The following is a 72089-nucleotide window of genomic DNA, read 5'->3' on the forward strand; positions in this document are numbered from 1 at the left end:
TCTCTTCAACTACAATACCCTGATCTTAAAATTTAAAAGGCATTTACAATAGTGGGACTATACATTAACTCTAAGTTTGAAATATTTAACAACTTAGCTTCATACCAATTTGACAACACAATGTTTATTGTTAACAGTGTAATTAGCTATCACGACTGGCCCAATGAAAAAACTGCAGTTCTAAGCTTGTGTTGCTGCTGCTGGAGAAATACAAAGGAGGAATGTGGCATTGCTATTGGTCCAACAAATTCCCAACCGGAACTGATCTAATAAAGCTATCCCTATTCTAATAAGTCAAGCCAGAGCTTTCCCTAGAAGTAAAAATTACAAATTGAGGCTGTTAAACTTTGGCCATATCATGAGAAGACAAAACTCACTGGAGAAGAAAAGCATGCCAGGAAAGATCAAAGACATCAGAAAAAGCAAATATGAGATGGACTGACTCCATCAAGAAATCCACAGCCTTGAATTTACAAGAGTTGAGCAGCGCTGTCATAGGTAGAACATTTTGGAAGGCTTTTGTTCATAGAGACAATTGATAACAATTCTAATCATTTTTTAAGAAGGATTAAGCTACATTCATTTTTTTAAAACTCTATGTTCTATCAAATAAGAGAAAGTTGGAGTCTATTTAAAACATCTCATTAATTACTTGTACAGATATATTTGATTATTTGCTTAATTGATTATTCATCAATTATTGTTGCAAAGGAAGGTCATGGTGTTCATTTCTCATTATAGTAAAAACAAAGTTAACTTGCAGTCCTCAGGCTGATGCTGTATTCTCATTAAAACTGTCATCTTCCACTCATCTAAATCTATAAATTGATTAATCTACTTTATCAATTTTGCAGCTTGAATTATATTCCCTTTTGTTGTTAGGAATTCCTTAGACAAATTAACTCATTTAATATGCTGTTAGTGTATAGGGATTGGAATAAAGCTTGTATAATAATACATGGAATCTGTAGCCTGGATTCTGAGTTCACTAGTTCCCCAACTGTAAGAATTCATATGAACATTGGCTTAAGTCCTTTCTATGCAAACAATTTATTCAGTTCCAAGGCCTATCCATCAGCAAGATACCTAAACTTGTATTTTCTTCTGCATAAGTTTTAATGGAGGTGCATTAACCACAAGTTGTATCACTTTTGTAATACTGCTTAGAATTTCTATGCAATTTTTAGGATGTTTTATTCAGACTGGAAATGTGTGCATGTGGCTGACATACAGTCTGGAATACACATCACCTCAAGTACATGTTGCATATATTAACCAAAGAGCATCACCCATTCTTAAACCTTGTACACTCTTCCTTTTTGTGACTGTTTAATGTGTCCGATGAAGTGTATTGTATTTTACCTTTCAGAAACAGCTCCTACTAACTTGGAAAGTGTAGTAACTGTAATTACTTAGTTTATTCTCCAGACTAACATCTATGCTGCTAACAAATCACGGTCTTAATCACAACATTATCTTAAATATACATGGATGCATTATCACTGTGTCCCTCTTTAAAAATAACAAGCAAACCCAAAACACACACACAGAGCTATATAATTCCTTGGTCCACCTGAAGATAGGGATTAGATCTATAGAACTACAAGCAAGTAGAATTCCATTTGCACAATGGAACTTCTCCAGCCTCCTCAAAGCTGCTTCTGAGGAATACCCCTTCCCCTTAGGATGGCATCAGCTGTGACAGAAGGGACTCCAGTGAAAATTACAGTGAAGCCAACTAGTCCAAGGAAAATTGACCTTCAAGTCAGGCTAAAGGTACCTCCAGATCCAAGCTAGTCTGTTTTAACCACCTTTGAAGATGATTGGACATTATTTCATCAAGCATTGATTCATATGCAGTTGTACTTTGGTCCCTTATTGCTCCACCGTAAAGGTAAGCTAAAACTTCCAAGCACTACAAAAAATTCAAACCACACCACTATTAATGCATCTCAATCTACTACCTTTATTTCAGTACAGTGCCCCAAAATCTAAGCACAGCTTCTTAAAATCTACAACACAAAAATAGAAAATATTCAAAATGCACAGAAAACCACAGAGTCATCTTGAAAGTGATTAAGGTGTCACATGAAAGTTTGAAGTGAAACAGTAATCATGGATGTATTTCACAATACAATGTACAGTAATCTGCACATTCAAAGACTCCTTAGACTTGAGCAAGCCGTTCTAGGACCCTTCGATAATCTGAAACAAGCTGCTGGAAGGTCTCTTCTAACTGTTTGTGTTGCAAATTTAGATCTATTTGGTTCAACTGGTTGGTCAACTCTTCTGGTCTTAAGCATCTTCTCATTTTGGCAATCTCTCTTTGCTTTTTCTAAAAACAAACCAAAATGTATTTACACAAATGAAACAGCATTACCACATCCCACTGCTATTACAGATAGGTAGATAGATATCGTAGAGCTAATTCAACCTTAAAAAATTCTGACTTCAAGAATGGATTCTTCAGAAAATGCAATCATGTTTCTCTAGTCAATACACAGGCTTGTCCAGAAATTCAAAGTGACTGACTGCCTCCTTCCATTTTGTATTCTTTACTATACAGGATAAATCCTATCCATTTCACTGTGCTTGTGTTTTTCATGTGCAACAGACAACAGGAACAAAATAACATTCCATTGTTTTCAATGGGATGAGTCATGGTTAACCTTTCTAGAATTTTCAACAATGAGAATTTATAATATATTGCTTCACTTTATGTACTTTGTCTTAAAGCAACATAACCACTCTATATGGAACCAATAATTCACAAAATACTGAGGCCAACAGCAACCTGATTAAAATTCCTGAAGAGTTGGGTGATAGCAATGGACACCAAGGGTGCAAGCAAACACATACATCTTTAGAAAGAAAGTCTTGTAACTGGCAGCATTCCCCAGTCAGCCATGATGACTGAAGAATTCTGGGAGCTGTAAGATTTCTTTTGCCCAAGCATGCATTGAGCTGTACTTTAACAGACTACCTATCTTTTGTCACCCGCAGCTCCCTAAATGCTAAATTTCATTGGATGCTTTTTTCCAAATAAATTATTTGACCAACATTACCCATATCTCATTCCATAATGAAAATGCTCCCTACATATACAAGCCCTGGGTTGTATCCATGTAAGATAAAATGAGCATATGATAACATGGAGCCTCAAACACTGGGCTGTAGATTGAGTATTAACATCAGAACCCAAACTACTGGGTATATGGAAGCTCCCAACAGTACATGGAAAGCTGCCTAATCTCTTTCCCTCTTGCTGTTCCGCTCAGGTTCTCACATGCCCCAAGCAACTTTCTCATCCATGAGAGAAAAGATACTTCTCCTTATCCTTTTCTGGGGGGGAAATCAGTTTGAGTAGAGCAATTTTGCATAAGTAAAAGGAACCAGAAGGCTCTTTCTCAAATTTATCCACTGGAACCAGAAGGCTCTTGTTTAATTTTAACAAGTAGGGCACTGTTCGTATACCTTTTCCTTTTATCTAGTTTGTCCCTTAGTTTTGAACTGATTATTCTCTGTACTTGCTACAAGAGACTGTTGGGCACAGTTAGGCTGAAACGGATTCCTATGCAAACGAAAATGGTTTATGTCCAGCTTTCACAGGCATACACGGCAAAGCAGTCAATCATCTTGTTGAGCCTTGCCCAACAGGATAACTCTTACAGGTTTTAGAGTAGAACTCCCATCATTCCTCACCATTGGCCACACAGGTGAGGGATTTTAGGAGTGGTAATCCAAAACATTTGGGGGGCACCACAATGAGGAGCGCTGTTCTAAATCCAAACCAATTCCCCCTAAGAATTTACTTAAAAGATAATGGATACCTTGCTTTTCCCTTCAAAAAGGGGAGTCACTTAAAGCTACTCAGAAAATATAGAAGCACAAAAAGAATAATGAGCATGATTATTAAGCTAACAGCAACAAAGACAAAGACAGATATGGCAAAAGCAAATTAACAAGCAACAGTTACTATAGAATTCTATCCTGTATGTCCTATGCCTTTTGCCTCTTATTTTTAATAAATAAGTATCGCCTCCTTTTAAAAGTGAACAACTCACTTAGGGGAATGAAGGGTACATTGTGCTTTCTCTGTTATTTACAGATACTTTGAGTATCTTTCTCCAGAATAAATCTCCTGCACTCTTATTGGCCAAAATCCAGGAGGACTACACATGCATGGGGACTAGAAAGGAAAGCTTTTAAAGCCTTCCTTTCTAGTCACAACTTCCAACCCCTCCTGTTCTCATGGGGTGCTGGCCTGGCGAGCACCCCTTGAAGCATGTGACAGATCACTGCCCGGAGGAAAAAGCAACCACACATACCCTTTGTGCGGCAGTTCAAATCATCTGTATATGCAAATGATTCACTCTAAATACTGACTACTAACTAGATTTTTTCTGAAGTGCAATATGCAGAGACTATCCTTTTTTACTTCCCTTTGTCTAACTTATTCATTCTCAAAATGAATTTGTTTATTCAAAGTACTCTGTACACTGGAGGCAAATCTAACATGAATAATTAAGTTATAAGCTTTTTATTAATACCTTTAAATGTACAGTAAATAAATAAAAATAAAAAGGAGAAAAAGCCACCTTATAAGGGCCCATCAGTCTTCTTTTTACATCCAATCTGTAATTTCTGGATTGTTCTGCATTACCCATGTCTGTGGCACGCAATCTGAGAATTTCATAAACCCGCCTTGTATGTTGCTAATAAACAAGAGAAAAAGCATATTAATCAAGGCCAAGATCTACTTGTGTACAAGACTGAAAAAAAATGATATCTGCAGCTCCACATGTCCTTAACTCCTGATACACATAATTTACAATAATCTTCTGGCAATATGCTCCATACTTTCTGCTCAACAATAGGATCTGCTTTGCTGCCTCTGCAGCCTGAACATTTGCTCTAGAGGTACCCCAATACTCTAGAGGAGATTTTGAAGGGAATCACCCCCTCCCGGTTCTGCTGATGAAAGCATCCCTGCTGGCGGAGCACCCCAAGCCTCCTGAATATTTATCCACTGCCCTCACTTGGCAGATCTGGCACTACTATCGCTCTGAATTTGCTACTGCTCTGTGATGTGCATGTGCTTTCTTAAGTGGGGCGGCAGAAGATTCAGCTGTTCAAATGTCAAGTCTTCTGAAAGCCTAAGCGGGCCACTTAGTTCAATCTGCAATCCCCTCCCCTCTATCCCCAAGATAATGGTTTTTGTTGAGGCTCACAGGAGTTGGTAGGCTTGGGAGATGGAAGACAATCCTGCTCTTCTTGCACTCCCCTGACATAACTGGTACTTCAATACTTCACTCAGAAGTTCTTCCTAGCACTGGAATCCTACAGATGTGTAAGTCCACTCAGTGGTAGCTGCCCCCAAGCAGCTACACCAGGTGGTTCAACTGACTGTGAGATGGAATGTTTTCTGTGTAGACACACCCCCAGCATCTGGAGAAGATGATTCCTCACAAATGAGAGGTTGCGGCAACAGGGCAAGTACCTATCAAACTCACTGATTAAGCTTTTTATACCTTATACCTCAGTGGCCACCACAAGCAATTACCAATTCATACCAGGGATGTGTGTTTGGGAACAAACACACACCCATGATTAGTCTCTTTGCTCTAAGGGCCCAGTTTTGCAATATTTCTCACAGGTTAACAATTCTTGTTTTTCTTTTTTCCCCTAGGTTGTCAGTATCTTTGGCATTCAACCAAAGAAAAACTGGTATCAAAGATGGTGCACATGCTTCATTTTTGGCACATATTGCACATCTTCCTTTCTAGGTAAATAAGATGCCCAAAAGGCAACCCTTGAATACACTAACACTAATAAATGTAGTAACTGACCCTTTTCTTTCCTATTTCTCTTTCTTTCACATATTTCACAAACTAGACACTCTTCAAATAGTTGTCTCTTCCAAAACTATTTCCTCCTAGAAGATTGGTGCCCTAAATTCTTCAAAGGCAGTACCCCATCACTATGGATTCAACACCAAACCTCAGCTAATAAATCAAAGCCAGAGCTGTCTCCTGATCACCAAAATACAATTGCATAATTTATTATGTAAGCCAAGTGATATCTTGATCTAGAAACACTTGCTGGTATTGAAACTACTACCTTAAGTGTTGTAGTCGTTAAAAGAGTATTGAATACTAAAGTACTAGACATAGATATGTATTCAATATTGCCCTTTTACAAATGGAAAGACACCCGATTGATGGAAAGTTTTCAGGAAAAATTGGAAGGGTAGTGGTTTTCATGGATTTGCTCTTCTCACTGTCCTGGGAGAATTTCCAGAAGACGCAGCGGGAGGTGGGATTTGCAAAAACGCTACCCCTCAACCATAAGCAAAGTCTTCAATAAGAGCAAAATTCCTTTTGTGAACTGAAGGACTCCTCCTGCTTGCAGAATGGCAATTTTGGATACAACTGTTAAGATGCTCACAGCAATACCTTATTTACTTTCAGCTTTTGTTGAGCTTCTGTTACCATATCTTGACTGAAACCTTGATTGAGTTTCTCTGGGGAAAAGCAAGGTAAATCCTGGCACAATTTCACTAATACAAAATCTCGCAGTTTCACATAGTTTTCAGATGGATCTTCAGCTAAAAGAAAAGTACAAACATTTTGGAACACAGCTTTCCTCTCCAAACAATCAAACCATGTACCATCAGTAGTTTTCTTTTAAGATGCTCACTATATCATTGTCGATTATGTTAAATATTTTAAGTTTGAACAAGAGAAAAAACATTCTTAACTCAGTATTGAAAAAATAGTTTACATCTTGCTGTCTTTAAAGTATCTGCATAATCATTGTTGAAGTAATTTCAAATTTTCTAGATACAATACACATAAACATAACATAAACAAAATGCACAAATTTTAATTTCCTCTCTATATTTGACTGGCTTTCTCTCCCCCTCTAAATGCACAACAGCTTACTGAAGTCAAAATAATGAGCCATTTTGTATGGTGAAAAAGGCGGCTGGGACTTCAATGGTCTTCAAGCACTGCAGCCTAGCAGATACACTTCAGTATGGAAAAACGAAGTGTTCTGCAACTGGCATACTAATGAACAGCCCTTGACCTCTGTTTATAGTCTGTAGGATTCTCAGAGCTCATTCCTTTTACAACATTTGGACAAACATTTCTGAGACACTTTCTGAAATGTCCTTATAATACTTGACATACATTTTAGAAGCCCATGGAATAAGTAGGCATTCAATCACCAGTTATAATGAAAACAGCGTATTGGCTTTGAGCATATGCTCCACCTATCTCCAAATTGCTTATCCACAAGTCAAATGGAGCAATAATCATTACAGGAGGAAAACAAAACATTCTGATATCGTGCTCCTATGAGTTTATGAATGAGAAACACTGTCACAACTATATCTGCATGGAACATCCAGTTTATAGAAAGGTAGTCACCTGAACACTGATGTTCAATTTAAATGCTCTTGTACCTAACAAATAAATGAATTAACACTCCCAGCAGATTTGGTTTGTTCCCTATAACAAAATAGGTGGAAACTTTCCACCTTATATAGTAGCCTTCCAAAACTTGATGCTTTCTAGAAATTTTGGATTCCAACTCACATTAACTCCAGCCAACAAATCCAGTGGTCATCCTGAAAAGTGTGGCCCAAAACTCAGAGTACATTAGGTTGGGAAAGGTGGATATAGAGCTTGCAGGCTGTATCAGAGTTACACTTGCCCAAAAATTACAGGAGTTGGCATTATTCCACTAGCAGTTAAACAACTATCAGAACTAGCACTACTACTAGAGGCAACACCTAGTCTAATGAAGTCTTACCCGTTGTGAAACACCTCATCCAAACTAAGTCAAGCTTTGGATACTTGATGTGATGCTTGCACAAAGAAAAAAAGGGGCTTTTCACAAGTGGTGGTAGCTTTGTGTTAGTAGAGAGGTGGCCCTGGAGGCCGCCTTCTGTACACATACCTTGGACCTTCCTGCAGTCCCACATACCATGGCCACAATGCCTGTGGCAAAGTGCTACAGAGGCATCAGAAAGACACATTTATGTTGAAAACAAGATTTTCTATGCCTGCGGCTGCAAAATAACATTGTTGGGTACATTCTAGCAATGTGAAAGGTCAAGATCTTTACATATTGGTAATAATCAGATTTTTCTATTTGGCTCTTGCCAAAAATAGAAACCCTCTCTTCAGCTTGCAACCTTGCACAATTAGTAACCTTTATGCATTACTCTAGATGTAAGCTGGTTATAGGTGAAGCTTGTTATTCTCAATTCTGACTGTTTGCCTAATATTTCAAGGAAGGGAATATAGCAACAGGTTGACTTCTAAGAGCAAGCCATACACATAGCCGCTGGCTATGGGGCAGCATACATATACGATAGACAGATAGATAGATGGGCATAGTGTTGGTAACCTACTCAAGTAAGGATGTACCATTACAGGCATACCAACACAATTTATCTACTGAACACTCCAAATAGTCACCTAGTTTCTAGCCATCAGAGAAAAAACTCATATGCTGCTTGAACAAAGGGAACTGGAAGTGAACCTGAACTTTTCACTTTTCTAGAAGATGTTCTTGGGTCAGGAACTTTTTTCACAGATCTGCTCATCTTTTGAGCACGTCAGGTACAGAAGTTGTCCACTAAGAACACTTACTTGTTAATAAACCTCACTAAAATTAGCAGGAATTACTTCTAAATAACAGGAAGTAAATATAATTCACTGGTAGGTAAACTATGCACTAGGTCTTGTATGCATGGTGCTCATTCTGAATCTGAATTAATATATCCAAAAGAAAAAAGTAAAAAGTAAAAGCTGATGCTACACCTTCAAAATATTCTGGTTAAACTCTGTATATCACACAAGAAGGCCCAGAGTCTATTGTAGACAGATTTCTTTCTCACAGAAATATAGTTTGCCCAAGGTGTCTTTTGATATAAGGAAATCATACTTTCCATGATCTAGCTTATTAAGAACTGCCAATAATAAGCAGCTCAATAACTTGAAATCGTGGACTTCTGTATTAGGCTTAACAATTTTATACCTAATTGAAGGAATGATACAAACTCCATATTAAAAGGAAAACAGAAAGTTTTGCTGAGATGAGGAAATAAAAGTCAGGAAAAGTGGCAGTAAGTACCCCTTTTAGAGCCCTCAATTTAAGATCAATTAATCAAATTCACATAAACAAGGATCACAAACTAGCAAACTTCATGAAACTTATGTTATATGAAATGATAAAAGGTAGGTCTAATTCACAAAGCAGCAACTGCTAGAAATACTTGGAAGTTAACTATTTTAAACTCACTCTAACCCAACAAGAATTTTATAAATCTGATTACCTTGTACAGCTTCCTCAGTTTGATGCATTCTTGCTATAACTACCTTACAACTTTCAACACCATCTCACTTTCATAATTTCCAATCCCCTCCTGCCCGTCCAACCCAATTTTCCCTTAATAGCAGCAATGAGAAATGGATGAAAAAGAAATTCATCTCACCATACCCTTCAAGCTCCTAGTCAAAAACAGCATGCTTGCTAGCATATTATTCTACAGGGCAATTTAAAATCTGTTTTAGAGCAGTTTTACTGTAAAAATACACACCATGTTCCATGCATGGATGCAGAGGCCTGTTGTCTGCCACCATATGGCCTAGCTCCATTTCTATGTACTGTCAAGGATGAGACACAGTAAAATACATCTTACTGGAAGATTTAGATGGAATATTCTATTTATGGATGTGCACATTTAAGTAGAATTTTGTCTGTAGTCACCAGTTAGCTTTCTATAAGTTTCCAATAGATGATGAAAAGAATATGGAAATTCAATGGAAATTAAATCAACAGGATGAAACTTCAAATAAGAGATACATTAAAGTATCTGCATATCCAGATCACATAAACTGTGATTTTATTCAAACCCAACATCAAAATACGAGCAGTTTTTAAAAGTCAGTTGGTTCTCAGTTTGTGGTCCAACATACAAATGCCAGTGTTAAAAGAAAATTAGTTCTAGTGGGAGCAAAACAAAATTTTGGTGCATAAAAACATTGCCTATACTGTGGCCAAAGATTTAATCTGAGTAATAATTTAGTTGTTGTTGCTTTTAAACAAACTTTCTGCATTAACAAGGTAACTTTCTGCACTATTTCAGACTGCCCTTCCATCAAAGTTTGGTAAGGGTTTCATTAATATTTATTTATAAAATTTGTATGCCATCCAATTACTAATATCTCTGGATGGCTAACAGCATAAATAAATAGTTTCATTAAAATATTTAAAAATGGCTCAATGGAATTATAGATAACATGGCTATGACCAAAGAATTGCCCAACTTTCTATATAAGCCAAAGTGCAGGAGAGGAAAACTTAGCATACAATAGATGTTTTAGCATACAACTCCCTTGATCCCTCAGCACTGGTTATACTGGCAGAGTTGATGGGAGTGATAGGCCAAAACATCTGGGAGGGGACAAACTGCCCATCCCTCCCCTGGGGCTTGCCATGTTCAGACACTGTCAGAAACAGTTTGTGACAAGGCATGTGTGTTTCTTTTTAAAGAAGGCAAACTCCTACTGCGCTCAAACTAGTTCTCCAGATTCTTCCTCATATTTTCAATTCATTTCAATCTAAGCAAATAATGATATACATAGAATTCCTAAAATATTCACTGAAGTGTTAAGTTCACTGCTCATTTCAAAATAGTGCTTGCATGCTAACCACTGCAAGGAGAAAGCAGCTTTCCTGCCCCTTTCCCTTACTTACAGCCCCAACTACAGAGTCAGAGAACCATTCAGAAAGATATGGAATATGGCACAGGACTGCAGCTGGGAAGGGAAATCAGGAGGGGAAAACACCCCTCAGAACAAATGCACCTTTGAATCCAAGCCCATCAATTTTATTTGTATTTCTTAACAGTTGATGCAGTGCTGTTCTAGGATAGCAGTCTTCAGGGAAGCAGTCTGGAAGTATATTGCATCAGAAAATAATAGTTTGGATCCTCGTCAAGTGGCTGAAGCATCACCACACCATAGTTCCACAAATGGGATGCTCCCGGCTGGCGGTTCCCCATTCTGCCCTACAGTCATTGGCACCTGCTGAAATTTCTGAGACTGGGTCAAGTTTCTTCCATGGACCAAAGAAGTTCTTCTGTCATAGTTGTTAAGGTCCCAAAAAGCTGTAAGATTTATTGTGGCATCTGCTGAAGTGGGCTGTAGCCCAGAAAAGCTTATGCTACAAGTCTTTCAAGGCTCTGTTTTTGTTTTTGTGTAAAGTTTCCTCCAATATCCTTTTAAAAACTGTCCTCACTTTATAAATTCATGCTCTTTAGGTATTTGCATATTTAGCCTCTGGAGCCAAAAGATTGGGGCACAGAGTTCTAGTGCTCAGAAATGTAGCATCTCACAGACTGCTTTTCTGGTTTACCATTTTGCCTAAACTAGAAGCTCTGCAAGGAGTTTCAAAAACCTCAATCTCTTGTCAAGTCAGCTGTGAGTTTGCAATAAAAATGGCTAATTAACTGCTAATCCTTTCATGCTAGGGACTGGATTTCCATGGTGCACTGTTCTCAGGAAAGGATTTGAAGAATTACGTTATACACACTTCTTATGTAAGGAAGGGCAGAATTAACCTTGACCTCTGCTTCAGTTAATCTTTGAAAGATAATTTAATTTTGACAGATGAATTTAGAAAGTTATGGCACTGACTGTCAAGGAAGAAATGCTAACAGTTTTATAAATGAATTCCCAGTGCCAAAGACAGACTCATTTCACATACCTGTTATATCAAGTACTGAAGGGGATGACATATAGTATCTATGCACTGTTTCTAAAAGCTGAGCCCCATGACCTTCTCCTTGGAATGGAGGCAGTATCAGCATCTGGCTACAGAAAGAAGAAAAAAACTTACAGAAAATAGGAACTATAGGCTCCCCTAGAAAACAGCATATTTTCCCTCTGAAGTTTACTTACAGTGACTTGTAAGTTTATATACAGAAAGCTGATACACCAAGAACGTAAAGAATGTTGATGTATTGCACTATAGGTTTGGGGGTCCATCCCATTTCAAATGCAAACAACAAAATAAATAAATGCAAAGCCTGCTAAGAGTTTTTAAAAAGCAAAATTAACAGCATCATAAACAAGTGTTGGGAACTTCAACAGTACTCTCTTCTGAAATAAAAGGCAAGGCACGTGTTATGCTGCCAATTACCTTACACGTGGCCGGGTTTTGTCTGGGTACACATAGTAATTATAGACTGTCATATAGCCCATGGTCGCAAAGAGCGTAGCTCCGTCCTTATTATACTTCTCAAATCTGCAGATAAAACAGAAAGCCAAGCAGGTCAATTACAGTCGCGCACCCATGCAGTGTCCATTTTCTTTTCCATTCTCTGACTGAATTTTCAGTGTCAGCAAGCTACTCTGTGAGGGCCCAATGGGTACACCTGCTATGTTCTGAATGTACAATTCACTTAATTGGTGTGCAGCAACTTGGATAAATCAGACCTCTTTACAGCACTTCAGCGCACTTGCCTATTATAAAGATGAATAGGTGGCAAGTAAAAGAAAACACAGGCAAAGCTCATTTTACTGTTTAAGCCCTACATTCAGGGCTCCAACGGACAACAGTATTTAATTTGGCTCTATTCTCAAGGTCTTGCAAAGCATAATGGATGCAAACTCCAGCCTGATAAACAATAGCTTTTCCTTTCCTGGGAAAAATATCATTATACTGTCCCAATAATTGGCTAGCCACAATTAAAATACAGCCTTTGTGGAGGTAATAAGGTCCACTGTTGCTTTAGAACTGTACTTACACTAGAAAGTAGTTCCATCTTTCATCATCCACGTCAATAAAGCTCGCCGTTTCAATGAACCACATCAAGAAGGTCTGAAGCCTTTCATGATACTCTCGAAAGCCTGGGCATGTCATGTCAGCCTAGGGAAAAAGCCAGAAGAAGTCAGGTGAAGCCCTTTACAGAAGGGAAGGGAGCACCTTGCAGTGCATAATAAAATCCTCCAGTGCAAAATTACTTATAAGCATGCTGAAGAGTGATTTGGTAAAGATTTAGTGAAGTTTTACATATACTTCAAGCAATTACATAAGTCTCCTAAAAGTTTCCAAAGAAGCTTTATCCCTTTCGTCTAGACAAAGTGTTGAATTTCTCTTTACCTTGTATATTTGATAGGTTATGTCTTCGCCTGCTTCTTCATTATGCACTGAATATGTATGTAATAATATCCCAAATGGTTTGAAGTTAACTTCTTTTTCCAACAGAGATGCAAAGTCATCTATATTTCTGCTAAACCCTGGTGGAATGATTTCTCTAATTTTACTTTCCACATCATCTGCCTGAAAAGCAAGAGAAAAGGGGAAAGGCAGAGGCAATAAGAAAACGAGCACAAGTTTTTCAGAAGATGTATTACAGCTAATTTGGTAAAAGAAATGTGTGCTTCTTGATCGCACATGCGTATGGTCTCCGCTTTGTTAGAACAGTCAGTCTAGAGTCCAGCACTGTTTCCTCTAGTTTTGTGAGTATCTTTGACCCAGCTACAACACAGTGTTCTATATGACATACGGGCACTCACTAGATGCCCCCTTGTGGCCCTCAATATACAAATTTTAGTACATTCAGCCTCCACCCCCTGAATGGTCTTTGAATATGTAGTCTTCCCAATTTAAGTTCTGCTGAAAGAAACTGTCCCCTGCCTTCTGCTCAAACTAGAGGTGGGAGACAAAAGGAAGGCCTGGGTATTTATATCATTATTGATATTCACAAGGTGATAACACCAGCACAATAGCTAATATTATGACCGTCTCTTCAGGTGTCTTCCTTCTGGACAAGACAGGACTGGGCAGGGCTAACCCAAACAAAGACAAGCAGGCTCTTGAAGATATGACCCGCAAAAAACAGTGTTAGTTCAACAAGCAGGTTTTTTAAAAAGAATTATGAGGTTTGGAGGCCACATTGCTAATGCATCACAGTGTCTTGGATCATACATTATTTTTCTATTATCAAGATTCCAATTCAGATTTAAAAAAATACTTGGAGAAAATAATTATGGCAAAAGTAGTAAGTAAGGAAAAATAATTACAGCAAAAGTAATAGTCAACACTGTTCACTGTAGCACAAGTCTATCAACAGGAGGAAAAGGTGCATTTCTCCAAATCTACCCATACTGACTCACAGTACTTGATAACACTATACAATTACACTTTAAATATAACCCAAAAAAGGGAAGGTAGAAGACTCTAACTCAGATTCTCCACTCTCAAGGGTGGCTTGAGCAATTTCTTGGCTACAACTGAGTTCTGGCCAGCCATCTCACTGTCCTGTACTTACTAAATGGAAACATTTCTAGGACATAGTCAGATTACTCTATTGCTGGAAATACCTCACCATCAGCCTAAGCCCAGAAAGTGAAACAACCAATTCACTTTCTGGGCACAACTGTGCAACTACATAATGGACATACAGACCTCTACCATATCTCAGAAATCTACTGGGCAGTATACATGACTACCACAACAGGAAGTTAGCTGTTCTTAAAGCAACCAGAGATTAGCAGAAGCATATGTTTCTGAAATGGGGCACGTCAGCAGAGCCAAACTTATCCAGAAACAAGCATTACTGCTACTTTCCAGGTTTGTTTTAGGCCATGCTAATGCCCCATTACACTCGTGGTGGGTCCCACCACTTCAGCTGAAGAACTGAAAGTGCAGCAGCAATACTGGATATTGGCCACTGCACATATTTGCATGTTTCCAGCTTCCATCCGCAGCACAATATAGGAACCATGGTATACTGCAAAGCCTATGATACAACCATTGCTTTTCAAATTTGTCAGACAGAGACTCACTTCTTCAGGATTTAAACTAGGCATTCCTCAGTTTACAATATCCACTCAAGCATTACAAGACCAGAATGGTACCCAGAAACAATCTACTATAGGAAGACCCAGAAGGTAAAACAAAATACCATTTGTCATCACCGATAGTCAGCTGTGACCACTCAAATGTATAATTAATGAACCACAGGTCATCTTAAGACGATGGCACTCTCCCTTCTCAGGGCCTGAGCGGCAGGCCTGTACCTACCTAAGCAGCTACTCCCTAGCAACAAGTCACAGAACAAGGATACATATACAAGCACTAGACCCTGGAAGAAACCCAGATGCCAGCTCTGTACCCATACCTGTTCTGCAATCACTGATGTAGGATCTGATCATGTCACTCACAATATTAGAGATACATTTACTTCCTCACCTTCAAATGTATTCCTTCTGTATTCTATACAGGACAAATAGGCTAGATCCTATATACACAAACAAGTTACTGGGCATAAATCCAATGTCAGAAATAGCAGTATTTCAAACCCAGAGGGAAAGCATCTTAGCCTACTGGACACTCTACCGATGAAGTGGTCCTTATGAAACAAACTTCAACCAAAGATTAGAGTAAGAGACTGCTGATTTTGAATTGAACCTGCTGATGAATTATATCACCAGAGGTTGTATCAGGATAAGGGATTTTTAACAATCATCATACATCCCTTAACTAGTGCCAATGTGTTTGTATTATCAACAGCAGCTGTACTAGGAATGGCTGGCCACTGTTGATATTTGATTGTCACTGTCAGTATTTCTGCATTTCCCTCTGAACTTACTTACAATTTTCTACATCATTAGCATCACATGGACTGTGTGTGTACTGGTATATGCATTAAACTTTTAGTCGCACTCCATGGGCCTGATGAAATTGGCTATATAGTCCATGAAAGCCTATGTCAGAATATATGTATTAATCTTTTAGGTACCACAAGGCTTTTTACTGAATGTGGATAATTTAATTTTTGAACCAATGGCTTCCTAGGTCAGCACAAAGATTTTGGAAGGTAGGTGTGCTGCAGCTACCTCTAGTAAAAATCTACCATTCAGCAAAGAATCCCATGGATCATCTTTGATCACTTTTTTTGAGCAGCATGTGTGCAATACAATCTCACATCCCCAAAGGCAGCCCAAACAAATGAGGGTATTTAGGTAACTAATTGGCAGCAACAGAATAAAGATTTGCTTTTTCTCCACCTGTATGTTTAAACTAGAATATAAGAAAGAATAAAACACACAAGTGACAAAAATATATAGCCTTTGGATCATTGTCCCAAGCCAAATACATTAGGCCTTAAAATATACAAGAAAAGTGATCATAACTAATTTTGTCCACAGAACTATTTTTAAATCTAATTTACCCAAAGGGGAACATGGTATAAATGCTATAAGTAAAACTGAATGAAGATTAGCCTCGTTAAACAGCCAAAGAGATTGTTACAGACTATCAGCTGAGCAGACATCATAATCCTTTTCAGGCCCCCAAAAGACCACTTGATTGAATACATTTACTACTTCTCTTTAACCATGAATATTTGATGAAGTTTCACAATAACGTATTGCCGCTTCTCACCAGGCAATAAAACTTAATGAATTGGTCTCAACTTAACAAAACCCTACCCCCTCAATACAACCCCTAAAAGCCTGACATTACATTCAACAAAATGAGCCTACATTCTATTCAAACCCTGTTTTGAACAATGAGCCCAGGTTTTTACTTAATGGAGTTTGCCGTGAGTTCAGCTGTAATGTTTGTATTGTATCTATTTCCATAAGGACTGACACAAGAACACTTTGTGTTAACTTACTAAGCAGCTCTTTCACACCGTTTACATGCATGATGAGTATTAATTCTAAACCAAGACCCTTGCTACTTAGCATTCAAAACAGGGAAATTAAGACGTTTAGGACAAAATACACTACAAAAGGCTAATACAACATACTACTAATTCCTGTCCTTTCAACTATGGTCCCTGAAGTAGAAGCAATGCACCTGCAAATGAATAATACTTTACTATCAGATATATTTTGCGGAACTGGAATATGGATGGAGTTCAGTCCAAGCACACTTCATTCTTTATGCTTTGGTGCCACCAACATTCATACTAATCATCTTTATATTCCTAAAGGGCCATTATGTAGACAATGTATATGGCACTGCAACACTTGCTTTTGTCTTTCGTTACTGATTAGACTGGTTTAAACAAAAGTGGACATTTTCTTAATTAAATATATTAGTATAAAAGTAGTAAGAATGTCCCTATGGCAATATCGGAACTGCGAAACTTAGAAAGAGTGCCTTGAATATATATATATAAAAAAGTGTGTTCTAACTGGGAAGATAAGCAAATGAAAGCCATAGCTAATCTTTTACACTTTATTATTGTTTCCAAATAGGTTATTAAGCTGATACATTGCATATTCCCCTATGTAACACATTCAACAAAGTCAGGAATGACCTAGAAAAAGATGCTCATAATCTGTAGCACCTTTTTGGTGGGTTGTACTTTATTTTAATTTCATGTTAAATGCTATTCTACTATCTATATGAAAGAGTACAAATATTTTGTCTAACTCAGGCCTCATTTGTAGAGAAAAAGTGAGGGTATGAAAGAAGATGAGCATTGAAAAGTCCAAATAGAGGAAAATCAACATTAAATAGATACATGGAATTAAACAGAGGATACAGAAGAAGGGTTTGTATCTAAAAATGATGCACAGAAAGAACTACACAGGAAGAGAAAAGTAAAACATTGAAGGGGAGTAGATGGCAGCTCACACTACATTTCTTGCCTTTTGGTTTTTCTGGTCTCTGAATTCTAGAATTGTTGTTTGTTTATTTTAAAAGAATCCAGCCTGAACACCAAAGACAGCACTGAATACATGCAGACAGTAAAGGTCTACCATGATGATAAAAATGCAAATCATATTGTGATGTGTGAGAAGAAGGTTCCATAATGGTTAACTAGCCTACTTGAAGAAAACTCTGAAGTGCAATACAATTAGGCTGCAATCCTATACACACTCATCTGGTAAGATGTGTGTATGTTTGAACAAAAAGTTGTTCAACTTCTTGTTAAACATTGACAGATTCCAGTGTCAGACACATAGCATAAGAAAAATAGTTGGTGGGAATACTTCCTTAGAACAGGAATGGGCAATTTGTGGCTGTTTAAATAGTGTGCTTAGGACTGCTTAGTAATACACCAAAATATCTTGAAGAATGCAAATTAAATACCCTGATCTGGAAAGAAGGCACAAAGCAAAATATAAACTCAGAAAAATCTGCAATTGAAATTTATACACAGAGGTACTACATAGCTTTCACTGAAGTATTCTTTGATTCTGAAACATGACAGAGGACAGAAGTGCCTGCTAAATCTGAATATCCAGTGGGGCTATTCAGACATAATGACAGCCCATCACTTAAACAACCAATGCATTTTCATGCATGAGTGGGAGAAAGCAGCATGCCTGTGTCTTCTATTTCTTTCCTCCACAACCTACAATCAACTGCTTTGTAGGCTCTGAAGTGCGATATGTGAACCCGGAGTGCTGGGCTGAACAACCTAGTGACCAACCTAACCACAAACCATTTTACTGTTAGGTTGTTTAGACCCTAACAACCCAGCAGTCCTGGCTTGGACAACCCCATCAGCAGCCTACAAATGAGACAATCATAGGTGGTGTCGTAAAGCAGGAGACATGGGTACACAGCAGGCAGGCTGCATGCCCTCTCCTCTGTTGTTGTTACGCATGAATAGCCTCACAGGGTCTTCAAACTTAGCAGAACACTCTGTCCTTCCATTCTATTGCTATGCTTCAAAACAATTCTTCCTCCAGGGCATTCCATTTGACAAGTACAAGTATTTATATCACTGAACAATAAACCTGATAAAATAAAATTCAGGCAGATATCTGAGGTGTTTTAGAAATCCAAAACTTCAAATTTAGAATGGGATGTTCAAGGTAATTAAATGGCCAGTTGCAGCACATTCAACCAAAGAAATTAAACCAGTAAGAGTAAGTAGTTAAAATGTACTTATGCAATCTTTGGTCCTATGTCCCTTGAACGTAGGTCACCTTCTTGATGTCAATGGTTTTTATACTGTTTTGCAGAACGCATACACAAACACAGCTTTTATACCTTAAGGATAGACCAAGTTATCTATTTCAGGACAATGCCAATCTCACAATCCATGATTCTGTGAAGTTTCTGCATTATCTGGTTTAAAAAAAAACAACAACCTAAAACATATACTGAAAATACAAAGTTAAATATATTTCAACTGCCAAGAACTGTACCACAGCATTTATGGAGTTGTGGAAACTGGTGGATAGCCAAATTCTGTTTCGTCCAAGAAATGTGTTCTCCTACATGAAATGATTTGATTCACAATTAATTCCTAAACATCCCTCACTCACTCATAACTAATTAGGAGTGCCTTTGAATTAAAAAAAATCACAGAAAAGCTGGTTTATTCAAGTCTTTGGGGATAGGGGAGAGAAATCCCCTGTGAGCCTATTATTGTTGTTATTTTAGTGCTGTTTTTATACCGATGTATTATTTATCTTTGATTCTAATGTATTGTATTTTATATGTGTATTTTGATTATGTAAATCACCCAGGGAAACATCTTGATTAATGGGTGGTATAGAAATTAAATAAACAAACCTAGGTAGACCCAGAAATCTGATTTCTAAAGTTACACTCAGCTTCCATTCAGCTTAGAATGGAAGCACCAGCTGAAAAACAAAGCTAGTCAGGATTTCATAATGACCAAAAGACTAAACTGTGAAGGAGATAGCCCTTGGTGTGAATTTTGCCTTTGCCACAAACTCACTAGGTTGTCTCAGGCAAGCTGCTCTCAGCCTCCATCCCTCCCCCACTATCAATCTGCAATATGAATGATAACCCTGACTTATCTTAAGGATAGCTGAAAGGACTACAATGAAATAACACCTGTGAAGCACTCCTAACCATTGTATAGCGCTTATAGTGTTAAGATTATTACTACTTTCAGCCACCCATCTTCATTTATTGGGATGGCATTCCACTTACATGAGCAATGTAATGATACCGGTGTTACAGATAATCAGTCACACTACAGATAATCAGTCACTCCAGGGTACATTTCAGAACTACAGCAATCAGTTTAGCTGTGGTCAAAATCTATGAATGACCAGTTCACTTCTGGCAGCTATAATCTCGGGTGAGTGGATAGCCCAGATTAAAAATTCCACATCCTATGCAAATTAAAGTACAATCCTACATGTGTCTTCATAGAAGTAAGTTCCACTAAGTTCAAAGGGACTTGCTCAGGGAACTGAGTATGTGATTGGAGCTTTGTTCCCACAATTTTAAAAGAGCAGAAAAATGATTTTGTATCACAGGGTATTATTGTGTGTTTTTTAAAGGCCTATTGTTCTCAATCACATGCCACTCATGCTGAAAAATGTCTTTATAGACCACGTGGTGTTAAGAATTGGTGTGAAACAAGCTTATTTTTATGTAGTGTTAATGTTTTCCCTCATGTACCAAAACAGCTTTTAATAAGTGGTAAAAACCTCATAGGGATAGTTATACTTGGGATTTACTTACACTCACACACACAGGCACATGGGGGGAGGGAGGGCGCATGTGCAAGTGTGCTATATGTAATTCCAAGAAGTTTAAAGTTTTCTACTAACAGAGTTATACTGTGGCCACACACATTCCCTGACATATATTCAAGAGCAGCACAGAAAACAAATAAAATAGCTCCCTCCCTGAATGCTTGTTGGTACACTGAGGTTTAACTAATTCATAAGAACCTTTGCCAAAGAAAACTTCAAAGCAGCAAGGAAGGGAACTGCTTTGCCTGGGAGCCCTACAACAGGAGGCACTGAGGAAAAGGATATTAGGAAGATATCTTACTTCCGGGATATCCTGGATGTAAGCACCTACATGCACCTACATCCTGAGGTTTAAATTTGCACATTTACTATGGTTTGGAAGTTCGTAAATTGACATGGGCTTGCACAATCTCCTCCTTCCCTCTTTTTTCCCGGTTTTGGGCATTGTCATAAGCTATGGTTACCGCAATGTAGGAAAGGAAGAGGACTGGCACAGAGGTGAATATAGGGAGATCTTGAAAGCCTGTGACAAGTCCCCACAATCTTATCCATGCAGATTGGAACTAAACCTCTTTAATCAAGAGCATTGTTAACTGCTGAAAGCTAAAACTGCCAGTCCTTCAGAGCTTGTGAAAAGATTATCTATAACCACTTGCCTTGCAGCTGCCGTGCAGCATGGTATTCCACATTCTGTCCTATGTTCACACATTCACATGGTATCTACTCATGAGCAGTTCCCACATGCCTCCACATTCCCTGCAAGTGGCAGCATATATGCCAGTAGGCCCTGTGGCTGGAAATCAATCTCAGGGTACACCATTCCTTCCTGCCTTGCCTGCCTTTCCCTCATTGGCCCACATGTTCTCCTGGGCATGTTCTCAGCTTCCCACCACATTTTTCCCTGCTGCACTACTGAGCCACCATCTACTCATTAGAGTAGGACAGGTGCTCTGCACAAACATCAGAGCAGTGACATCCCCCCCTGCTGCTTTCACACTTCCTGCCAATGCTTAAGCACCCACATGCACTCACCTTTCCCCATCTCTCTCTGTGTATGTGCTCAATGCTCCCATCCCTGTGTGGAGGCACACGACCAGGTCTACCTCCCTCCAGCAGCCTGGCACATGGAGGGCAGCAGTGCAGGCACCAGTGCCAAGGACAGAGGGAGCATGCTCTGCTGGGCACACTCTCCCAAGGATGCCCGTGTGGGCATCTGCCTGGCAAAGTGTGTCTGCAAGACACAAGGACTGTGACTGCCGTACGCCTGGTGGGAAGACAGAGCATGGGCCTTGGGCGGTCCGGGGCAATTGTGTAGTGCCAGTGTGGTGTATCCTTAAGAGCCAGTGTGGTGTAGTGGTTAAGAGCATGGGACTGGGGCTCAGGTGATCTGGGTTCTAGTCCCCACTCAGCCATGGAGCCAACTGGGTGACTTTGGGCCAGTCACAGACTCTCAGCCCAACCTACCTCACAGGGTTGCTGTTGTGGGGATAAGATGGAGGAGGAGAATGATGTAAGCTGCCTTGAGTCCTTTGTAGGAAAAAGGCAGGATATAAATAAATAAATAAAAATTGTCCAGATGGTGATGCCTATGTACAGCCCACACGCCTCTCATGCGAAGAGCCGCTATCACATGAGGAGCCCACTTGTTCCCAGCGCAAGTTAAACACAGGACTTACCACACACGTGCTGATCTAGTCTAGCACAGAAACCAGGCATGGCCGCATCCATGGTCATTAGCGTTTGGAGGAATTCAATTTCTTCCCTGCCAAAGGGCACCTCTTCAATGTCCCACTGCCTCTCCAATGCCCCAGCACAATGATGCCCTGCCATGGTGATGGGAGCTCGCCAGCAATGGGGCATTTGCCAGTCAGGGTGCTACTACCTGCAACTCAGCAGTTGCTAGGCAGAACAGGCCAGCAGAAAATGGAGACAGGAACATCTGCTGCTGCTGCAGTCACTCTTGCTGCCAAACCCACTGACAGAAATGAAGAAACTGCAAAAGCATGGCAACTGGAGTCATATGTAAAAACAAAAACGGTGAACCACAGAAACCATAAAACAGACCATTCATTCTCCCTGGGTTTCATGGAGACCAAACAGACCATGCTTGCTGAATTCATGCATGGTTTCCAGCATGCCTTGTCATTATGTGTGAACCCAACCACTGCGTAGCCAGCTAGACAGCTACATCTGCATTTCTTCAGAGGTATGCTTTTGTCTTTCAAATGTTAAACACTGATGTATACATGAACTCTGCTACATGTGCAATTTAAACAGAAGAAGATGGCATTTTCGAGAGGGCGGAGAAATCTGTAAGTTTTGTCTGTAAGATGCAGGTAGCAAGTGTTTCCAGAAACAATGGGAATGCCTGTGTAGTTCTACTGTATATCACCATGTGAAACTACCCAAACTGTGAGCTGAACTCTACTGATCTAGTATAGGAGGATCTGAGAATAACAGTGTGGAAGGAACAGCATGTCTCCTTTTGCATAATAAAACCAATACTGATTCCGGAAGAGAGACTAACACTGATTCAGGTCTTCTGGCATTCCTGATCTGAGCTAGTGTGCTGAGAACTATGGAAATGGAAAGATACTGTGGAAATGTTCAAAGATAGGATAAATTATTAAAATCTTGGTCAACAAAATGCTTCAATTATGTGGATATATAATGGTACAGGCATTAGAGAAAATTGATTTGGTTGTAAAAAGCAAAGTAAAACTAGGTTTTCAGTAACAACAAACTTAGGCAGCTAAACATTGGAACATTTGACCTTACCTCCACACAATCAAAGTTCTCATTCACTTTGGATGTATAATCAACGCGAAACAGTGTTGACAAGTTCCCAGCAATGTAGTATAAAAGAATCTTCAGTCCCTTGTAACCAAAGGCAACCTCACTGCAAGAGAAAGAAAAATCAGGTTACAGCTGAAGGCTAATCAACTCCACAAAGCCATTGATCTGCCCCTTCCCAGAAAGATGTCACTCCTCTTCAAAGTTACAAAGCATTATAGCACATACATCTACAGAGATAATCTTTAATATTGTCTTTATACAGCCCTTCAGTTTAGCCAAACAAAGCTTCAATGTCCAGGCATTTCACATACTCATGCGACAAAATGAAAAGCTTATCAGGAGTAGACTTTACACTGCTGAAGCTTAATAGTTCACCTTAGTTGTTTACAGCTTCACATCCATGCCTTCCTTCATAGGGGAGAGCCAGGTATCACAGTGGTATCTCAATATGCCACTGTCAAACTAATCTTGACATATAGTTGCTTAAGACTTACATTATTCCCTATCTATTAACATTTACATTATTATTAAATTCATTTGTTATTGTCTGTCACTGTCAACTTTTGTCTACACAGCACCTTGGAAGATAGAGACTGCAAGCCAGTCAGTTTAACTGTAAAGAACAACCAGGAAGCTACCTCTAGAAGGATTGCTGCATCCATGTATGGCAACAAGGCAGTTTTATAGCATTCTATATGTGATTGATGCAGACATTTCACACTTCCATTCCCTACTAAAACTATCCTTATATACATTACCACATGAACCAGCTATACCTTTTAGACTTGCCAGTTGAGGAGATGGCTCAAAATGTTACCTGTGTATAATTTATATAGTTGGTACCTTTTTCATTCATGTTCATATTTTAAGTTATTGCTAACAAAAAACAATCATGTCATTTGACCCGCAGACTAATTTATCATGCCACTAATTCTATACAACTAACAAAGGGAATGTATGGTGCATTGTGGAGGGATGCTAGAGAAGCCACATTAACAAGGAGAATACAAGAATGCCTATACAATACACTCACAAATTTACTATGCTTTCTGATCTATAGATGTCTATCCCATTTTTTTCTTTTAAAGAACTCAGAACAGCTTACTTCATTCTCCTCCTCCTGCTCTCAGTCTTATCTCCACAAAACAACCCTGAGGAATGTTGATCTGAGAGTCTGTGACTGGTCCAGTCACCCAGTTAGCCCTATGGGTGAGCAGGGACTAGAACCCAGATCGCCTGAGTCCCAGCCCCACATCCTTAACCACTATCCCACACTGGCTCTCAAATTACTAGAGTTTAACACATTTGAAGACATAGTAAATGTTTAAAGAAAAGTATCTCCTAATTCTTAAAGTCAAAGAAATGTAATCAGATTTGCTGAAGAATTTGTATTTCCCAATTGGTTTCTGTTTAGGCATAGCAACTTTAAAGTCTGAATGACCAGGCAAAGTGATAAGCACCCTTTTAATGTCCAGCATCTATACGCTCTCTCTTGCCAGACTCTAACTTCAGAGTCTGGCAATATCAAACACTGAAAAGCAGCAGTTTCAGGTTACATATCCAAAGTATTAGTGGATGTACAAACAAATTCGATCTTCATAGCATGGGTAATGTTATGAAGATCGAATTTGTAAGTGAAGCAACGGTGCTGTTAAGGGTAATGAACAGCTGGACTAGTTTGAAGTTTTTTGGTATACTTCTGGGATCTAGTTCTTAGTTCTGGGATCCAGATCAAGCAAATGTTAAACTGAGATGGAGATGTTTCCTACATATTCCTAACAACTCAAACTTGGCTACAATGGTAGCTGAATACATTTATTCTAATATTGCTAAGTTCTATTAAAACAGTTACAATTTTGGAGAACAACTTCAGTCCAGCAGCTAAGGAACACTATCAAGACCACAAACAATTAGAGAACAAATGGCCTAATGCTCCTGAATAAACATTTAATGTTAATTTCCATACTGGTGCCTTAAAAACTAACTTCATAATCAATTTTTTATATTTTCTTGTTGTTACTTACTCATCTCCAAAAACTTGATGGCTGAACTCTGGATGAAATGTTGTGCTGTCATCTTCCAAATCCTCTGAGAAACGGACTGATGGGGAAAAAAAGAGTTGATTATAAGTAAACAGCCATCACTGGTTTGTCAGCATATTCAGCTTAAAACACAAGAAGTCCACAGCAGTGGGAGAACAATCTTCAATCCTATGCAGATGTGTGTGTGTGTGTGTGTGTGTGTGTGCATGCACATACATGCATGGAATGAATCCCTGGTACTTCTTCCAACACATCCAGACTCCTGCCTGATCATTATGGCCAAGAATGAAAGTGGGACAGGTGGAAGAATAACTTCCCCCAAACCAACAAATTCTAAGTCAAGCAGGTATGTGAATCAGGTTTCACACTTATTCAACAGACTACACCCACTTGTCATTTTTAGTTATCCAGTGCTGACAGAAGCTACAATAAGGCCCATGATAATAGTTTTGTGATACGATCAACACACAGCTAGTTGGGAGGCTGGAGCATTTGCCAGAAATTGCTGCCAAAGCTGTGATGAACCCACATATACAGACAGGAAAAAGTGAACAAAGGTTACTGATATTTTACTAGCTCTAAATCAAAGACTCAAAACAATGGCTAATATATTAATGGGTTAAGTACTAAAACCATTATTTTAAAAACATACCTAATTTTAGATGAATTGCTTCATTTGTATTACATTTGAACTCGGCCAATTTCTTCTCCATAGCAGAGAGCCCTTGGAAAAAGATTTTAAAATCAGTTCTTGCAGATCAAAAAGCATTTTTAAAAGATCCTTTTGTTGATATAACTATTCATTTTTTTCAGTACAGATTAAGAAATGCATTTAAATAAACATTTTAGTATAAACACAAAATAAGGAAACTGTGACCCTTGGACATGCTATGAAATGGCAGTAGCCCACAGGCATAGACTGCAAGTATTTAAATAGGCTTGTAAATCACCACTTGCCTGAGGCAACTAAAATTGTCTCCGAGTGACCAAAGATACTTTACAGTAGTTGGCTTTTCCTCTCCTTTAAGGAGCATATGGTCAGATCATTTTTTAAAGACACGTTGTATTTTTGCAATTTATAATTTTTGGAATTTGTTTTCAAGAGATCCACAAATCATGGCTTGCCCTGCAATCAAGCCAAATTTGTAGTAACCAGGATCTTCCTGCTCCATTTCGCTACATTCTTATGCATATCTGCTCTAAAGTATAGTGATTTGTATTTAATGAGGTTTACTGCAGGTAAATGTGTGCAGGATTCTGTATCACTCTTACCTGAAATGAACTAACATCAAACCTAGCAGAATTTACTTCTGATTTGAAACACAAAGGGTCAGTCTGTTTCCTGTTAGTTCTGTAGCTCATGCTCATCTCCATGCAAGGCCAGAGACAAGCTCTAAAGTTCAAGTAGGCTAGAACTTCAGAAGGTCACCCTTCCACTTGCCAGAAGGAATGGCTAGGGCTCAATTTAAGAGTGTCCACAGACATATATTTAAGGCCTTGTTTGCAAACACAACAGCCCATGGCTGAAACAACTGTCAAGGATTAGTGGGAGAACAGATGCACTGCCTCCTGCTTTCAGCCAGATGTAGTCCTTTCACTTTTAGGCAGCAATCCTGCAGTATCTCTTTCACAGGTTGCTAAGTGCACTATCCAAACTTCTGTGTGCTATGTTATTCTAGGACTTAACAGCCCTGCAGTTAACCATTATTTGTAAACCTGTCAACTAAATTAAAAAGCTGTATTTCTGAACTCTTAAAAGATGATCTGGAGGTTGGAAACAAGCCACAGGTTTGTATGTTTCCCTCTTTTCTTCTTCTCTTTCCTGACTTCAGTTATCATTAGGGATCCTTCATTTCCACTCTGCTTTCTGTCCTGGTGGCAGAAATCTACCAGTGCATCTTACAAGGAATCTGCATAGTCAATTCAGACGAAAAGACAGCCATGTTTACACTGTTACAGCCACTTGTATTCCTCTTCTCTCCTCCCATGCCTGGAATATAGCAGAACTAGAAAACTAGCTACTTCAGGCTTGCACTAATTTCACATCTCATCAGTACAGTAGAGCCAGCAGAGCCATGTAGCATACAATGGAAAAGAATATGAGATATATAAGAGTCACAAGAGCAGACTTTTTATGTACACCAAACTTTTAATAGCTTATATTCAACAGCACTGAACTAATTTTAACTGATCCTATTACAGGACTGAAAGACTGTCCAATATATTTCTAACAACACCATATTTGTAGGAATTTTCATGCTCTAATTTTATTTTCCAGGGCTTTTAATGAATATAATGAATGTTATGGATATATTAGTTACAAAGCATATGCAACTAAGAATATGATGTGCTTTCACAGAAGAACAGTTCTAGCATTCAGTAATAGTTCCTAAAGGTACTAACTCCAAGAGCTTTCAGCTACTCACGGTTGCTTCCATATACACCTTCACACAATCAGGATCCCTAACTGCAGAAGAGTCCTGCTCATATAGAAGCCTATGCATAAGCATTTGCTCACATGGGGCTTTGATAATGTAGACATCTGCCCAACACATTGGCATAGTCAGACTAGGGCCAATTGCACAACTGACTCTGGGGGAAGGGCTAGCATTACATTTCCTCTTCTTGGTAACTGCAGTGAGCATTTGCACAAACACCACATTAAGTTGGCATTCAATGTTTTCACAGTCTAGGCACACCAGCAGGTCTAAAGCAAGGCGTATTGGTGCACGGTACAGTAGCCTTCCCCAGTCTGTTGCCCCCAGCTGTGTTGGACTAAAACTTCCAACATTCTTCTTCTTGTCAATCTGAGTAATAGACTGGAACAACTACATTTTTAAAGACCCACGGTTCAGGTTTACCAGAAACAAGCAGTGGGGACCACTTTTTTGGCATCTATTTGGGGAGTACAAATGCTGCTGTTGCTTTTAAGCCCAGTGTCACTCCTGTATAGCTCCAAATGGAGCAGCTGAACACATATTACAGACCTGTCAAAGCCACGACCCTTCAGATGATTTCGACACGTTGCTGGGTGTGATAGGAGTTGTAGTCCAAAGCGTCTAAAGAGTAACAGCTTGGGCAAGGCTTTTCTAAAGTATCACTACTTTACACTTGACTTGCGAAAAAGCTTCCCAGTCAGCTAACATGACCGACCTGCCAAACGCTTGCACAAACACACACTGTGAGAAACAACCCTGAGGCACCAATTCGTTTTCACCCTCTCTGCTCACCCTGGTGAATGTGATTCTGTAATTTGTCCACTAGCAAATGACAACCGAAGTGAACTAAGAGGTAGCCATGAAAGTGAGGGCAGCTGAGGTACTTAAGCGCTTTCTCGAACCCCCCATCCCCACCCCGGAGTACTAACAAGTCATCCAGCAGAGCCCCAAGCAAGCCCTTTCCCCGCGTAGTGTAAAGAACAGGAGCTTCCCAGGGAGGAGAGAGACTGGGACGGAATGGGGCGGGCTTCTAGCTCATGACCCGGCTGCCCTGGCCAGGCGACCTCTCCAGGAAGGCCCGGAACGGGACGACGAGACAAACGCAGAACGCCGCCGCCACCTTCTCGCCCCACCCCACATCCAGCCTCGTCGCTGTTCCCACGACGACCAGCTTACCCGCCATTTCCCCGGCGGCGGCCTCGGCTTCTGCGAAGCTAACCGAGTCCGCCAAACTGAGCGAATCAAGCCGCGCGCCCACACGCCGGAAGTGACATTCTGTTAGAGTTGAGGGACACACTTCCGCTCGCTCTAGGCTTAGGGGAAAGGGGAGACGTTTGCAACATTAACCTGCGCCTGCGCAATGGTCTTGAGAGTTTGCTACAGTTAGTCTCTGCCTTCGCTTCGGAACTTCGGCTTCCAAGGATTGATTTGCATAGCCCCGCCCAGATCCTTCCGCCTCCCTCCGTTTTTTCTGGCTAGTTTCAGATAGCAAACTCGGCACACTAAATTTAGAGTTAGTTCGCTGGAGTCGATTGGAATCTGGACGAGGGGGAGTTAAACTTGAATCGAATTTCCCCAGCACTACGGGAAGGCGTTTCCTTTGGATTTTAATAGAATTTCGTTTTGGCCACCAAATACTAAGTAGGAAAAGGGTGCTATTGATTTCTATGGACTCGTCTAATGAAGCCTACTGAGAAATAGCACCCCCTTAAAACCATGGCAATTGCTTCCAAGTAAATACGCATACGATTCGATTGGATGTTCATGCCACAAAGTTCAAGTGCTTCTTAATTTTTATTTCGTATTATGTAGGGGCGGGACGTATCCTTCATTCAGTTCTCTACTTGTTTTACGGACCGATCTTGACGGTGTACTCAGGGGATTGACTTCTAAATGTGTATGTTCTGGGGTTGCAGCCTTAATTATAAGTAATTGTAAATAGAAAGTATATTGGAAGAGAGGGAAAGCAATTTCATTTTTTTCTGAATGCAGGTCCTTAGTGCAGCCAGATCTAACACTGGGGCATAAGAAGGAGGAATCAGCAGACTTGGGGAAAAGCTACGTTTGTCGAAATTCAAACCATTTTAAGAAGAAAACCCCTAAAGAAATAGGAAACAACTCGATGAGGACAGAACATGCTCGGGAGTCACTAAATGCTAACTGACTGGAACAGGGAAGGCTATCCATGCAAACTTTTACCACTATTGTTTATCAAGCAAATCATTCATATGCAAAAAGTTATTTTATTTGAGGTGGGGCCATGAGAACTCCATTCTGTTTAATAATATCCTGGAATTCCTATCTGCCTGCAGATTTAGTTCAATGGAGACAAAAATAAAAAAAAAGTAGTTGCCACCTTCCCCCACAGCTTGGTACCTACCTGTTGTATCAGACTACAACACTCCCCTTTTTTCTAGTCAGCATGATGCAGTCCAACACCTAAAGGGCACTAAGGTGGAATGGGTACTTGCCACACCCACTGTTCCAAAGATGCCCCTGACTCCACACAATAGGAATCAGCTGGATACTTGGTTGTGGTACACACAGCACTTGAAAAGAGGCTTGCTCTTGCTTTGGCACCTGTTGGGAAGCTGCCTGTAGCAGGCAAAAAGAGACACAGGAGCAGGAATTTGTATCTGTCTCAAGATCTAGGTGCATGGGAGCTTCTTAAGAGCAATAGGGTTGAGAGGGCATGTGAAGCGTATGTACCCTTCCATGCTTTTCTTGCTCAGATGCCTTCATGTTACAGGAAACAGTACAGCAACCGCGGTGCTTCCAGACAAGGCTTCTGTTGGGCCATCTTGCTGCCTCATTCACAGAATTTTATGGGGGGGGGGAGTTCTGGATGACATGGTCTTCAATTTTCAGCGCTTCTCACCACTTCACCTCTTTTTCTTTGAGAAAACAATGGAATAGCTAGCTCCTCAATGCCTTCTCATGGTAGCGCTAGGGTAGTATGTAACCCAGGTCTATGAGGCATTGAGGTGGAAGGGTATGTGTGCCGTGCTCTGCTACAGGTGACTGGGTCATGATCCCACAAAGCAAAGGAGATTTGAGTTTTTGGCCAGCAACAGAAGCAATTTAGAGTGGAGGATCAAGCATTCGAGGCCTCTGTTACTCCACAGAAAATAACTGAACCTTATGTTTCATATATGGGACAGGATACAGCAGCTATTGAGAGGGCAAGGACTAGTTAGCCGATTCACAGGTTTGCATTTATATATTGCAATGGGGTGGAAATACTTGCAGCAGACGTACTTGGCGTAAAAGATCCCCCTTTTGTATGGTTACCTGTTTGGGGTCCTTTGTAGAAGGGATGATTGGATCCTGCTGAGCATTTGTGTGTGGCATTCTGAGCAGAGTAGGTGCTAGACAGAGAAAAGATCTGGGATGCAAGCCCACAAGACCAACACCTCCACAAATTTGCACATGCTGTTTTACATATGCTCTGAAGTCTCTGCTGGCACATGTATGTCTTCTTGTGCCCATGCAGGCATGTGCCTGTTTGTAAAGGCCCCTGTCTCCTAAGGCATTCTGTTTGCAAAATGGGATGCCTGGGTAGGGCATTTGATTTCTGAAGAAAATCTCAGGAAAATCTATTCAATGGAGGGCAGCAGAAGCTGAAGCACAGGTGGGCAAAAGCTTGGTGGATCAGGCACAAAAGAGATAGTCAGGGTGATTGTGCCTTTACTTCAGCAAGTGCCCATGGACAGCAGGGTGGTGGGACAGATGACCCCCCCCCCCAGAGATTCAGGACTCCAGCCTAGTAGGTTGTTGCCAAAACAGCCTCTAACAGAGAATTGCTAGCAAACTGATCTTTCTTTAGTTGCCCTGAGGTGAGGCGGCTTGTGCAATGGGTCCTTTCTCTAGTGTTTCTCCCTCTGCATGTGCACAAACACAACACCAAAGAGCTCACGCTACATGACAATCAAACTCGTAGGTTCCTCAACAAAATTTTACATAGTTCTTCAGGTGTGCTGGGAAAGGCAGTGTTTTGGCTTGACTTTGAGTTTCTGATGCGTGTTTCCATGTGCACTGCTTCATTTGCAGGTGTAGTTGTACAGCGGTGTAATTACAGGTCAGCTGCAAGGTCTGAAGAAATTTAGGACTAACCCCACTCCTGTTCTGGTGCGACCACTCTAATCACCTGACCTTATGCTGGGTACATCCCTGATTTTGGGCCCTTGATGGTAGCTTACCTCCCAAATTCACCATTACGAGGGATTTATACAGGTTCTCCAGCCAGTATGATCATAAGATGGTGCACTAAAATTTGTGGTCTGAAGCAGTGTGGGAAGATGGTACATCAAATGCTTGCCTTGTTCCTGGAGAATGGAAGATTGCTGCAGCTCATGTTCTCAACATCCCCTTTCCTGCTGATCAAAGACACAACTTCAAATTGCACCATGCCTAATTTGGCCCTTGGCATAGGTGATTGGTGTTCTCTGCTTCACGGAGATAGGTCTCTAAATAGAGCTATGACGTAGCTGTGATTTAAATGTCCACAGAAGAGAGGAAGCTGCCCTCTACTGCATCAGACAATTGGTCCATCTAGCCTAGTATTGTTAACACTGACTGGCAGCAGTTGTCTAGGGTTCCAGGCAAGTGTCTTTCTGAACCCTACCTGGAGATACTGGGGAATGAATCTGGGATCTTCTGCAAACAAAGCATGTATCTGATCACTGAGCTAAAGCCCTTCCACCTTCAATGAGTTGAACCCTTGTCCCAAGATATTCCGTATGCATCATTACTGTGCTAGTAAGTTCTAACAATAACTCCTACCATAGCCGTGGATTTTTATAGCACTGTAGATATTTCTGTTTCTTCCCAAATGACTAATTTCTTGGCTCAGTTTTTAGCATGATCTTCTTTATGTGCAACCAGCAAATAAAAAAAAAGATGTTGGAAATATGTATTTTATTAAAGCTGCGAGAATCTTTTTTTTTCTGAGGGTGATCTTCAGAGACTGAAGCATGGCAGTGGCAAAGGTTGGTTAATCTTGTCTTAGTACGGATCAGAAGTTTCCATTTATCAGCTACTTATCCTATCCAGTGATCTAGCAAAATTAATGAGCTGTGATAACAAATGAGAATGCCCTTGTGATGTGGTGAACCTGCGCTTTTGCCAGCCACACATGGAAGTTTTAGTAGCAGAAGCATTTGTAACAGAAGACATCAAGAAGTTTTTCCAGGGAATATACTATTATGAGTATTCACAAACTATTTAAGCAAACTAGGCTGAGCTGGGATCTCTCCCAGGCATATGAACAATGGGTCTGCCTTATACCTCAGGCTATTTGTCCATCTAGCCCAGGAGTAGCTCTGTAAGGGCTCAGGAAAGGGATGAGCAACCAACACTGCTACGTAAGATCTTCATACTTCTGCATTCAAAGCACATGTTTTGCTGCAGAGCTCGCCTGGGATACCAACATGGAAATAAATTTGATTGAATTCAGTAAGTTGTGTAGGGGGATCCTATGTATCTTTACCAGAACTAAGTCCCACTGAGATCAATGGGACTTAATCTTATTCCAAGAAGTGTGTATTTAGGGTTGCAAAATGGCACAGAGTTGAGTGGAAGCTCTGTTAAACAAAGTGAGATTTACTTCCAAATCCTGTTCTAAGCAGTTAATAGGCATCAGGCTCACCACAGTTGGGCTAGAAGGACTTTTGTCTGAACTGGGAAGCCTATTCTGTTACAGTGGCATGCCCTTGCCCCAGGCTATAGCAATGGCATACAGCAGACTATAGATCTCCCATTCAGCTTGCTTGTGGGATCAAGCTGACCCTTCTGCGGTGGGTGTAATAGGATTGATTCTGCAAGGACACAACTTGGCTAGGTGCCTTGCTTGGGTGGAGGAGATCTTTGTTGAACTTCCTGTTAGAAGTTGGGATAATAGTTGCTGAAGGTGTCATCACAAACCACATGTTAACTCCTGGCTTGTTTAGACCCTAATCAACGAGTGGCCAAGATTTACTCAGCAACCTATGAAGAAATATATGTACTCTTAACCTATGGGATGTCATGTCAATGTATAAACCATGTCAGTCTATACTGCCACACACATTTATGAACTTTGTCAGGGCTCAAAGAGTCAAAGCACCAGGGGTTTTTGATTAGCAAGAAGGCTGATATTACCTGTCACCCCACTCAGGTTTCCTTTGTCTCTCTGAGCTTTGCTGAAATCTTCACAGTAGCTGGGGAAGAAATGGATTTTCTCAGCAACAATATATTGTTCAAAGCTATCCCTGTTGTAATGCAAAGTATTTCAGAGTGGCAGGGAAGCAGACTCCAACAATTCAGTTGATAAAATATCTATACATATGTTGTCTCTTAACATGTTTGAATTCAAATAGTTTTAATATTATGCACAATATTGTATGTTTGGGTTTTCATCTTTGTAAAACTCCCAAAGAGCTTTAGCTATTGGATGGTGATGAAACATATTGAATAAATGGAAAGCTTGAATAATGATTGTTCTTTTTGCGTTTCATTTCCCTCTGTCCACACTGCCTACAATTCCCCCACAAGCAGCCAACCTATCTATATGTAGATCTACAGATCTGCAACTGAACATAAGCAAGCATGTGCCGCACTACTAAGCTATAACCCTCTCTGATGAATTATTTTTATAAATTTCCTTTCTATACCGCCTCATAGGTGAAGCTGTCTGCGTGGTCCACGACCGTAGATTCTAGTCCACAAAAACGTGTTCCAGAATGTGTGTGTGTGTGTACGTAATATCGTTATTAAGGCCAGCCAGAATTCCACAAAACTCTGCAAGCTTTCGAGTTCTTAAGAACTCTTCTTCAAGCTCGGTGGTACGAAAAGCAGTAGGAAGAAACTGCGGATTCCGACAAGAGGTCTTTCCAGCTGCCAAAAGAAGACTGTTTGTCGTTCCGGGGGAGCCGAAGCGCTGTATTGGGACCGATATTTGGGACTGCAAGGCGGGAGCCACCGGCTCTCTATGACGCCGCGGGCGGCTCGTCAGAACGTGGCAGGGCAAAGCCCTTCACGCCGTCGATGGCCTTCGAGATTCGAGCCCGCTCTGACGACGGCGCGCCGGCAAGCGGGGTCACGGTGGGACAAGCGCCGAACTTGGCCGGGGATCCTCATTAACATAGGGCCGGGCGCAGGCAGGCAGGCAGGCAGGCGGGCGGGCGGGCGGGGTGGGCTGCTGTTGCTGCGGCAGCGCACCCGCCGGCTGACAGCGCTGCTAGGAGACTCCTCCCTCCTCCTCCTCCTCCTCCTCCATCCGCTTCCCCGAGCTCAGCATGGCGGTCAAGGTGACTCTCCTCCTTTCTCTTCTCCTTCTCGGCTTGTTGCATAAGAACCGCTCTGCGGGCGACGCTGTCCCGGGCGAGAGCGGGGAGTGACCGGGCGACGCTGTCCGGGCGAGTGCGGGGAGCGGGGCGGGGGGAGTACGAAGAGGACCCCAGCTCCGTGCTGCTGCTGCTGCTGCTGGGCTGGCTCCGACCCCCGGCGGCGGCCCGCTGCGAGGGGCAGGGGGCAGGCAAGGGCGAATTGGCGGACCAGCCGACGCTAAGGCGCCCCCAGCGGGGAGGGAGGACGCCGGGGAAGGGTAAATGGCCGAGCAAATGGAGCTCGAGGCGGTAGAGGTCTGGTGGAGGGCATGCCGGAGAGACGTGGGTCCAGGCCACTTGAGACGGGTCGAGGGTTTGCCTTGGGCCACCTCGTTGACGCTCCGCAGGAGGGGGTCCTCCCCTTGCCTCCCCAGTACGTCCAGGTGCAATGTAGGCTGTCATCGGCCTTGGTGGCTTTAAATACGTGAGGCTAGTTACTCCAGGTCAGTTAAAGTGGAGTGTCTGCTGGATGTATAATAAATGAAGGTAAGGGGAAAAGTCACTTCTGAGACAAATAATACTGAAGAGGGAATACATGTACTTTTCACCCTGTCACACCAGGCTTCCCCAAGATAAAAACAAGCCACGCTTCCCACCCCACACAATCCCCCCCACAAGAGTTTTGCCTCTTTAGGAGTTCAGCAGAGAGTTCACGCTTAATTAGCTGTTCCATAAGACTCTTTAATTATCCTGTCTTACTCTCAGACATGGTGGCGAAAGGCTTCTAGTGTTTATACATGGATAGGGCAAGCCTGCTAATACACAGTAAGTGATCTATAGAATGCTGGGGTGTTGATTATTCTGGAGTAATTAGCTGCAGAGTGCATATATGTAGTAAAATACCCTCTCCCTTCTGGGAGGAAAGCTTTGGCCTCATTAGCAGTTTGGGTCTGGGGGTAGATATAAAGAGGAGGGTCAGGGCACAGGCTCTGGTGTCCTCAAGACAAAACAAACAAAAAACTGGGTGTTGATCTCTGCAGAGCAAGCCTTGTCATAGCTTGCTATCTTGCACTTCCTGGGATAGATGGATGCTTTACATTCCATATTTGGGTGCTTCCATACCCATTTTTGGATGGGAAAAACCCCTAGAGCTCCCAGCATGCCCCAATCAGGGAAGTTGGCTGGGGGATGCTGAAAGCTGTAGGACTTCTTTCTGTCCAATGATAAACAGGATCACATCCCTATGTAGGAATGACAGTTCAAGGGAGAACATGCTCTTTGTCTAACACATACCCAGTTTCTTAGCGAGGCCTATCTTTTGCTTTGATTGCCTTGTGGTGGTTTCTGTATGGCCACAAAACTGGGCAACTTGTGGCCCTTCAGATTTTTCAAGCCTATAATTCCCATGAGCCTTCTCTATTGTCTTTGCTAGTCAGGACTGAGGGGAGTTGTAGGCCTACAAACTAGAGGATTACTATTTGCTCATTCCTGGCCTAGCATTAAGGCATGTAAGAACTTTTAAAGAGGAGGGTGACAGGATGAAAGGTACATTTAATTGGGATGATAAGATCATTGATGTATGAATAGTGTTAAAGTACATAGATATTCCTCTCCACTCAATGTTTGCTAGTGGTCAAAAGAACTGACAGTCTTGAGAGGAGAGGTCCTTTTGTAGGCTTGTAGAAGAATCTTGGAGTTCATCTAGAAAAATACACATGCTATTCATATTCTATTGCACATGCTAAATTCTAGTGGCTACCTGATCCTAATCTAGAGGTGGTTGTGTGGGAGGAAGAAGGACTAGTTCATTTGCAGATGCCTATCTTTACTTCCTGGAATCCACAGTATGCCTTCACTTTTGTTTTTGGTTTGCTATGACTTTTTGGTCTGAGAATGCAACTCTCTTCCAGCTGGAACACTTTTAATTTTACTACTTGTCTTCATTATCCTGCTGTTTCTCTTTCCCTGGCAGACTCACCTGTGTTTGATAGCTGCTGCGAGCATCTCATTTGTTGAAAGTTAAGCAATGCAAACACATGTCTGGAACTCACTTTATCATTTAGATAAGAGACTGATACTTATTACTCTTATCAACATAGATTGTAATGTGAGTTTTCCCTACTTGGTAGCTGAGTAATTTAACAAGTGAAACATTAATTCTCTTTTTTTTTCTTTTTGACATTATAGGTTCAGACAACTAAAAGAGCAGATCCAAATGAGCTGCGCAACATATTTTTGCAGGTAAATAGGTCTGCTCGATGTTTTTCAGTAATATAGCTCTTGTGTGTCTTTGTGTTACTCTAAAGACTAATAGATTTATTATAAGCTTGTCAAATGCATGGAATAGCAGTGTTCGATGCAGCTCTGTGTTCTGTATTTTTACATGTTGCTGTTTCCTTTCCTCTGGAGGCATGCTGGAAAGTCGTGGAAGCATTTCTACAAAGACTCATTCAGACAGAGCTTTAATTGTTAGCCATGCTTAGTTGGATACTGTGAGTGCCAGTGAAGGATTTAGACTACTTGGGGGCAGCCAGCAAGGACATCATCCTGCCCAACAATGTGCAGATGAAAGGATCAAAGAAATGCTTTCTGTAGCACTGAGAAATTTGGGAGGGGCACAATTTTATTAATTAAGGGGGGTTGCAACACTACATTTACACAGGAAAAGCATTTTGCTACATTTTATTCCAGTGTTATCTTTAAAATTTCATTCTGTTTTCTCTTTCTATCACCTAGTGTACCACAGCCTATCTCTGTTATCTCTTTTTTTCCTTTCGTACTTTGACCACAATCGCCGCATCTCATTTATCACCCTTCCTTACTCTGTTTCCACAATGCAGTTTGCTCTGTGCTCCAGCTCTGATTCACACACACACATATCCCTATTTTTGGTGGCTACTTGTATGTCTGTCCACCTCCCCTGCTTCTACTCACAGCTTTTCCTGTGGTGATCACACATGAGGCATTCATGTTCCCGCCCATTCAGACACTGTTTGAGTCTTAGATGCTGGTAGCCTATACAGCATTTCTGTCAGGATAACAGTAAGCTGAAAAAGAAGGCACCACTCCCACTTCATGTCCCTGAATGTGGGAGAGAAGTTAACAGCTTCTCATCTCTGCCTCAGTGGTTGATAGTCCTGTTGAGCCACAAATATTCCTAGAAAGAATAAAGAGGTCCACAAATAATTGGGGAGAACTCCGCTGTGGCCTTCAAGCCTGCCGTATACTTTCTTGCTCTCGTCTCTCTTCTCCTAACCTTAACCCTAACCCTAACCTTGTAATGCTCTACATTTGTAATTTTTGAATTTTTTGTAATTTTGCAGGTTTTAGAAGTTTTGAAAGGTTTGTAGTATGTTTTTAATTTAAATAAAAATTTTCAGCCTAAAAAAGTTTTCACCCTAACCCTGACCCTACACTTCAGCTCGGAATTATTTTCCCGCTTTGAATGCCTTTAAAGGGGCATCATGCAAGTTAATGCAGTGTAGGGCTGTCCACAGCTGCTTCTCTGGATGGCTTTGCATTAACTCCAGGATCAGTCAGTACAGCTGCTGGGGAACACAACTGGGAGGGTGCCGCTGCATTCATGCCCTGCATGTGAGTTTCCCCACTGTGAAAAGAGAGCACTTGATTTGGTAGCCCTGTGCTCTGATCCACAAGGGTGGCTCTTTCCCCCCCCTCCATCTCACTCCTTGCTAGCTGTACAGAGTGCCCAGTCCCTTCCCTGTGTGCACCCCCAGCACTGATTTTAACGTTACTCAGCAAGTTCTACAGGCCTTGTATAGAGCCAAAGGGAACAGCAGTGGTAGGAAGGATAGTCCATGGCAACTCCCACTTACTGAAGTTTTGCCATATTGTGCATAATATGTAAACTGCCCAATGTCAAAGCAGGACTTGAGTAACCAGCTCACATGTTTAAATCATTGTGGTGTGCGTTTTGTGGCACCTCCTTGGAAAAGTGTTAGGAAACTGTAGTTAGAGCAAAATGCTAGAGCAGTTTAAACACTTTCTATTGTGTTCTTTATAGACTGTATAACATCAGCTGTGCAGGTTCCTGATTTGTTTCTGGGTTCAATTCAAGGTGCCATTTCTTACCCATAAAGCTTGAAAACATTTGGGCGTGAGGATATCTGAAGGACTGCATCATCCCATATGAACCTGTCTGTAATTTTATATTCAGTTTTTATATGTTGTTGTAAACTGCTCTAGATCTTGTGCAACATATAAATAAATAAATTTCCCAGTTGCCTATTCCACCATTCCAAGAAAGGTTAAGTTGTTGGGGACAAGAAAAGGTCTTTTCTGTGGCAGTAAACCCATTGTGAAACTCCCAAACTAAGTCAGCTTGGCTACATCTTCATCCAACTTTAGATGAGCTATAAGACTTGATTTGTTTTGGCTGGCTATTGATGGGGTTTTAATAGCTTTAGTTTGTTTTTTGATGTTTTATAGATGGTTTCCTCTGTTTTTGATTTGATTGACCTGTTTTATTTTATTGTAGATTAACTTTGGGACCCTTTTGGATAGAAAGGCCTAAATATAAATATTTCAGTAAACAATGTATGAATAGTTGGCATTCTTTAAAAAATATATATTTTGTTACAGGGAGACACTTCTTCCCTCTATGGGGAGTGGGATGGGGGACAAAGGATTTTATAATAATAATTGTAGATCACTATTTATTTTTAATCATTCAGTAATAAAGAGCGGAACTCCACTCACTGGATGCTGAACCCCCACTACTGGTAGAAGGATGGGAGAACCATAGTTTTGCTGATACCCCATTTAGCTCCCCCAAAGATTCTCAGCAGGTCAGAGGATCTGCCTGGATAGTGTGGAAGGTGGTGTGAAAGGCTGTAGTGGAAAGGGGAATTGGTAAAAATATTACTTCATCACTTCCCTTTCTACAAGCACTGGATCACAAACTCTTCGGGGGGCAGATGGATCCCTTCAGTTAATGAAAAAGCTTGTTTGCAAGTACAGGTTGCAAAAATACTAATCTTGCTTCTTATGAAAGATCAGAATGACTGAGTTTCATTATTGTTTTCTTGATTAGAACTCAACTCTGTTGAAGTTAATGCTCTTTTAAGGCTGCTTATTGCAGCACGAGAAATAAAGGAACTCACTTAACTTTCCTATTGAAATTGCCTGCAGCATGCTTGACTCTCCAGCTTTTATTTCAGAAAGCATGTGAGGGCCAGCACCACTGGGTTGTTTAGGGGCTAAAGAACTCTGAGGTTAACTCAACAACAAACCATGGTTTAATTGTTGGGTTCTTTACTACTTAGGCAACCCAGTATTCCAGGTTCATACCACATGCTATCAACATAGGAAGCAGGCAGTTGTGGATTTTGCAGTAAAAAGTGTATTGCAGGCACCCTACTCCTACCCTTACCCTTAACCTGGATGTGAGAACCAGCTGTAGCTCAGTGGTAGAACACATGCTCTGCATGCAGGATATCTGTGTTCAGGCCCTGGCATCTCCAGGAAGGGTTAGGAAAGAATCCTACCTGAAACTCTGGAAGGCTTCTGTCAGATAATGTCAGTATCACTGAGTGAGATGGGCCATGGGTCCCAGATTCCTATGTTCCTATGAGTGCTTAATTTATTATTATCTTAATGTTATGCATGCTTATAGAACTGTTCATAAATTGGTAGGATGGGCAGGTCTGAATTTCTCTGTGATGTGGTAGGCAGTCACATTTTAAAAATCTTTTTATATGCAACACAATGATAACAACAAAAGATTCAAAAAAGTAAAAAAATAAAGGAAGGGAAAGGTGGCAATTCATATCATTAAGATCTCCCTTCTAAAAAAAACCAAAAAAAGAAGATAGAAGGGGGAGAGAAAAGGCAATTCTTTTCCAATATACAGGTTAATATAAGTAGTCTGTGTATCTAAAAAAGCATCCATATGCCTGTAGGAGAAATGCTCAAACATAGCAAGAACTGTGAGATCTTCATTCCACTGAATGATAGTTTGTGGGTGTGCTTCTGTCTAAGTTTGTGGTGAAATCTCTGAGTATCCACTTTTGGTATGCATCTTTTAATCTGCACATCTCAAGGATATAGTTTAAAAGTACATGAACCCCTGCTGTTACCATGCATTTTTCAAGAATAACATTTGTTATATGAGCACTGATTTCCGATCAAAAGGAAGCCTCTGTAGGACATGCCTGCTTGTATTGTGCCACAGCAAAGCTAGGAATCTTCTTAGTAAGTCTCTGTGGTTACAATATGCATGAAACATCATTCTTTGTAGACACGATCTCCATTTTAAATCTATAGCAGCAGTACATAGGAAAGCTGAAGCAGCTCTTTATTGATTAAACTGTATAGAATATCCCAATTCCTTATTCCATTCATCTCTGTCTTCTGAACGTCTGCTTTACTGCATTCCAACTTTACTACATTCCAAAAGACTTTTATGGACAGCTGTTGTAGACTGAGCTTTCTGTGAAGAACCAATTAATTTCTCCATAGTGCAGGAGATGCTGAAGAACTCATCACTGATGAGCCATTTATAGACGCCAACAAATGAAGTAGAGCCTACTGCCAGCTAGTACTATGCGATAAACAATATCTAATCTGTAATGTTGAAAATGGCAGGAATTTATCATCCTAACCAATTAGCTGATCTGAAGTATAAATTCCATTGTCATCCCAACTCTTTCACACAAAAGGTTGGTCTCTGTTTCCAAAGCTAGATCCTCTCCTAAGTTAGTTTAGCAAGAGCATATGGATCAAACAACAGCTGGTGATCCTCTCTCACTGCTGACGTTGTTGGTGGAGCCACTCCTTTATTTTTAATATGCCTCGAATCTGAGACCATTCAGCCAGGTAATAGTACCAAATAATTTCACTCCCACACTGTCCATGGAAGAGCATTAAAGAAAAAGCTGTTTTCTAAATCATTGGCATGGGTGAACAAATGAGCATTATGTGATTAAAAAAAGATCTGAAAAATTAGATCCTCACTCTTTAATTACAACTGTTCTGTCAATAAAAATGAGGAGAGCCTCTAAATTTCTGAAATGCTACATAAAGTTTAAAAATAAGTCTTTGAAGAATATATAAAGGAAGACTATGTAATACATACATTGCCTGTAGCAAGTCATTCACTTTATGTTTATTAACTTTACCCTGAGTACTTAAATTAATACCCATCTTTTTAAGGCAGCAACATGGTTTATAATTTCTTGGGACATAGCCACTTGTGCAAAAATCTAATGCATCTATTGTGGATGTGACATTTATTTATATATGTGTTTCTTAAAACTTTTATACGTTGTTCACATTAGCCAAATGGCTCTCTGAATGGTTTACAATAAAAGTTAAAAGAAAAAAAACCCCAACACAATAAACAATATAACATTGTATAAATGTGATATGGGTTGTAATGTATCAGTCCCATGTCCAATCAAATACAAATGCATAGTTAAATATTGAACAATCTACAGTGTCCTAAAAGATAGTATAAAAATACAGTATAAAATAGCACAAGTATTTTGAACTATTAAAATACTGGAAAAAATAAAAGAGCCTGGTGCCAAAAGGCATAAAGAGGTGGGATCAGGCACACCTCTCTAAAGAGCTGATTCCACAATCAATGCCACAAATGAAAAGCCCCTTCCCCTTCGGGCCACCTTACTCTCATCTTTTAGAGGTGGCCCCCATAGAAGGACCTCAGTGGATGATTTTAAGGTCCAGGTAGGCATAAATGGAAGTAGATGCTCCTTCAGGTATCCAGGCCTTAAATTGTTAAGGGCTTTGTATGTCAATGTGAGCACCTTAAAGCCAGCCCAGACTGCAATTGGTAGCCAGTGTAAATGATAAAGGACTGGCATTATATGATCTCTCCTGCCGGTCCTTGTGAACAGGCGAGCTGCCCTGTTCTGTACCAGTTGAAGTTTCCGGACCATTTTCAAGCACATAGGTCACTTCTCTTGTGCTCTTTGGATTATGCAATGCCACAATGCCTAAAGGGTGTGCATTCCTGCCTAAATTTGGCTACCCTTGGAAATGGAGACAAGTGAAGGTGAAGAACATTAAGTGAAATTGAGTTCATGCACTTACTTTTTCATGTGGAACATGATATTTATGTCCTTTCCACTCTTCCCATGACGCGGCTTATCATACATGACATTTTATGCCTAATATATGCCCTGTTAGATTTCAGGTTGTAAAGTTGATGTAAAGTGGGTATCTGCATTTTGTGATGGGAATTCTGGTGCCAAGGTCAGGAATGCTTGAAAGAAAATCAGTACCTTTTAATGTGACTATTAAAGGTTATTTATTGTTAAGCCTTCAGAGTTGTACACATTAAAATCACCCTGAGGAAGAATGGGATTATAAATGAACAAATAAATAAGGTCTTCATCGCTACTGTTGACTTTACTCAGAACTGTGTATAGGCACAACACTTACTCTTTTATTTATTAGCAATATTTATAGGCTGCCAAATAGATTTGCTTACAGTAACAATAAAATCAATAATATTAATCTGTAACAAAACACAGGAGATCTGAAAAAAGTATAACATTTAAAAAAGATATTTTAAAAGATATTCTGTAAGCTGTCCAGAGACGACAGTGATGAACTGTCTATAAATCTCCTAAATAAATAAATAAATTATGTTCTCTGGATCCACTTAATCATTTGCACTCTCCTTCCACTAAACATCTGCCCCTGCCTCTCACCCTTTCAAGCATTCCTTAGTTTGTATATTTTAATTGTTTCCTGCATTTTTTTCCTTTCAAGGAACTCAAGGCAGCATACTTTTCTTCCTGTTCTCTTATTTTATCCTCACAACAACCCTGTGAGGTAGGTTGGACTGAAAGTCTGTGACTGGCCCAAAGTCTCCCTTCCTGGAGTCTTCAGTCTTCTCCTTTTAAGGTTTTAGTGTTTAGTTTTGGGGAGCAACAGCCAAGAAGCTGCAGGGGTGGCGTGCTTTTTCTCCCTGCAGCATGTTGGGGGAACAAGGGGACTTTGAATCCAAAGCCCCATCTTAGCCACCACCCACATGCCACTTTGATCCCTCAATGACGACAGAGCAGTCAATGACTTGCCCAGAGCTTTTTGCCATCGGGGCTTTTTGCCAGCCAGCCCTTCCATCAGGCAAAATGGAGTGATTATCTCAGGTGGCAAATATGGAGGGGCAGCCTCCTGGCTTTTACTCCTGAACTCACCAGTTCTTCCTGTCTGTATGATGGCTTGTGTGACTGAGCTGCACAATCTGTCTTGAGGCCCATGACTCAAGCATGGTAAAGGAAATCATCATCTTAGCACCAGTGTTGAAATAAGATTCAGCTCTCGGTAAAACTGGCTTCTCTCCGTGGAAAGGCGAGGCCAAACAAGGGGGTCCTTCACCTCAGGCAGCAAAATGCATTGTCTACCACCCTGAGAGTGTATCTACCTTTCTCCAGGTATAGAAGGAAGTCCTCAACATACAGTGGCCCATCAGCCACCTTTCTTGGGAATTTGGGATTACAACTTAAACCTTTCATTGTTATAATGAGGCAATGTGCTCATCGAGGGATTAAAAAAAGGCTGACACAAATCCTCACAAAAAATGCAGTATTTAATTATTTCCCAAGCTCTAGGAACTTTGTTTGGTGCCAGCACCATTTGAGCCGGACATTTACTTCACTATTTTTCCATTAATTTTTATTGTGAAGTTTGATAAAACATAAATGAAATATAACCTAAATGTAATGATAAAAACTCATAAAAATAAAGTATTTCAGTTTTCTAATGTGAGATTTAAATACAACCATTGCAATAGATTCATAGACAACATGTGCTCCTATTCATTTTTGATATGACAAGGTATACTATTATTCTTGAGTGTAACCACAAATAGACTTCAGCAAAGGCACACATTTGTCCTTTTGTAGATTAGCCTAAAGGCCACCTAGCTGGAAAACTGGAAAACTGAAATCATCATTAATTCCTCACCCTATTGTTTTATTGACACATTTACTTAGGTTTCCTTTGGTCTTGCAAAGCACATCTTCCAAGTAGCTAGAGCAGGCTGTCTATTCTTGGTGTTTAACCTGTTGAAAGGTGGTTCAAAGGCCTTGATATAAATTAACTCAAGTCTTGGTAGCTTTCAGAAGCTTTCTGCTGCTTTCCAAATATAACACCCTTCCCTAATGTAGTTACTGTTTTATTGATTGATTGATTGATTTCTAAAAATTGTCAGCCCCAGGGATGAGGTGGTTTATCCTTATCTATTTATAAAGAGCTATATTTGAACAATGCACCATTTTGCATGTTTTCTTAGCAATAAGCATCTCTGTATGAGGCCAGTAGGCCTTTGGGGTTTGTAAGTGTGTTTAGAAATGCACTTTTACAGCTTGATCTTGTGAACATTTACACAGAAATCCATTGTATTCCTTAGAGCTTTCTCCCAGGGAAGGGTGAATATAGGATTAAGCCTAGGATATGTTTCTTTTATTTATTTAATCATTTATACTGATTTCCTTATCAAATAAACCAAAGGTGAAGAGCTGGTTTTGTGTGGAGGACCAGATGATCCCTTCCTCATCCATCTGTGGTCCAAATGACACCATACCACCTGACTTAATTAAATTCTTGGTGAGACTTTCGGGAGGGCCAGATGAACTGGCTTGGTGAGTCAGATTGTCCAGGGCCTAGAGGCTCCAGATCCCTGAATTAGTCCCCAAACAGTTTATACGTTTAAATCAATAAAATGTAACAAATGTTGCTTTGATCATCATTATCATCTGGCTAGGGGGAGCCAACTCATAGCAAATCCAAGTCTCTAAACAAGTGCTTATCCAACTAAGAAGTCCTTTAGCTGGTATCACATGATGGCTTTGTGCACCCTGCACCTTCCCCCACTGCAGCAGACATGAGCAGTGGAGAGAGAGACCACCCACTCTTATTTATGATTACTGACCAACCGTAACAGCAGGGATCAATCTCTCCTGGCCTTTAGAGACAGGACTTTGGGAGAGGGGCTGCCCATGGCCCTGTGGGCAAGATGGCTGGCTTGGTGGGCAAAACTGAGCTGCTGGTTGGAGGTTCCCCAGCTCTGAAATAACCCCAAAGCAGTTTACATTTTTAAACTGATAAAACAGATTAATATTAAAATACATAAAATAAAAATAGTATACTGAGTATCAACAACAGAAGATAGAAAAGCAGCTTAAAACGGCAATCCCTGCAACAGTGTCAGAAATCCTGGAATTTCAATTCGTGAGGAGGAAATAAAACTCAGGTTTGTGGGAAAGATCAAGTGTTCAGACCATCTGTGGCTTTATTGTTTGGCCCAGGTTTCCATGGTAGATTCACGATAATGCATTACCGGGCAGGCAGAGGTAAACTCACTGCAAGGTTTCAATACAACTACAGGGTATTTTATACCCTCCTGGTCCCGTAAACAGGTACAGAGCAATTGATGACTGAATGCAGACATTACAATAAGATTCTGAGGTCATCACATACAGAACAGATAAAGGAAGATCAGCCAATCATACAGTGACAATGAGATTACAATATTTCTAATTGCAGTGTATTGACACTTTAGTTGAGTAACTTGAACCGATCACCAGGTCTGCTTAGACATGTAAATTCAAGCTACTGAGAAACTGTTCATGAACTCATCTCATCTAGACTCGGACCCTAAGTAATGCATCCGCACCATTCTGATTGGCCAGGGCACATGGAGCGCTCTGGGCTAGCAAAATGGATACTTCCTGGTAAACTGTGAATTACAACAAGGATCACTTACCCATTGTGAAGGCATATAATGTATATTTGGACTGAATGGCCGGTCTACTGTAGCTTACAGCTAAAAGTGAGAGAAAGGAGTGGGGGAGGAATGCCATTTTAAACAGTGACTTAGTTTGGAAAACTGGTGCTTTTGAGAAGGAGTACAGGATTGATTCCACAACGCAAAAAGCACACAGAAGCAATGTTTCTCTGCCAGGATTTATCCAAATTTTCCCAACAATAGCAATACGTAACAAAACTTGATGACAATACTACACTTGGCTATTAGGTGGAGTCTTAAAACCCAAGACTAATCAACAAATGTTCTCTGAAAAAGGTCCACTAAGTGTCTAAAAGTTGGGAATATCTGGGCCTGGTGAATATCCTTATGGAGGGCATTCCAGAAGGTTTCCACTGCTACCCAGAAGAGCCAGCTTCTGCAGGTGGCAGGAAGCAGGCATTGTGTCCGCCCCTGGCATGTTCAGCCACTTACTGAGGTTGGATCCATCCCAGCCCAATGGGTGGGCATTCTGCCCAGGAACTGTGTGCTCAGAATCCAGCAGCATCCACCATCTTCTTTTTCCTAAAGTGTCTGTGGATCCCAACTTTTCAGGACAGTAATTCAGAATTGTTTCTCTCTCAACAGCCTAGAGCTCCATGTTGTTCCAGTCCAGATTCCTGGATTGTTTACCAAAGCCAAAATATAGTGGAAGCCAATAGGGGGCAGTACACTCTGTTCCCTCAGCTCCTGAGTGCCTGCCATTCAAACATTCCATGGGTATTCATAGCAGGGTCTTGGCCTACTGCTTTAGCAAATCAGGAGTCCATGTACTGGGTGCTACACTGGATTGGCATGCCAATGCAATGCTGCACAAGTAGGCATGTTAACACTGTTTAGAACTGGAGTGTTGAAGAGGTTTCCAGATGCTGTTCTTCAACCGTGGAATGCTCAATTCCTGGAGATTTCCCAAATCATCATATGGTGTAAATCAAAGTAGTCTGAGAGGGAGAGGATTGTGGGTAGGTTTTGTTCGCTTTGGTGGCTTTTTTTGGCATGGAGATGGTACACGTGTGTGTTTGTGTGTGTGTGTGTTAGAGAGAGAATGAGAGAGAGAGAGAATGAAATGTATAACATTTTAAACATCTGGTAGCAACCTTAAAGCTTTGGGATGTAAAGACTACAAATAATTCAAATTCTTTGAGAGTCTGAATCTTGGCAGCAGAATAAACAATGTAAAATATATGCATATTTTTCCCTGCTAATGTAACATGTTCCAAATACACAGTTTGGATTTCTTGATGCTGTTTCTATTGCTTTTGTTCTGATTATATACCATAGTATTGTGGACTTTTTGTAAGGCGTCCCAAGGTTGATATTATTTAAGTACAAGCACTCGGTTTGTTTGAGTGCAATTATCTGGAAACTTTCAGAGGCTGCTTTGACAGCCTCTCTAAGAAAATGTGAATAATTTATTTAGTCTAGAATATTCAGCTGGCATCTTTGCATACATTTTCTAATCGCTTTACATATATTTGAGCAAGTGGTTTGAATAATGCTTTTTCTGCTGTCTTCCCCCTGGGGAGGGCTCATAATTCAGTGATGGGATGTATTAGGACAGGAGCTTAGCCCCAGGTAGGCCTAAAGCGTTGGCTACCAGCTGAAAGGTACGGATGAAAGTTGCATGCAAATAGAGATTTGCAAATCTCCTGGAAGCAGTGTGGATTTAAAAAAACATTTTTAAAGAAAAATTGGGATTTAACATTTTAAATTGGTGTTTTTATCTTTAAAAATCCATAAAAATACTGCATTTGTCTCATGTTCAAAATAACTAAAAATAATCACAAACTTTCTAAATCTTCACTGATAGTCCCATAAAAAGGGAATTACCTGACAATCAAATATGGGTATTCATTCCAGTTTTTTATTTAATGGGTAACAGGAACCCATAGTATGCATTGAGTAGGTTCATTAAATGATGGATCATTGTTGAATTGTAGGATGTTGTTTTACTATGACTTCTTAATCCAGTAAAAGGCATGGTTTGTTGTTGGGTTGTAAACTGTGGGTTGTTTAACCTGTAGTTAAACCATAATGCAGGCTTTGCATGTAATAGTAATCCATGATACAATGAAAACCTGTACTCAGCTCGTTCTCTGATTTGTGCTTACATGGGAATTGTGTGATATCAATAAATGGTATTGAGCAAGGTTCCACAGGTCTGGTAACTACCAGCTCTTATCTCACAATTTTGTGGCTTTCTGTTTCTCTGAGTAAAGTTAGATATGAAAAGACACAGACTAGTTGGACCTGCTGTTGTTCAGTGCTGATGAGGTGGTGGAACTGGTCCAAGCAAAGGGATGGCAGTTAAGACAGAGAGTCAGTATAGAAAATGATGCTTGGAGGCAGGGTAGAAAAGAATAGTGGAGGGAACTGGAAAGAAAGTACTAGGAATGTGTTCAGAGAGCACAGTAACCATCATTTAGGAATTGAATATAAGTTATCGAATGATGCATGGCTGTTGAAACACGAGTTATTGCGTTGTCTCACTCCAGCTAATTAAGAAACCATGGCTTGCTACTAACAAAACTTGTTCTTCATTATCCTATTCCAAATGTAATAATTGTTATAATGTTGGGATTACTGCAGCCAGTATCTGTACATATTAACTACTCCAAAGTACAAAAGAGCACTTAGTGTTTGCCAACTTTAGTGTGCTACCATCAGTACCATGTGCTACTATTAAAAGGCAGATTTAGTAAGATCCCAATAAACAAACAAATGTTTTTGTGGTGCTGGAGCACTAGAATCAGTGGAATGTGTTCTTCTATGATGCAGCTTTTATAGGGAATACCCAAAGAAATTAATTATACCATTAATAACAGACCTTTCTGGTTATAATTATTACATTTTGGTATCAATTTATTTAAGGGATGTATCTATGTATGCATTTATGACTGCAGTGTGAATTAGGGAAAATTGTTGTCATCTTCCTGATGATGTATAAACAGCATTAGTTTTGACTGTTTTAATTTATTGTTGTTTTGTATTTATTTAGTGGTGTGTGACCATAATAGATGAAATGAAAAAGAAACAAACCATGATGAACAACCCACAATTCACAACCCAACAACAAGCCTTGTGATCTTTTCATAGGTTGTTTGTGAATAACAAGCCATGGCTTATTAACACAGCTGGGTTCACACACGATAACCCATGTGTCAACAATATCCCACAGTTTAACAGCAACCCACATTCAACCCATATTCAAGTTTAATGTGGGTAATCTTGTCAGAAGCCAGTGCGTTTTTGGGTGTGTGAGATTTAGTTCTTTTGATTGCTGCTTCATTTGCAGTTTGACAGAAGTAATGAGTATGATGTAATACTTCCCAAATTAATACAATCAGGTTAAGTAAAAAACTATACAAATTACATGTTCCTTGATGTATAGTATCATATTGAGTTGTAAATTGTTTTAAGATCAAATTTGCACCATTGTTTAAGGAGTATGTTAAAAAAAACCACTCGTTTGTGTTTTTCATCATGGTTTGAATCAATTATTCAAATATCCATGATTTAAACTAATCAACCCTACCCAGAAGGTACTTTGTCACATAGTACAGATGATATGAGTAATACTTGGCGATCAGTGGAATTGTCCATGGGACAATCCAGTTAAGTCTCTAGTCCCATCCAGCTAGCCTGGTGGCAGAGCATCGCTTTGCATGCACAAGGTTCCAAATGCTTCTGTCCCTGGCGGGGCTGGGAAGGAACCTTGTGTGAAATCCTGAAGCTGCTCCTCAGCTTGGGGGGACTGATGGGCCGGTTCGGTGAGAATCCACATCACAGGTTCAGGCGATTCAAGCGGCCTTCCCAGTGGCTTGTATCCTCAGTAGAGCAAGCAGAAGAAAGTTTGTGCAAGGAGGCTTGGCCTTCTTCCACTGCACTGCGCCCCTCCAGCCATCCACTTGCTGCAGCCGCCACAGTGCTTTGGCTCCCACTGAGGACGCTGTACCCAAGACCCGTGTCTCCCCAGAGCCTGGCATTTTGGCCTGGCCTGCTGTTTTAAGAGCCGTGAGGAAGGACTGTGGGAGAACTCTTTGTACAAGCCTGTGCAGAGGGCACCCACATTCGGTTACTTCCTGTAGTCCGTATTTGACTGCTGTAAAACAAATGAGAATTATTTGTTCAATTCTAACTGGATTTCTTTTGTTTTTGCTCTAGTATGCCTCAGTTGAACAAGATGGAGAACGTTACATGACACCAGGAGATTTTGTGCAGAGATACCTAGGACTGTATACAGATCCTCATTACAATCCTAAAACCGTGCAGCTGTTGGCAGGAGTGGCAGATCAGACAAAGGACGGGTGAGGATTCTTCTACCAGTTCATCGGGATCATTGCTTGGAAATTATGTTGTTTAAGGTAGAATCCAGAGGTGGGAACCACACATGGGTATAGCCGTAGCCAATTCCACAGCTGAAGAGGCCAGCTGCCGCAGTCTTTTAAAAGCAGCTTGTCACTTCTGCCACAGAACTGCTGTGGCAGAATGATAAGGGTGTCATCTTTATCTATGGACCAAAACTGCATTCTCATGAACCTTGGATTGTTTCATTGGGTTTCAAGAGAATTATTGAAGTTGGTATGTTCCTATAAGTAATCTATAGAAACATTCGGGGGAGAAACATCGATTAGACAAAACCACTTTTTTGGTAACTTAATTTGCATTATGGGAGAATCTGACACACAACATGTGTGTTGGAAATGGAATCTCAGGGAAAGCGACTGGTGTCTTCCATATTAGCTTCCATGTAGCCTGAAGTGCCTGGAAGCTAAGCAAGGTCAGGCCTGGGCAGAAGTGGGATGGGTGACTTGAGTGTATGATTATATGATTATTGCTGTCAACTGCCTAGAGAGCTTTGGCTATGGGTAGTATAAAAATGTAATAATAATAATAATAATAATAATAATAATAATAATAATAATTATAATAATAATGTTTTGGACTGCAATTCCCGTAAGCCCTGAACAGCATGGCCAGAAATAGGGATTGTGGGAATCTGTATTAAATCCAGGGTCTTGGACTGGCCAAGGCAGCTCATTTTGAGATTAGAGGATGATCTAAATGAAACAAAGCTGTTTGTGTGAAAGATGATGTTCATTGAGTACAGTGATGAGATACAGACGCAGACCATAGACAGTTGCTTCTCTGTGGCCATATTGGTTCCAGAATAGGCTAGGGAATCCTCTGGGGACCTCCAGAATACCTTGGGCAAGCAACATGTCTGTCCTTTTCCCCAAGCTGAGAGGAAATTTGCCCTCTGCCTCTCCCACCATGGCCATGGGTAGTGGCTTCTTCTCCCCTGCACTGCCCCATGTGAAGTGTCTCCTCCCCATCTTCACAAGCACACATGGAGGCTTGTCTTACTTCGGGCACCTCCTGCTCCACTCCCTTCCCCAGCACCCTTCAGTTGCTGTCACCGTCGTGCCCTCCCTCCCTCCCTTGTATTGTTCCTGTTCCAAGAAGCTTCAGGGTTGTCCACGCCCCCCCCCCCCCCCCGAACTTAGCAGTCCTGCTGGAAAACCACCATCCCCCTTCCCTTCTCTGACCTCCATTTCTGGCACCAAACAGGTCCTGCTGCCCATCCTTGCTCCTGCATGCCTGCTTTGTCTCCCTGATGTGGGAAGCTTCCTCTGTCCTCTGTGCCAGGCCAGCTCTGAGCTTCTTCTCCAGCAACTGCTGCTCTTCACCCCTCAGTTGTCCACCAGCCTGCATCCCTGCCTCTGCCTCTGCCTCTGCCCTCTGCACATCTCTTCCCACCTCTTTAGGTCACCGTCAAGGACAATGCTCTGCCTTGCTTCCTGGCCAGAGCATAGATTCCATGCACATCACCATGCTCCTATGCTCACTGGCACACCAGCTCCCAGCCCCACACCAAGCCCACCCCATAGGAAGGACGCAACTGGAGCAAAACATGCCTTGTTTCTGCAGCATCAGAGAGCCTTGGGTTATGGGAAAGAGTTATGCAGATAGAAAATACAGCATTTTGTATCTTAGAAATACTTGCTGAACACTTCTGCTGGTGTGCATCCATTCTAGTGGAGCTTATCCCATACAGAGCTGGACTACATCTGGAGAGGACCAAGTTGCCAACTGCCTGATGTAGTTCAGCTGACCCATTAATTTATGACTGCTGTGGAGAAGTTTGGTTCCCCATTTATTTCTGGGACCTAGTTGAATGGACTTGCTGGGTCCCTCAGAAACTAGGCTTTAGTAAAGGAAGAGATTTTTATGCAGAGAAACCAGCGTATGCCAGGTTTTAGAAATGAAAGAAAGTCCTGTGACCTTTGTAACATGAGGGTGCTCAGCCTCCTGTGCAAACCACTCAAAATTAAGGGTGAGAGACACTAATCACTATGAGGCAAGAAAACTATTTGCCTGATCAAGATAAGTACTGCTAGAGCTTTTAAACTGTTGTTAAAGCCTTTGTTTTTTAAAATGCTTTTTGAAAATCATTTTCAGAATGTCCTTTCTTCTCCAACATAGCCTTTTAACCCACATGGTTACAGAACAGTCCTGTGTGCCTTCTCCTATATGGATCTCCAAATTTATTTTAGCAGAGAAGTGCAGATGTTTTTGGACAGTAGCCAAGATGTAAGCATAGATGGGAGCAGAGGCCACTAATCCCATCAGAGAGCAGTGATAGGCAATTAATGGTTATTTTTTTGCAGGGAGGAAAGGGGGAAATGTCTAAATTTCATTCATGTGAAATTAAAAGCCTCTTAAATTCTTTAAGGTTATTTTTTGTGCAAATCTGACCTTTAAGGTTATTCGGAATGCTTTTATTTCTCTTATTGCATGATTTTAATATGTATTATTCTATTCCAGTGCCACCCTAGGTTTGCCAAGCACAGTTTCTAAATAAAATTCTAATTGTGTTGAATATCACCGATCTTACACTAAAAGCAAATTGTGACATTTCTCCTTGGACACTTGTTTCCTTGGATACATGTCTTTTAAACCATGAAGTGACCCTAACTATCGCTCTAACTAACATTCAGATGCGCTAACTATCAGTGAGGAGATGTACAATCTCCTTTCGTTCCATCCTGAATTTGATTTGAGCGGGGAAGCGGAAGCTCTATGCACCTATAGGACATGCCACTGTAGTGGAATAGTTGGCATCCTCATGGGCTCTGTGCTTGTTCCTGCTGCTTTATAGCCATGCATAGAACAGTGCCATAATTGTGCTCTCTCCATAAGTCCTCAAAATTTGGTGATAATGTCACCAGTCCAGCTATTTGCTTTTGCTTTAGCTGCTCCTACCTTAGGAAGCATCTGCTTATTCGTTCATGTATTGATTGGCTGGGTGTGTCTCACCTGAGGAAAGGTCAAGATCCTTCCACCCAACTGGTGGAGAGACATGTGACTCTGTTCAGTGAATAGCAAGCGAGTGTGTAAATCAGCTCAGTGTTTGACTTAAAATGCAGAAGTTTGGAAGTTTGCACATGATTTTAGATGCATGTTGTTGTGCCTCCTCTGATCAGCGGCTGTCATTGATGTTTTCTTAATCTAGAAAATTATTGGCATCTTCTCAAATGCTTGATTGCTGCTCTGGGTTTGGTTCTTGCCATGAAATGTGCATTGATAGTTTTTTTCCTGCTTTTTATTCTCGCGTTGGTTTGCTCTTTCAGGGCGAATTCCCACATCATATATGCAAACTTCTGCTTCTCTCCTTCCCCTGCCAGCCCTGTGTTCCTGTCCCCCAGATCTGCTCCAGAGAGTCTACCAACCCTCTGGAGCAGATTTGGAAGGAGTAGAGGAACTTCAAGGTGAAGAGCAACTTGTTCTCCTCACCATTTTGCCGGCAAGAAGGATCAATTGGGTGCAACCCTAGAGTTTGTATTTTTGGTCTTTATCTGCTGTCATCAGCTGCCTTGAGGCTTTTGCAGTAAGATGGAGTACAAATTTAGAAAAGAAATAACTTGAAGCTTTGTCAAAAGTCCTTTTAAATGCCTAGGAAAAATTAAATCCAAGTTTTCTTGAGTAGAAAGGAACCAAAAATCACCTTGCTAATCTCTGTTGGCATAATTAACTTTGGCTGCGATCTTCCGCATGCTTTCCTAAGAGGAGGTGTGCATGGAACAACACTCCTTAATTTCTCACATTCTCTGTCCAGTCCTCTCAAAAAGAACTTCATTACCTAGATAATCTTGTGCTTCTAGCAGAAGCCAAACAGATGCATGTGCTGCCTGGTGTAAGTGAGCTATGGGGAGCAGGAGACATCTCCCTGCCCCAGTATTTCCTGCAGGTATGACAGAGAAGATCTACTGTACAAATACAAAGAATAATTGGACTTGCTATTCATCTGTGAACCTGCCTGCTGAGCTTTTTCAAGAGAGCTGTCTTGGGCTGCAGTCCTGTAACTCAGCGGATCTTCTCAATAGACATGCCCAGGGTTGCAGTTTTAACCTTTCGGTGCCAATGATGCTGTCTCCAGTTTGCCCCCAGGAAAGGGAAAGGTTTTCAAGTTATCCTGGTATTCCTTTGGGGCGAATTCTTTCTTCGTTGTTTTCACTGCATCATCCCCTCTCTGTCCTTCTGGAAAGAATGTAATGGTTTTAAATGACTTTTGCTGGTGATCTTGAGATGCTAAGTGCAGCAATGAAACAGTGCTGTGAATTCTGCTGAAATTTACTTTCGCCATTGTAAGTGGAAATGCAAAATGGACTGTCCAACTTTTCGTGGCATTTTATTTTATTTGTCTGTTTCCCTCTCACTGTAATCTGAAATTTGTGGTTTTTGATTTGTAGGTTGATCTCCTATCAAGAGTTTTTGGCATTTGAGTCAGTTTTATGCACACCAGATGCAATGTTCATTGTTGCTTTTCAGTTGTTTGACAAGAGCGGCAATGGTGAAGTAACCTTTGGTAAGAGTGCTGCTTATTAAGTGCTAAAAATGCTACATCTTTACAGTTCGGGAAAGATGGGAGAATAGTTCTCCCATCGACTCATTTTTCATAATAAGTATTTCAGGAAAAAGTGCACATTTCTTATTTATTTATTTATTTATTTAAACATTTCTATGCCGCCCCATTCGCTGAAGCCTCGGGGCGGCTCACAACAAGAAATAAAATACAAAAATAACAATCTAAAAATAACAATATAAAATAAATAACAATATAAAATAAGTCGCCCTGGCCAGATAAAATAAGCAAATACTGTTAACAATTAAAATGACCCTTAAATAAAAAGGTCTTCACCTGGCGCCAAAAAACAAATAACGACTGCGCCAGGCGGACCTCTCTGGGGAAGTTTCTTGCAGTTGCGTGTGATTTCCTTTTCTTCAGAAGTTTGGCTGCTACACACATGCATGCACACTCGCTCAAACACTTTATGCAGCCTCACCATGTGATTACTGTGGCTCATTAAGGCGGTGCCTGCACATTCCTAAAATAATTGGCACGAAACTTGTTTCTTCAGGGATAGCCTGGCTAAAATTCTTTGCAAGGCAGACATGGTCGTGCTGAATGGTTACTGCATGCATTTTCAAGGTGAACATTATTCCTTTCTGTTATAACCCGTGGCTAAACTGCTGCTTTCGGCATTGTGAGCCTGACAGAGAACCCTTGGTTATGGGCAGCATAGAAGTGGAATGGAAGAAATTAATGAACTGAAGTGATCCCAGGGAAAATGTGCCTCCGCTTTATAAGTACTGTTCACAAACATTGTTTCCCTGGACAACTTGCTGCTAGTTTGATCCCAGCCAGTCAGGGAACACATAGCAGTCATTTATAGTGTAACGCTTGACTGCAATTCTGTGCAGTTACCTGGCAGTTAGTACCATTGAACTCAGTGGAATTTCCATCTGACCTCACAGATTCAGTCTGTAAAACACAGAGAATAGCTTTAATTAGCCATGCGAACTATTTTGCAAAGAAGAGTTACCATGTAAACTGTTGATGTGAAGTAGGAAGAAAGGCAAGAATTTTTTTTTTTTGAATTTGATTTGATTTATAACCCTGTCTTTCTATAAAAAATGGCACTCAAGGCAACTTACAAAAACAGTTTTAAAAGATGGAAACCAATCACATAGATCTAATAGAAGCATAAAATTACAGAATAAAAACTAAACCACCTTAAAAAGAAATATCGTATCTCTGCATCATTATTTCGTCTTTCTCAATGCTAGTTTGTCACAAACAGTAAAATATGAAACCCTCATTTCTTTTCTCATTTGACTGCTGGAGCAAGTCCTCTGTTAATTTGGTGCTCCAGCTAATGATGTCATTGCTTCTGCTCCAAAAGAATTCTGGAGCACCCACCCCCACCACATCATTGATCACACTGGCTTGTGTCTGGGCAAGGAAGACATGAATCTTGCTTTTGGAACTGGTTTTCAACTTGTTTCTTTAAACTGCAAGAACAGTGACAGGTAAAAAATGGCAGAATACATAAGAATGACCTCTTGAACTTACAGAGCTGTAAGAGCTGGACTGCAAGTTCAGTATGTCAGACTTATCTCTGAGTATTCTGACATTATGGAGTTTCTTGTCCCCTGTTTGCTTTTATTTTTAAACCTGCTCTTCTATGTAGGGCAGTGTTACTGTCAAGCCCAGTCCCCAGATGTCTTTGCCCTTGGTTCACATTTATCTAGCTAGGTGATATTCCACTGGTGTTAGTGAATCATGGGGCTACTCCAGGATTATGAGAGTTTTCTAGACTGATACAGCAATGCCAAGTATCGAATGCAGATGTTTTTGATCAGCTGATAATATTATTAATTGCTATTTGTATGAATGATTTTTTTTCTGTGAGGCATCTGAAGTTTGTTCTAGATGGTAGCTGTTTGCCTTCTGTATTTTGTTGTTCTGTGCTGTCAAGTCATCTAGCTGATGTTTAAAGAGTGTTTTGCATCATCTTTTGAAGTTAATGTAGAGATCCAAGAAATTCATTAGCCTTGCCCACCCACCACCCTCAAAGAGATCAGTGTAAAACTTAAGGAACAATCATGCTCAGTAGAGCACTGTTCTTCACTTCCATCCATCTCGGTATAAGCATGGTGCACAGAGTATTTTGGGGAGTGGGAGATCTGTGTTCCTCTTGCACATGTCTTCCAGTTCTTCTGGTTCCTATAGTGCAAGTTCCTCCTGGCCGTGTCTTCAATCTAGTCTTTTTGGACTGGTGGAAAATCTGTTGCCACAGTTCGAGTGTCAAACATACAGACTTGTCTATGCTTGTGTTTTTTTGATTAAGCTTTCTAAAGAGAGCATTTATCCTGATAATTTACCTGATTTACTTTGTAGTCATTTTGCCAAAGACTCTTTTATTTACATGGGTTTTAGATTTAACTTCCTCATCGTCTGACATTTAATCACATGCCTTGTAAAGGATTGAAGCCTCAGTTTTGCCTAAAGAATATAGGCATCTCATTACACAACCGATTTGGAATTGATATACTGATTCCTTATTCTCTTCTGGGAGTAAACATTGATGTAAACAAAATCAAAGACAGAAATGCATTTTATTCTTTAAATAGTAGAAATTTCATGACCTGGTCAAATAGTTTCGAAATCCATGTTGTGTTAGGATTCACTCTTTGGTTCTCTTGGTCTTAACTCTGTGAAGAACAATATTTTTTCTTCCTTATATTGCTAAGTTCACTATGACATCTTCTCTTTAGAGGGTTGGAATAAAGAGACAAACAGTTTTGGAGATTTTAAGGTATTTACTGCTGCCAAAATGATAGAAGTAGATGTGCAGAAGATATTATGTTGGCAAAGAATACAAGGGCTATTTTCACATTATATGCAATTCTTAGTTTTGTTACTAGTTTTGTTACTTAAAGACAGTGAGATGGGTAGTATCTTCTGGAATGTGAAGCAGTATGGATTCTCTCCTCAGACTAGGCATCGAGTTGAAGTACTACTTAGATCCTGAAGGCCGCAGCCCCATAGTACTCATAGGAGTAAGCCTCAGTGAATTCTTTACCAAGTCGGAGGGCCTTATTTTCATCAAGCATAGAATCACTCTTTTCCTTTGGCATGTCAGGCTTCAAGGCAGAGATCCCAAGCCAACAGCTGGCATTCACCAACCTTCTCCAGGAGCCAGTGCACTCAGTTTTCCTCTGTATAGAAGGGAGAATAGTGTGGCTTTTGTTCGTACGAGAGGCTAGTTGAGATCTTCTAATTTCACTAAGACTTTTATTCCCTGTTGTTTTCAAGTGCTGCTCTTGATTCACCTTGTTATGCAGTGAACAAGTAGATTTGAAGTGGATCATGGAACTTTCTCGGACAGCTAAGCATGTAAAAAGGGTCAGACCATTTCAAGTTCTTCAGTGCCTGTTTAACTGACTAGGCTGTTCAGAGGAAAAATCAGGGTGGCTGGAAGAGGGAATTTTGGTTGGTCCAAATGTACTAACATGAGCAGGAATAGTTTACATCTTGCTGCCAACTTCCTTTTCTCAGGGCTGAGTTGGGGCAACAGTTTAAGGTGTGCTAAGAGTCAGGAACTGTGAATAAATTGATTTACTGTACTTTTAACCCACTCATTAATCCAGGTAATCTACAGTACATTAAAAGCATTACATACAAATGTTAAAACAAGAAGAAGAACAGCTGAGAATAAAAGCAAGCTAACCAGCAGCTGTTAAAGGATTTAATTTGAATTGAGCCTGGAGCCAGTGCAGGTGATGTACTGGCATAATAGGATCACATCAGTTGGCAGTCTGGCTACCCTGTTTCAGACAGTTTTCAAAGGCAGCCCCATGTATAACAAAATGTGAATAACAGTTGCAAGGCTAAAGATGTTGTTGGTATATCTGTCTAAATTTATAAAAGACACTCTGGGCTATCAAGGTCACCTGTGCCTCTAGTGACGAGGATGGATATAAAAGCACACCCAAAGTACCCCAAAGGCATCACTCGGGAGCAAAGAAAATAGGGAGTAAAGGACAAGCAATGAATGAAGGAGCAGAGCATGACTCAGGAAGGACTCGGTGGGAACCAGAAGCTCTCCTGTATGAGCATCCCTGTCCAGGAGGATCCAGTAGCCAGCACATGAGGGCAGAGCTCAGGGATATTAAGCAGTCTGGGCAGATGGAAACGTGGTTCAGAAGCTCATTATGCAGGGCAGCGGTGCACAAATCCAGGCTGCTCCAGACACTAGGAGGCGGCATGGGTCTTTCCGTCTTTCCACTACATGGCCTGACTGCTCCAGACACTAGGGTGGCACGGGTCTTTCCCCCAGTGATCGCCAGAAGCTATATGAAATTCAGTGTCCTTAGTTCTTGGGCAGAATTCTGCCATGATGAAGTCTGCAGTTTGTGTTCTGCTGCCCAAAACGTTGGTTAGGAAGCTGCTTTATGCTCAGTTCATCTAGCCCAGTGATGGTGAAACTTTTAGAGACTGAGTGCCCAAACTGCAACCCAAAACCCACTTATTTATCTCAGAGTGCCAACACTAAAATAAAACCTGCAAACTGAGGTTTTAATTTTAAAAAGCTACTCACAGCCGGTCCAAAATACATATATATATCCTTGGAAGCGCACTGACAGGCCATGTGGAAACTCAGATGAGTCGTGGCTAACGAGCCACGGCACGTGAGTCCATGGCTAACGAGCCACGGCACGTGACATCACGGCATGTGACGGCATGGCGCTGCTACTCCTTTCCGAGCATGCGCATGGCTCCTATGTGTGCTGTTATCTGATGCTTGGCTGCTGGGGTGAGGCTGGGGCAACTTGGCTCGCATGCCGACAGAGAGGGCTCTGCGTGCTCGCTCTGGCATGCGTGCCGAAGGTTCGCCACCACTGGCCTGACCCTACCCTAGTGCACAGCCCTAATCCTAAAATAGGGCTAAAGTTCCAATGAAAATAATGCGATTTTGAAAAAGCCTTCCTTGAGGGGCTTTTTCTGCACAGCTCATCATTTCTGCCCATTCTAGACACATTCCAACCATCAAAATCATGCCAGGACACCTCGTTTTTCTAACCCTAACCCAGTGATGGTGAACTTTTGAGAGACCGAGTGCCCAACTGCAACCCAAAACCCACTTATTTATCACAAAGTGCCAACACTGCAATAAAACCTGAACACTGAGGTTTTAGTTTAGAAAAAACAACTCACAGCCAGTCCAAGCAAATATATAGATATCCTTGGTAGTGCACTGACCAGCCATGCGAAAGCTCAGGCAAGTCGCGGCTAATGAGTTGTAGCTCATGACGTTATTGCCTGGCGCTGCTACTCCTTTCTGAGCATGAACTTGGCTGCCATGTGCGCTGTTCTCCGATGCTCGGCTGCTGAGACGATGCTGGGGCCAACAGAGAGGGCTCTGCGTGTTCGCTGTGGCACGCATGCCATAGGTTCGCCACTACTGATCGAACCCATCTAGTCAACATTGAGTGCAGCAGTTCTCCTGAAGTTCAGGTAGGATTCCTTCCTAGCCCTACCCACAGAGGCCTGGGACTGAGCATGGGTTTTTCAGCATGCAAAGCAGGTGTTCTGTCATGCTGAGCCACTTCCTTTTTGGCTTTGAAATCCCACCTCCCACCTGTCTGAAGGAAGGTCCTTTATAGAGCAATGTCTGGGGAGACCCTTTGGGAGGCACCTTGAGGAGAGCATTTGCGCAGTGGAGACAAGGCACAAGTAAATGATTCTGCCAATGAGTAGCATGGATGGCAGAAACATTTGGCAGACAGTATTAAAAACATTGTATGTTTGGTTTAACTTAATTCAGCCGAATGGTTCTGTCTAGATAATTGCAGTGTGTCTTCCACTTTTTTCATTTTTGCTCATGAAAATGCAAGTCAACTCAAGCTCAAGTGTATAACCATAGGTTACCGCAATGTAAGATAAAAGAAATCATAGCGCTAAGTTATCAAACATGAAGAAAATGTTCTGAGTAAAATGCAGTCATTTGACCATAAAGTAGAACAGAGCAAGATGTATGTTCCGGCTGGTGGAAACATGAGGAAACGACCTTACCGGCTAGGGGGCACACAGAAGCCCACTGGACGGAATTGAAAATTGTTGAAAACCAGTTCCACCAGAATACTCCTGGCTGCAGAATTTTGGAGTTGTAGAACTTACTGCTGTCAGGACATTCTTGGGATTGTGCCTAAGAAACTTATATGCGTCCCTTAAACAAGCCAGCAAGGGCCCTTTTGATTGCAACTTATCGGAGTCCGCTTCTCTCCCTGCAACATGAGGAAAATGTTTCCCAAAAATGGAAATATAGGTGATTAGTTAGGATTATTCGGCAGAAAGAGATAACACATCAGATAAAAAATGCAGAGTGTGTGCGTGTGTGCGCACACGCATGTAAAGAGAGGGAGGGAGGAAAGGGGAACTGGATAAAAATGTGAAAGGTGAGCCCTGCGTGTGTTTTCAGTTGGTATTTTATAAAAATAAAGAGTTTTCCAAAATATGATTCCTTCTTTTGTAGGAAACATATTGTGAGGTTAAGCATATTGTCAAGGCTGCAAATAGTTCCATTAAGTGTTTTGACACAACCTTTTTTATGTATTTAAGGAACCCAAACCTGTTTCTTTTTTATTATTTAGGCATTTGAAATAATTACATACTACCCTTCAGTAACAAATTCTAGGGATGCATACAAACTGCATTAAAGCAACAGTTGAAATGGAAAGAAAAGTCCACAGCAAAACAGGAGGGCTCACTAGGCCAACTAATTCAAATGAGGAAATACTTGGTAAACCATGACAGTTTTGACAAGCAGTGGAACATCATTCAAGGCTGGCATCTGACATATTACGGAAGTACCTTAAAACACTTCTGCCTGAACGCTGAACTAGGTGCCTGTTTTGGAAAGAGCATGTGCACATATGTATATACATTTGGTACAATACATAGGATAGACGCTTTAGGTACCGTTTGTATAGCTTTAGCAAGAATTCATGTGGTTCGGTTAATATAGTGCAGGGATGGGTGGACATGAAACTTACAAGATCTGCTTTGGGTTTTGCTAGAATTCCAGTATCCACTAATTGGAATCAAGTGAAAAATATTGGCTGTGAAAATAGACAGATTTACTTTTTTAATGAGGAGTTGGAAGCCTTGACTGATCTGCTGCAAGTTTTGCAGAGATTTGCTGGAAGATTCTTGCTTACTTTCTGCCTACCCTTGCCTGGGAGTACAATCTAGAGGGCAGTGACTGTGGCTGGGAAATAGTACCTCATTGTAACTGGAGCATGATGCTGTTTTGATAAAAGCAAACTGATTAAAAATGTCTTTGTACAAACTTGAGTTTAAATGACAAATTTAAAATTACAGAAGCCGTTATTTCCTATGTGAGCCAGTGTGGTGTAGTGGTTAAGAGCATGGGACTGGAACTCAGAGGATCTGGGCTCTAGGCCCCGCTCAGCCATGGAGCCAACTGGGTGACTTTGGGCCAGTCACAGACTCTCAGCCCAGCCTACTTCACAGGGTTGTTGTTGTGGGGATAAGATGGAGGAGGAGAATGATGTAAGCTGTCTTGAGCCCTTTGAGGAAAAAGGCAGAATATAAATCGATCGATTGATCGATAAATAAATAAATAAATAAATAATTTAATTTTTATGTTGTCCAGTAGCTGAGGCTCTCAGGGCAGTTAACAAAAGTCAAACTAAACAAAAGGTAAAAACACACACACCCAAATTAATTTAAAACCATAATAACAATTGCAATTGTTACAATTCAGCACAGAAGCATAGCAGTGGTGCAGAATAAAATGGAATGTAGAAAAATGAAGTTACACTGTTAAAATGCTGGGAAAATAAAAGCTCTTCACCTGGTGCTGAAAAGAATATAAAGTAGGCACCAGGTACACCGCTTTGGGGAGCTCATGCCACAACTGGGGTGCTACAATCAAAAGTTCCCTCCTCCTGGTAGCACCTGCCTCACTTCCTTTGGAATAGGCTCCCAGAGAAGGACCCCCAAGATGACCTCAGTGTCCAGATAGGTACATATAGGATGAGGGGCTTTCTCAGATAACCTGGCCTCAAGCCATTTCGGGCTTTGGATATTTGTACTAGCACTTTGAATTGGATCCGGATGTCAGCCAGCAGCCAGGGCAGCTGGAAGAGAACTGGCATAAAATGTTCTTGTGAGCCAGTCCCCCATTCACAGTCTAGTCTATTTGTTAATAGGAGCTGTGGCTTGTCTCTCTACGTTTTTACTCTGCGGGAATTTGGTTATTTAATGTGCATAGTATCTGTCAAATGTTGTAATTTGCCTGCTTGCTCAGAATGGTAACTATTTTAAATTAAGAACTGCAACTGGAATGTAAGAATGAAATCTTTACAGTGTGGGATTACATGGCTGTCTGGGTCTAGAAAGTCATCGAAACAGTTGCCTGGTCCAGTGAGCGCCAACACCCTCCTGATTTGTTATCTTTTGTTTGTCCTTGTCATTTAAGCACAATAAACGAAAAAGCACAGAGTTGGCATTTAAAACTAAACTACTTGCATTCAGATGGAAAATACTTGAATGTGAGAATATGTCTACACTTGAAATTTAGATATGGGAGGGTATTTTTGGTCACTGGTTTTATTAGTGCCTTACTTTCAGATCTCTTTCAATCTTGCTTCGAGATTGCCTTAGTGGATGTTCTGTGCTGGCAACTGGAAATGTCTGAGCAGGCTCAATACTGCATACTCTGCAGCATTTCAAGCATTAGTGTAATTAGATACTTTTTGTAGTTCTTTATCAGAGTGATGTTTCGGGCAATAATCTGATATAGTTAACATATTTTCTATGATGGTAATGACACAATTTGGTTGGTGTTTCTTATACCTGTCTTTAATAGTAGCATTCACACTTGTGTGAATGTAATAATCAAGTCTCAATCACACGGTGCATAGACTGGGAAATATTGTGCTATGCAGAAACATAGGTATTCATTGCCTTTCAATAAGGTCTTAATTTGACATGTTTTAGAATCAAGGAACACAACACTGATTTTATATTAGCATGCAAAGCACCAGGTATTTCTAATGAACAAAATAAATTGCTTCTTAATTAAAACTGAATAAGGTAAAATCATGGATCCGGAGGATCTACATAGTATTAAGAAGTAGTGATATAATCTATTCTATACAAAGTGTGTCTTCTACCTGGGAAAAATAAACTGCTCCCTAACTTACTTTTTTAAAAGTTTTTTTCTGTCTGAACGGTTCTGGAAGTAGGTGTTTGCTTTCTGTTAGAACAAGTTGAAGCAAAGGTGACCTTTTATTTTCTAATGAAATTAATTTGTTGTTTCTTTTTCAAGAAAATGTAAAAGAAATATTTGGGCAGACTGTTATTCATCATCACATCCCTTTTAATTGGGACTGCGAATTTATTCGATTGCACTTTGGACATAATAGAAAGAAACACCTGACATATTCGGAATTCACTCAGTTTTTGCAGGTCAGTCGTTTGTTTTCCTGTACTATAACAACCAATTCTTTCTCATTCTGGAAAATACAGATGCAACCTGATGCCATACTCACATTTTTAAATAGTTGTTTACACCAAATAATACCATACAAGCAACATAGCATAATATATATCTATCTTCTAAGAAATCAGCCAGTATCACACACAGCATTTTAAAGCTTCACGCAAGCAGAAAGCCCGTTTCTTGATCAATAAGTCTATTGCAGATGGCAATGGTGGGTGTGGATTAGGTACTGAGGAAGATGAGAGTGGAAATGCATTTGCCACTTTCTATTGCACGAAGTGGATTTCAGCAATCGGATTGGGGAATGTTTGACTTGTTTTATTGCTTGAGTAATTTACGGTGGATCAAGTTGGTTTTGAAAAGCTGCATTTGGATGTTAGATTTGCAAGATTTTACTTCTTTTTTTGGCTGTTTTAGGCTTTAATCTTTCATTGCTCTTTCCGTTAAAGTTATATGATCAGAGAAAATATGTGACTGTAGTACTTTCTTTTGTGCTACGTTTGTGCTATAAATCTTGCTCTCAGTGGATTTCTATTGTGCTGAAGGACTTGCTCATCAAAACCCAGTCGTATCTTCATTCTCTATGTGAGTCTCTTTAAACAAGATGATCCTTTGTGTGTGTGCATATATACATTGTTTGGCAGATTATTCTGTCCATTCTGTGGTATCATGGCAAGCCTAAAGTCATTCTCAAGCAGCCTGAGCCTAAACACTTTGCAATGATTTGCACGCTATGATCCACGAGAGAAAATCAACAGGATTACACATTGATTGGTAACGTGCTCTTGTGATGACTGCTTTCCACTGTCTTGGTTTGCCATGGAGATATTGCTAGTCCAGGAACACGTGCCTGCATGAGACGAGAACAGAAGGCACTTCTTAAGTGATGCTTTTAGTCTTCACGATTAACACAACTCGATCAAAATTTGGGCTGTGCTGCTCAGTTTGGATTCCCTGTTCAATATCTTGTTTTATGCATAGACAGAGAGAACAAAACACTTAAAATTCTGTGCCGAGAGAGTCCAGCAGCTTGTATGAATGAAGACAACTTGCACATGCTTGCTTATTTATCAGCATTTCAACATTGCTTGACCTTTTTGTGTGTGGGGAAGGCCGAGGTTTATGGAGGGTACTGAAACTGCACCACTGTGCTGCTCCACTGGTTTTTGAGACTTCACCAAGTGTTTACCACAAGAAGGGAAGAAAGCTTGCATGAAAATATTTAAAAGATTAACTAAAGGCCTGTCTGTGGCACTGTAGTTCCAAGTTAGTCTCGATTGTCAGCCGTGCCCAGAGATGGACATGCGCAGCATAAATACCATGAACAGAATTCAATATGGATTGACTTTTTTAGACTGCAGGCAGCATCAGCTGTAGGATGGTTTGGGGCAAATGTGGACCCACACAGCGTTTTGCTGTTCTTTTAATTTCCATGTGCTTCCGTGGCTGGTGGAAGAGTCCTGGTGAAGTGGCGGGGGGTTCTGTGCATTGTCATAGCACGGGGGCAGCAGAGCAGTGTCATGCTGGGATGCTGGATGACTGCTCCCCCAGCCCTTTGGGGACTGGAGGACTTCAGGAGCGTGGGCACAGCCTGGCCTCATCTGTCCCTCCACCGAAGCACTCTCTAGAATCTGATCTTGCTTTTTGCTGCCATCTTGGGAGAGCTTGTGTGCGCCAAAGCGCACTGACTGAGGAGGCGGTGGGTGGAGCAGTCTGGCCGTTGCTTCGAACACATCCCCCTTGTGGCACTGTGGTGTGCTGAGCACTTTGCCCACCCTGCAGCGTCCTCAGTAGTGGAGGATGAGTGGGCCAGAGGGGTGATTCTCCACGCCACGGCCTGGTTTGCCTGCCCACATGCCATTGCCCATCGGGGAGGACAACGCTCTCAGCATGCTGCTGCTCCTTCCCGTTGGGCGGATGACGGATGTGCTAAGGAAAGGGAATGCCCTTAGAATGGTGGAGTTGGAAGGGGCCTCTCAGGCCATCAAGTCCAACCCTACTCAGTGCAGGGCTCCAGGTAAGACATCCCTGGCAGGTGGCTGTCCAGTTGCCTTGTTACTGTTCATCAGGGCTTTGTGATAACTCACTAACCCCCCTGTGTCCTCTGGGGGGCAGGGCCCGGGGGGGGGCACAGAATCCTTGGACTAACAGAGGAGTTTCCCCCATCCCTTTTATAGTGGGAGTTCAGAGCAAGTCTCTCCATGTATATGTTCTTATTATTTCAGGAGCTACAGTTAGAACATGCCAGGCAAGCATTTGCTCTGAAAGACAAAAACAAAACTGGCATGATTACTGGCCTGGATTTCAGCAATATCATGGTCACTATTCGTTCGCACATGCTCACTCCTTTTGTGGAGGAAAACTTAGCCTCAGTAAGTATCAAGGACCTTCTGAGTCTGGCTACTTTATTTCAGTTGTTCCATATGGGACTTATTGCTCCAGTTCTAAGCTATTAGGAATGCAAGGCCATCTGTTATGACGACAAGCTTTTGTGGGTGTTCATATACTGGAACTTTATTCAGCAAAATGTGTTGAGATGTGAGCGTGCTGAGGTATGTGAGAACTCTTGCAGAGGTCCAGCACCAATGGGGCATCTTTAAGATTTGTTTTCGTTGGACTGATGTCTTTTTGAGCCTCACATGGGTTTTCAGTCACTGATGTCTCTAGAAGACCTGATCTTTTCATTAAATACAGTAGCCCCCTTAAATGCCATTGTCTCTGTGTAAAGACACAGTATAAATCAGATCTAATCACAGCCATCAGTAGAGTTCAGCCTTTTCAGATCCAGGACCCTCGCTGTCGTCGTCATCTTCTTTTGTACCATCTGGAGTGTATTTCACTTTTGGAGTGCACCAGATGCAGAAGTCCTCATCCCAATTAAGTTATTCATTTGTTTGGGTTATCTGACCATATCTGTTCCTCAAGTAACTTTCAGTGAGATTTTCCAATAATGTTGTTTATTCCAAGTATTTTATCTCATTTTTGGTACTCTCTATAGACCATTTAATAAATTACTCCTTATTGCATGGTTTTGATGTAATATTTCTAAGCCCTCCTCCTCCATTTTTATAGCAATTGAATTGTATAGGGGAGTCCTAAACCAACAATCAGGCCTGCGTTTCATTTATGAATATATCTCATTTTGTTTCTTTTGCTTTTTCCTTTTTTCTAGGTTGCAGGTGGATCTATTTCACACCAAGTCAGCTTTTCCTATTTCAATGCTTTCAATGCCTTGCTGAACAATATGGAACTTGTTCGAAAGATATACAGTCTCATTGCAGGTGCTAGAAAAGACACTGAAGTTACAAAAGGTAAAGCAGTGGATGCCATTAACTTTGAGATGACAGGACTTTGATGCCAGAAATGGGAAGGGGGTACAAGAATTTGCCCTGGTCTAGGACATCTTATGGTTTTTGGGTTTGCTTTATTTCACCAGGCTTTCAAGAGTCTTTTAAAAGTGCCTCAATTATTTGTCAGTGTAAACCTGAAAAGGGAGGAAGCTAACTTTGATGCCTATACTAAGAAGGCCTTGGCACATCTATGTCTCTTGGATAGTTCTTTATAGTAAAACCTTGGATTGCGAGTAACTTGGTCTGCGAGTGTTTTGCAAGATTAGCAAAAAGTTTTTCTAAATTTTAACTTGATAAACGAGCAATGTCTTGCAGTACTGGTATTACGTGTGCTTGGCCTGCCAAGCGTCACGTCACAACTGAGCGGCGTCTTCTCTCTCGCTGCGGGTGTGAATACAGCATCATCTACCCCCGAGTGTGCCCGCGATCGCGCTCATCTCCCCCCAGCGAGCCTGTGATCACACCCGTCTCCCCCACCCCCGAGCACACCCGCTTCAAATTTTTGTGATTAAAAAAAAAAAAAGTTAGAGAATGGATTAAACTTATTTACATTGAACCTTATGGGGAAATTTGCTTCGATATACAAGTGCTTTGGATTACAAGCATGTTTCGAGAACGAATTATGCTCGCAATCCAAGGTTTTACTGTATTTGGTTACAGAGGTTAGATCCAGATCCATCAATCCACCAGCAGAAGTATACTGCTTCCAAATCATGTCTCACAGCAGGTTCCCCCAAGCACCTGCTCCAATGGGTTGGAAGACCCTTCAGAGCAGGTTTGCAGAGGGCAGTGGTGGTCTGTGGTGTGAAACAGAGGACATATAAGTCCTGCTCTGCAAAGGGTATTTCTCTGGCAGAACAATGGAGCTTGAGCCACTTCATCAATTGCATTTTACAGCTATGATAATTGTTGTCTGTGAGCTGTCGGTTCTGTCTCTTTTCACATCACTCTGACCTTTTTGATTACAAGACTGTCTGAAAGCTGAAACAGAGGGATGGCACCAATGTGGAAGCAAGGAGAGGAGACCTTAAAGTACAGAAAAACATTACTTTATGGGCCCGGCTTGTTTCAGATAAAATCTTCCTCAAGAGTACTATAAAACACAGTAGTGCTCTGTGCGCTCCAAATATGCTTTGCAAAGTGATTTTAACTGAAATGCACTGAGCTAGTAAAGAGTATTTCATGCCCTTAGGTGTTTTTCTACTTTTGTTTTGTAAGATGATCTCAGTCAGCTCTCAGGTGAGCCACATAAAATGTTGCAAGGCACTGCAGTCCAGTATATGCTGTGTTAGATACTTGCAGTTTTAAGAACAAAGGGAGATGTAAACATACATAGATCTGGGTTTTTGAAAAGATGCTGGCAGGTTGATTCTTAAACATGTCTGCTATTGCAGTATTTCCTCTGTAGGGCTTAACTTGAGCCAGGTTTCCATTCCTTCTCAGTGGCAGGGTTCAATTCTGCAGAACTTGTAGAGTACTACTACAGAAGATGTCACCTCTGAGTATATTCTCTAAAGAGCCACTATCCATCTGTGATTAGGAGAAGGATGCCCGATGCAAAGTGATGTGATTGAGGTTCAATCACTCTCATTTCTGAAAATTTGCTCTTGTTTGTCTGAACAAATTGCAGAGCTGGTTCTATCCAATGCTTCTGGCTACTATTCTGTAATTGATTGAATTCTTGCTGGTGCTCATTTCACTCTGGGATTTGGACTTTGCTCCCTTATCCTCATAGCAAATGATATAAATTGTGTATTTAAAACTTACAGTGAGTTAGCATAATCATCAGTTCTTTTTGTATCCATTTTCTTAAAACAGAGGAGTTCTCTCAGTCTGCCATCAAATTTGGACAAGTTACACCCTTGGAAATTGATATTCTCTACCAGCTGTCTGACTTGTATAATGCTACAGGGTAATCCTGACATGTTTAAGCTTTCTCTGTTATCATTTCCAGATTGCTCTCCTTAGCTGGATTTAAAAGACAACAACTGTGGGATAGAGATTCTGTATACATAGTGAGTTATTAGAGGTGGCATTAGAGACTCTTATGTGTTCATGGTGCATAAGAGTCTAAGACCGGCCAGGGGCTTACGTGCCTGTACCTGTGCACTTCCCTACCTGGTTCCCACAGGTCTTTCACCTGCTTTGGAAGGAGGAGGAGTCCACATTCTGTTTCACCCTATATCGTACATATGGAGGAGAGGGGCCCTGCAATCCCAAAATTCTTCCTTGTGCGGCAATTTTGTCCAGCCAAAATTGCAAATATTGGCTCCGTAACCGTTCCCTGTAAACACACACTAACACATCAGAGAAGTTTTGACTAGAATCTTTATCTTCCTGTGCTTCTTTGCTATTCTATTTAACAGTGATTTATTTTCCATGATCTTTAATGCAGACGTTTAACACTTGCGGACATTGAAAGAATAGCACCCTTGGCTGAAGGAGCCTTGCCTTACAACTTGGCCGAACTGCAGAGGCAGGTGGGTGTCCTCAAGATATACGAACACCTATGAGCCTTGTAAAGGGGTGAACCCCAGGGCTTCGGAGGTTAAAGTTCAGAGTCTTCCCCCACCGAAAATCCCTGTAATTCTTTCTTTCACGCTTGATTGATAAGTGTGCCTTCATTTGAATTCTCAGGGATGCTTCCCCTGTCACAAGCAGCCTCTGCCAAATGACCAAAAGGCTGTTCAAAATGGGTGGTCTGAGCAGAGCTGCCTGCGGTCCTGTTGCATTTTCATTGCCCCTGTTAGCAGCATACCCAACTCTCCCATGAACTAGGGCACTTTTGGAAGCAGAGTCTGGTGGGGGCAAAGCTGCCTCTCTGGGGGAATGCACAGAACCCTCTAGTTGTGTGGATGCTTCCAAGGAAGCATTTCCAAGAAAGTCCACCTCCTTCTGACCTTGGAGGCCGCAGGAAAGTTTTTGTGAAAGCTTGCATTCGTTTTTAAGTTTGTCAAACTGTGGTGAAATATATAACCTGTGTGGTTTTTTTTTTTAAAGAATAGAAATGGGTCTTTTGAAAAATAAAGATCATGGCACTTGGGGCATATAATCAAACTGCCAGATATTGATTGGTTCTGGGAAAAAAACATTGTCTAGTCCAATTATGTTATGAATCTTTGTATGTAGATTTCACTGTTTGCAAATGAATGCATTATCTGGATTGCTTTGTGTTACAGCTCATTTCAAAATTAACTTGTCTCTAATATTTCAGAATATTTTCTTTCTGTTTCCCAATAATGCCACTCTGTCTTTGTTACGCTTTTACAATCAGCACATGAAAGATTTGTTAGACTAATTATCTCTCATGGAGATTGACCAGGAGGCTTTGGCTAGACTGCTTTATTGAATTTTGCTTGTGTGGTTTTTTTCTTGGTCCTTGTCCTCATGGCAAAAGGAAGAATTTTGTTCTTCACATTGGCTGTTAGAAAATTGGCTGTTTGTTTCACAGTTTTAAGTGAATTCTAACCTT

The 72089-nt window shown here is 41.0% G+C and overlaps 2 protein-coding genes across 2 annotated transcripts in view; one reads left to right on the forward strand and one right to left on the reverse strand.

Moving 5' to 3' along the window:
* Positions 1-1942: 1942 nt before the first annotated feature.
* On the reverse strand, positions 1943-29093 carry HAT1 (histone acetyltransferase 1). The gene is made up of 11 exons (XM_044418193.1): positions 28966-29093; positions 26004-26075; positions 25334-25409; positions 23292-23412; positions 13183-13362; positions 12827-12948; positions 12220-12324; positions 11785-11891; positions 6456-6607; positions 4599-4715; positions 1943-2335 (listed from the first exon to the last, which is right to left on the reverse strand). The coding sequence occupies exons 1-11, from the start codon at positions 28970-28972 to the stop codon at positions 2168-2170; spliced, it is 1227 nt and encodes a 408-aa protein (XP_044274128.1). The 5' UTR covers positions 28973-29093; the 3' UTR covers positions 1943-2167.
* Positions 29094-35009: 5916 nt separating this feature from the next.
* SLC25A12 (solute carrier family 25 member 12) overlaps positions 35010-72089 on the forward strand; it is a 65521-nt gene continuing 28441 nt past the window's right edge. Inside the window, exons 1-9 of the mRNA XM_044418387.1 lie at positions 35010-35075; positions 37281-37334; positions 51052-51194; positions 55641-55756; positions 65094-65233; positions 67493-67639; positions 68440-68578; positions 70436-70529; positions 71013-71097. Of these exons, the coding sequence (XP_044274322.1) occupies positions 35064-35075; positions 37281-37334; positions 51052-51194; positions 55641-55756; positions 65094-65233; positions 67493-67639; positions 68440-68578; positions 70436-70529; positions 71013-71097 (930 nt within the window). The 5' untranslated portion in view covers positions 35010-35063. The remainder of the gene's footprint in view (positions 35076-37280; positions 37335-51051; positions 51195-55640; positions 55757-65093; positions 65234-67492; positions 67640-68439; positions 68579-70435; positions 70530-71012; positions 71098-72089) is intronic.

The sequence above is a fragment of the Varanus komodoensis genome, unplaced genomic scaffold (genome assembly GCF_004798865.1).
Source record: "Varanus komodoensis strain SLA01 unplaced genomic scaffold, ASM479886v1 scaffold9, whole genome shotgun sequence".
NCBI lineage: Eukaryota > Metazoa > Chordata > Lepidosauria > Squamata > Varanidae > Varanus > Varanus komodoensis.

Bases quoted from the DNA above. Each gene is read 5' to 3' on its own strand.
- HAT1 (XM_044418193.1), bottom strand. The intron at 12,949-13,182 runs GTAAAGAGAAAT...CTTTTTCCCTAG, and splicing joins TAACCTATCAAATATACAAG to GCTGACATGACATGCCCAGG. The intron at 6,608-11,784 runs GTATGTGAAATG...CTTTTCTTTTAG, and splicing joins TTCAGTACTTGATATAACAG to CTGAAGATCCATCTGAAAAC.